This window comes from Cyprinus carpio, chromosome A12 (genome assembly GCF_018340385.1).
Source record: "Cyprinus carpio isolate SPL01 chromosome A12, ASM1834038v1, whole genome shotgun sequence".
NCBI classification, from domain to species: Eukaryota; Metazoa; Chordata; class Actinopteri; order Cypriniformes; family Cyprinidae; genus Cyprinus; species Cyprinus carpio.
The window spans coordinates 9840692-9901897 of NC_056583.1; the positions used below are offsets into that span (position 1 = coordinate 9840692).

Sequence of the window (61206 nt, forward strand, 5' to 3'; positions counted from 1 at the left end):
TTTGAAAATACAATTACGACCAACAGACAGCATGAATATGTAGCTATACAGCATGTGTTACATAAAAGATGGAAAAGCTGGTCTACATAAGAAATCTAAGGCATATTATACAATAGAAAGTGTATTGGCTTACTGTACATCTTATTGTAAAATAACTACAAGGCACTTTCCATCAATAGGGTACAAGAAGACATGAAACACATAATAATAAATAAACTTGTAAATAAATGCTGTAAAAGGGTTGCATGCAAAGTGTGGGATGCAATACAGTAATTTCTGTAATATGACTGCTAAATGTTCATGCATCAACACAGTAATATTTTCATATGATATTATCACTTAATGCAATGAAAGGTTTGAAAACTCGCCTTCCATATCTCTGATGTAGCCCCTGTACACAGAAATGTGTCAGCACAAGGTGAATATTTCATATTCCATATTAATTTTGCTCACTGTATGCTGTACCAGAGCTGCATGGTGACAAGTTCAGCACACACAATAAATCAGTCGCAGTACCCCCTGACTGAAACCTCAAAGCATGAAGTACATGTGATACATACCTTCAGATTAGAGGAACACTCACTGCAAAAAAAAGTTACATTTAAAGGTATATATTTTTTAAGATATTAAGAGGTGTTTAGATATTTGTACAGACAAAAATATTGATTAAAATTTTTTAAAACTATAGATAATTTTGATTGATCTCTTTACAGCAGCACTGTTTACAGCAGTGCATGTGACTGTCAGACCAGAGGCCATTAAAGAGCAGGCTGAGGTTGTTACAAGCTCAAGAAATGGTTGATAGATATTCAGGCAATGTGTTTAGTTACAGATCATCTTTTACAAGCATGTTCTGACACTCTGAGAATGAGGACACATAAAAACACAACATGGAAGCTTCACATATCAGATATCCTACTGACCTATGGTCTAAATAGATCAACAAAATAGATGAGAGATGCAATGCACTTTTTAAGTTTAAACTGTTTTAAATAATACTTACATAAATCATCATTGACCAAACTGGAGGGCTGTAGATGCTTGGATTCCGGATGCCATTTAATGATAAATCATTAGTTTTGCTTGTAAATTCAAAAACTCCTATTTGATTCAATTTACAATTATGTTTTTGGTAAATTTTTTCATTATTATTTTTTACAATTTATTTACAGCATACATTATCAACCCTCTAAATATATTGTACACAGTATTTTTTTGAGAAAACTTACTTTTTATTTTGATTGCAAAATCCAAAAATTCCAGTGCAGTTTTATAGCCTTTGACAGTCCTAAAAAGATCATTATAAAAATATTTGTTTCTTTTTTTTTTACAAATTTTCTGTAGAACACTACTGATGCCACCCAAATTGAAAGTAGTTGCTCCGACATTACAATTTATATATCCAGCTAGTTGATTTCTTGATAGTTATTTAATGAGGCAATGTTCTTTAAAGAGGTCATGTGACATTTTTCTAAAAAGATTTATTTTGTGTATTTGGTGTAATGCAATATGTTTATGCGGTTTAAGGTTCAAAAAACATACTGTATATTATTGTTGCTCCTCTGTGCCCCTTCTTTCTGAAACTCGTTGATTTTTACAAAGCTCATTGGTCTGAAAAGCGAGGTATACGCTGATTGGCCAGCTATCTAGTGCATTGTGATTGGCCGAGAGCCTCAAGTGTGTGACGGAAATGTTACACCCCTTACCATACTGTGATGCCGTGTCCCGGTGCGATGACACAAAACTAATAAAACCCATTATAAACAAGGCATTTGTTGCATCCAGTGGGGACATAATTACTGATTATAATGACTTATACTGTCTTTTTACGCGTTGCATTGTATATCACGCTGCGTAAACATAAAACCATGTTCTGATTGGAGAAATGACAAACAACAAGCACTACTATACACTTCTTAAAACTCGCATTTTAATCATCATCGGCAAATTCTTTAAATATGAAAACGTATTTACAGGCTGTGAGTCAGAAGCGCCATAATGTCCTTGCAAAATTGGAACTGCCTCACTTTATAGAAACAGCCTTTGTGCACAGCCTTCCCAGGATCAAGAAACAGTCTTCCGTAAAATGCGCTGGACACATCTGAATATTTGGCTTGAACTGTTCTGGAGCAGTGTTGTTAATACAACTTAACAACTGATTTCTAGTTGTGTCCTCTTTTGGAAGGCCAAACAAAGTTGTTTCGCTTTCACACCGAAACACACTTCTCCACGACATGGCGGCGGGAGCAACAATACTAAAGTAAGAATCAAAGTTATGCCTTCTTTCTTTGTGTGAACATTTGAGAGTTGATGCAAATCTTCCCACACAGTGACGTAGACGTGGGGGCATGTTTAAATGAGTTAAATGAGTTTTAGGAAGGCGTGGTCGAGTCTTAAAGGGGTCATATGATGCTTTTTTAAAGATCATTATTTTGTGTATTTGGTGTAACAGAATATGTTGATATGCTTTAATGTTCAAAAAACATTATTTTTCAAATACTGTACATTATTGTAGGTCCTCTATGCCACGCCTTTCTCAAACGGGTCGTTTTCTACTAAGTCCCACCTTCTGACAAGCCCAGTCTGCTCTGATTGGCCAACTGACCCAGTGCATTGTGATTGACCAATCACCACAAGCACTCGTCGGAAATGTAATGTCCCTTTCCATAATCGCGAACTTAATCTTTCAAAATAAATGTAAAGACAGTTAATAATGTCCTTAGTTTTACCATCAGTTCAAGCCCGAAAGGGGAACAGAGCCCTGTGACAGACACAGTGATGAAGCTCATATGTGTTTGCAGTTCACAAGCCACAGACGGTTAAGACAGCTGACTCCACTGTGTGACCGTCTCTCTCTTTCACACACACACGCGTGCAACGCACAGATACTAAAACTCCGCATTTGAACAGTCAATAGCAAATACTTAAACTAATAACAAACCATCCTTATAGTAGCTGATTCAGAAGTGCCAGATTGTCATAGCAAACTCAGAATTACCTCCTTTCCTAGGTTCACAAAATGATAGTCCATAAAATGCATTGCTGTTCTGTAAGTAGTCTTAAAGATTCCTAAATCCATCTACTTTCGGAAGGCCAAATAAACTGCTTTGGCTGCTTCAACACTAACTGTGTTTACTGAAACCAGGCCTTCTTTCTTTGAGTGAACATTTGGGTGGCATTACGCAAATATTTCCACATAGTGACATAGATAAGTGGGGCCGTGTTATAACTAGCCATTTTAGGGGGGCGTGGCAGAGTCTTAACTTTTATAAAGAATATCTCTTTGGGTTTGAGACTTTAGTTTTTGCAACTTTACAGATTTTCTTTATGCACCAAGAGCTTGTAACACCCCAAAGAGAAAAGAAAAATTTAAATCGCATTATATGACCACTCTAAATTTACAAAGAATATCTCTTTGGGTTTGAGACTTTAGTCATTGCAACTTTAGGGATCTTATCTATGCAGGAACAGCTTGTAACACTCCAAAGAGAAAGGAAAACTTGAAAACGCATCATATCTTCATCATAACTTCTATTTTTGTGGGCCACTATGCAACTGTTGACTTCTTGCTGTGTCTTGATTTCTTGATACTAGTGCACTCTGAAGTTTAAATTAATAAATAAATAAATAAGACACCCGAGTACTTACTGTATGTTGCATTTCAGACTCAACTGGCAATATTTTGTCATCTTTGGTGCTGATGCTACAAACAAATATTAGATATTATGGAGGGATATATCTATAACACCAGTGTAACATTCTGCTTGTTAAAATATGCTGTATGCAGCCTCCCACATCGCTTAAGAAAGCTTTGAAAATGACAGTCAATTAGACATGATATAATTCCACCCATATTAATTTTAATAGATGAATTCTTCACATCTTGACCACATTATTTCATAGGTTAAAGCCTTGGACTTGTGGAAAACTAGTAAAATGGCAGCTGACATGCAAGACAACCACCTATGTGACTCATTACTCTAAGTGATTCATGGGCACCTCAATTAAAAATAGTCACAGGGTGTGACAATTTTAACTGTTCTCGTAACAGAAGTAATGCAAGTGATGATATCTAAGTAGAAAATAGCCTCATGAATGAAGACAGCTCCCTAAATACATGAGACAGTCAAAGCTGATTATGATGTTATATGTCTACATATAACTATATAAACTTTCCCTTTGTGTGCTATGTGGAAGAGTGTTCTGTGTCTTTGACTTCGTGGTAAGCTGTAAGTCATCCCTAGATAGACAAGGGGCTCTATGGCAGCACATCAAATTGCACCCACAGGTTTAATGTCCATTCCTTCAAATGTTTCCAAAAGCATTTGACTTCTGAAAATGGTTGTTTTTTTCACCCTCAGCCCAGTTCAAAATGCATCTGACATCACAGTGACGTGGAAAACCTCAGAGGTGGGAGTAGTCAGCTGGACAACAGGAGCATGATCCCCTTTAACTGTCGCCACCACATATATAAGTGATGCTTGGCTGATGCTTTAGTTTTGAGACAAGGACTTTTCAAGCAAAGTCATGGGAATCCTACAGGACGATGAGCTGGTAGAGGCTTCTATGTCTGTTTCTAAATGTCTTTTTAAAAAGCTATTCATTTTTTGTTATTTCCATTATGCATTTTAAATAGTTTCATTTATGCTTTTGGTTCAAGATTTTGGTTTATTTTGTGCATCTTGGATTTTTAGGTCCTGGGCTCCTGTTACCTTTTAAAACATAAAAACGGGCCTACTTATGATATAATTTGAAATATTTAAAGACAAAATCCTCTTCAAACTACTTCAACTGCTTGGTAAATATAAATAGAGAAAGATCATATTTCTTTAAATATGATACTTCTTTTGCCTATATATCTAGACTGAACTTTTGCTTTTTTAAAATGGCCACTAGTGTTTTAAAAGGGATAGTTCACCCAACAATCTGTCATTTCTGTGGAACACAAAAATTATTTTGTGAAGTATCTTTTTTTTGGGGGGGTCCATACAATGGAAGTTGCTGATCACCATAATGTGTGTTCCACAGAAGAAAGTCTTTGATCTACAATGTATATGTGTTCTATTTTTATGTTATTTTAGGTTACAGACATGCCAGGTGGAAACAAAGAGCAGGACAGCACTGTGGCACAGCATCCTTCTGAAGAATGCAAAAGCTCTGTTGACCATTATATGAAAACTTATAACCTTCAATGCGACAGTGAAGACATTTTAAATGGTTTTAATGTAAGATATAGGTTTGTTAAGTATTCATTTGTATACATTAGCAAGCATATGTGATTAGAAGTGTGTTTTCTTTAGCATATTTGAATGATTTTGCAGACTGACAATAGCACTAATGACCTCCAGGAGATTTCAGAAGAGTCAGAAGATAAAAAACAAGTACACCTGTCTACAAAACTCTGCCTTAACAAGAGATTGTTTTGTCTCACAGAATGATTTTGTCGACGAGGATGACTTCCTGAAGGCAGCACTGGAGGATAAATTGCCAGTGATCAAGAGTTACCTCGCCAGAGGTGCAGACCCAAATGCCCGTGATAGTGTAAGTGTTTACCCAACATATTGAATAAGGCACTTGACAGCACTTAAACACAAAATCCATACATTTTTTTGTCTAGTTCAACCGTACAGCTTTACACAGAGCTTGCTCACAAGGAAACGTGGAAATTGTGAAAATGCTGCTGGACGCCGGTGCTTCAATTGAAAATAAAGACAAGGTAATGAAGAATGTTTATAATACTTAAACATATTTGTGCAGTTACGTAGTAACATTTTCCTTAACCCTTAAATACACATGAATGCATACATCTTTTATTTACATTGTTATTTTTCAAAGTTTTAAAATATATTTCATGGTAGAAGTATTTCAACAAATGTTATGAATTAATTCATAAATATAAATTTTGAGCTTTATTGATCTTGACATGTCATGGAAGTATCCAGGGGTCCTCACTAAGATTTAATTTTCTTTGTTTTTTGTATGTTGGTTGCACCACATGATTTTGTTTTAATATTTTAACAAAAGGATAAATAAAGAAAGATTATAGATAACTGCTTTGTTTTTTTATGAAGCGGTATCATTGTGTGTTCATTTTACTGTGAATGCATTTCAATAAATTATAAATATGAGTAGCATGCATCTATTCTGTTCATTTTAATCTGCATAATATCAACAGATCATCTTACTCTTATGGTTCTGTTTAATTAGCTCCAAGCAACTGAAGTTCACTGGGCTTGTCGCGGAGGCAGCTGGCCTGTGCTGGAAGCACTACTTAATCATGGGGCAAAACTGGATTGCAGAGACAAGGTAAAAGCAGTTATTTGGCAGCAAATCTGCTTTAATAAAATAGCTGGTGTGGTCTGACATGCTGTCTCTTTCGGTCACACTTGATGTCCTCAGCTTCGCAGCACACCCCTTCATGTAGCGGTCAGGACAGGACACTATGAATGTGCTGAACATCTCATAAAAAGTGGTGCAGACATCAATGCAAAAGACATAGTAAGGCATTTGGCAAAATAGTCATTAAATAAAGTTAATTAACACCTTAATGGTCACTATAAATGCCATTCTTTATCAGGAGGGTGACACACCACTGCATGATGCGGTCAGACTGAATCGCTTCAAACTCATCCAGCTTCTTCTGTTGCACGGAGGCGACTTAAAACTCAAGAATTGTGTAAGTATCCTCAAATGTAATGTTTAGCCTATATACTTTAATCCTGTTGCTCAAATATTAGGGTGTAGATACTAATAAATGGACATTTAAATGAACATGTAGGAAATCAATTTTCATGCCTCATGTGACTAAATTTCACTGGGATACTTTTTAAAGCTGTGCACAGTGCCATCTTCTGGTACTTATGTAAATGTATTACTTTTGCTAGTGTGGAAACAGCTCTCCAAAAGAATTTTTAGTAGCCATGCAAATACATTTTTGTAAAGGCTCAGGATCAATTCCGCTTGGTTACCATTACTACTGATTTGTCTTCTCCAGGAGGGAAAGTCACCAATGGACAGTGCTTGCGAGTGGCAGAATGGAGCTAAAACCATCTTTGACAGCTTTAAGGATTGTAAAAAGTAGAAGCGATACATAAGCACCATTGGACCGCTTTGGGCATAATGTACTCAAAACCCTGCATTTTTAGATTACCTGCATATTAGAACTAAGTGACGTATACTACTGAGCCCTGCAAGACATTACACTTTTTTTTTTTTTAAGTAAAAGTTATGTGAAAGTTTTGGAAATTGAAGCACAGTACTTTAACTTTTTATTAAAGCATAAATAAGGCAGAAAGTAATGAAAAACTTAAATAGCTCTACTGCTGAGATGAGAATCAGGTTTTTTTTTTTTTTTTTTGATATTCTAAATGGTAATTTATTACAGAATGCACTTGTGAGATGAGCAATTTTATACTAGTCTAATAATTTATCTGTACGTGTATCTGTAAAATTTGCTTGCAATTCCTTTAAAGCTTAACTAAATAAATGTCATTTTTATTATCTTTCCATTTAAAGTGGATTGCAAGACTGAGGAAAAGGCATTTTGGGAATATTAACAAAAAAACAACAACAACTAATTAACACACATGGAATACTGACTATGCTAATTCAGTTTTGGCCTTTTTAGATATTGGAGATTCTTCTTCTTGCTTCTGGGGAGTTTTTGGTTTCTTCATGGTGTAAACAACACCAGATGCAGTGGCTCTCGTCTCTGTTTTAAAAATCATGAAAATTACCAATGAACATTCATAGAACATTTGACATCTAATGTCAAAGAGACAGACTGATCAATACGACCTTTCTCATGCCCATTGGTATAAATGCATACTCAGCAAATCAACTAGAAATCTAACAACAAACAAGAGCACGTTGCATAGATTTATGCCTATACTGGAGAAATGGGAAATAGTTGAGCTCTTTTCAGTCATTTACCTCCATGAAGCAAGACAGATCGACAGTTAGTAGAAACAGCAGCTTTGGCATCTCCCTCAGACAGGCTGAACAAAAGCCCTCTGAAATCTCAATGAAGGATTATCAACACACATACAATGCTTTTCAGAAGTACCATGACATATTGTTACAACTTATTTATACACAAATTAAAAAAAGGATACAAATTGGCAATGTCATATGGGCCCCTCAACTCAAGAGGCTAAGGAAAAGAAGATGACGACAATGTCATACTGACCATACAATACAATAACACTGAAATGATATATCAATTTACAAAAACTTACTCTTTCTGCTCCACTGGACACTATGATATTCTGTGAGAAAAATAAATATAATTTCAGAATCAGCTTAACACATTTTAGGGGGGTTTAAGTGTAATAAGGGACAACATACTTTTCCTTTACAGACTTCCATGAGGCTGATGGCATTGGCAATGGTGTATCTCCTCATAGTGGTGTCTCTGATGGCTGCCGCATAACATGTCTCGAAGAAAACTCCCCTGTCAATAGCAATTGACCAGCAATATAATAGTGATGATATATAATTTAAAGGGATAGTTCAGTCCTAAATTACCATTATTTATTAACCCTTGTGTTGTTTCAACCCTGCATTAAAAGGTGAGATTTTAAATATATAATAAAAAAAGAGAACTGGTGCTGTCAAATAAAAAATAAAAATAAAAAAAATGCAAATGCACCATGATAGTATCATATAAGTGATCCACACAACTCTACATTATGCAAGCACATTAATTTTAATTTTGGTGTGGAATATTCCTTTAGGACCTCATAATTCACAACATTGTAATTTTAGTTATTTTATTACCAAGTTCTATAAATGCCCCAGTGCTGCTTAAAATCAAATGGTATGCTGGTAGGTATGGATACAAAATGTTATGACTCACCCCATTAACTGGAGCCCTTTTAAAATGGAAGGGTTGTTTTTCAGCCACTGCAATGCAGATAATGTCCACATCAAAAGTCATGCAGGCTGCCTGACGGAGATGAGGAAAAATATACAGACTCTTTAATATCACAACTATTGGTTGTCATCAGATATGTAAAGAAAATAATACTACTAATTGGAAATCATTCAAGCCAATTCACAATTGCAATTTCCCTTACATGAAAGAGTTTTTCTGTCTTGGGATACACTGCCACAAGGTCAAAGCTTTTGTATTCATTGGTTGGTCTCTGAAGAGAATAACGCAAATTATAAATAAATAAAACAGTAGCAGAAATGTCTTACAGTTTCTTCATTATAAACTTGCAACTTACAAAATGAGAAGCATCAGAGGCTATGATGGTCAATCGATTCAGTACTTTGATGGGAGAACATTTGCCCTATGAAAAGAAAGCAGATAAAAATCATTAAAAGTATCCATCATGGGTAAGTATGCTCTGGAAACATGCTAAAGTAATTTACCTGTACTACTGGGAATTTATCAAATATGTCTGACACACTCTGTGGCTTAGGAATTTCCTGTAATACAAGAAAATAAGAGCATCATCACATGAACTCTCTTAAAGTGTACAGGTTTGTATAACTACTTTATATCATACCTGTTTCTTCTGTTGTGGTTCAACCACATAGTTTATTGCAACTGTTGAGTAACCAACTGAAATATAAAGAGTGAAAGTTTATAACTGAATTAATTACTTCTCTAAAGTACAATTTATGCATTTGTTTACCCTGCTTCTAGTTGAACTAATTTGAGCCAAGCTGGTCATGAGCTAATAGACCTGGCTTAACTGGCTGGTAGTTGGTTAGTTGCTAGCTAGTGCAAGACAGCCAAAACAGAACTACTTATTGGATTTCCAAAAATGTTGCCTTGTTTGGTAAGGTATGGGTTAAGCCTTCACAATCAAAATGAATTATTACTGAACATCTTGCTAATAATTAAGTAGATAGTTAACCTAATGTTAACTATCATGTCAGTGAATATAACTACTATTACTGGTACTTACGGTGAGCAGCTGTCTCTATTATGCTTCTGAGTCTGTTCTTATCATTATTGCTGATAATGTTTAGATCCATAAACACAGACATTTTTCTTCCACTGTTTTTACAAACGCAAATTTATATAAAGTTCACTTCGTATCGCATAAATTTAAAACAAATGTAATGCCACATGCACAAACACACTTGAAGTTGAAGCGTAAACCAGAAGTATGGACCACGTGAGTTAATTGCGCTTTATGGGTCATGTAGTTCGCATATGCCATTTTTGCAATAGTTTAGTTTATCCTGTCTGTCAACTAGAACTACAATACATTTTACTTCCGCGCTTTGGGGCCCGAGCTACGTCTGTAGCGAACTCTCCGATTGGTCCGATTTGAACAGAGAGAACCGCGGCAAGAGAGAAACATGATAGCATCAACGGGATAAACAAAATAAAACAATAACAATAAAGCGAAAAGTAAGTAAGAGTATGGGAAAAGTCATGTGCCCCAACACAAGTGGGATGACATAAAAATGGCACTGCACAAGTGCCTGGACAACGCATCTCTGTTTTTATAAACAAAAAACATTGAACAGAAAATAATTGTTCTCAACTTCTTTTATTGTCCAAACAGACTGTGTGCGCCAGGTTCAGGGCTGCTAATTTGCTGGCCAACTTGGCCCTGCCTCGTGGATTGGATCTACCTGTTTTTGACATGCATGGTTTCTTCTTGAATGTATTCCTGCTGTGCCTTACTTTCATTTTTCAAATAAACAAACCTCTAACTTAATCATCAATATTACACAAATAGTATATTTAATAGCCATATTTTCATCTTATTGAAGACAAAATCCTTCAAATGTGAAGCTGTTCTTGGATATTGCAAATGAAAATAAAAAAATAAGACAACCACGCAAAAACATTTGTTTATTAATTACAAACAGGTGTTTACTATTCTACCTCTTATTAATCTTAATTAATCTTAAAATTCCAAGTGTCTGAACGCTAACATGATTATAACCCCACATTTTAGCGTTTACCACGTTACTGCAGACTATTTGGGAAAGTGATTGTGCCTTTAGTCTTTGAAACAACAGGAAGAAACGTGACAACGATTTCTGTTTTAAGCGGTGCTGGTGCATCGCGGCTGAATAACACAACTAAGCACAAACTCTAAGGAGCTTTCGAAACACACCCACACACACACACACACACACACACACACACACACGTATATGCAGGTGCCACCCAGTGTTGCCAAGTCCGCGGTCTTGCCGCGGAACTGGGCTACTTTAACACTATTGCCACGGGTTGTTTTTCATGTCTTCTGGTTGAAAAACGAGATCAATAACGTGATATTTATCCCCTGGAATGCGAATTTTACCAGGGGAACCCCGCCAAAACTTGGTATTTTATCCCCGGAACGCGATATTTAACGGGGACCCCCTCGAAACGCGATTTGGCTAGTTTTGAGTAGCGATTGGGCGGGTTTTGATGTGAAAACCTGGCAACCCGGGTGTCACCCCTCTAGACAAGCCCCTGACTAATACCCGACAGCAAACTGCTGGCACTTTTAATTTATCATTTACTGATACAAAATTCAAATGATTTACAACGGTCGCGATATTTGTCATTTCCGGTGTATGGTGTCCACACGTTTTCAAGTTATAACTTAGCTGATTTTGATACGTCCATTAGTCGATGCGTAATTATTGTTTTAATTGTGTTGCCACTTAAATTTTAGTATCATATAATAACATTTTAGCTAAACGTCAAACATATTGATAGGTTTCAGCAAAATGATGGAATCGTGTTTAAATCATAAGCCTGAGAAAGTTGCCTCTTTTACTTTTGAGGACATCAGGAAAGATATTTCCTCCGACTTCTCCAAATTATCAGAGGTATTTATTATTATCAAATATATTTCATGTTTTAAAGTCCTCGAATCTGATTTAGGCTGTAAACTAGTTATTTCATGTTTCATATTTCTGTTTTCAGCAGGACTCAGTATTGCTGGAAAAAGAGCATTTACAGGTCTATCTCCGTGTACGTCCATTCACGACTTCAGAGAGAGCAGAAGGAGCATCACAGGTGCCAGCATATTTTATACATTTTTATAACTTTTTTTGTTGTTGAGAAATTCTGGGTGTGGTACAACATGGGGATGAAAAGTGATTTTCATTGTGGGGTGAACTATACTTTAAATGTGCCTAATGTAATTTGTTAATACTGTAATCTCTACAACAGGAGTGTATCTCAATTGAGCCTCCAGATACTGTGATTCTAAAGGCACATAGAGCATCTCTGACAGCCAGACACAGTGAGAGATTCGGCCCACAACAGGCACAACGATTTCAGTTCTCACAGGTATGAGGACGGCCACAGTCACCTCTGGCAATGTAATTTATTGCGAACAGGCTTCAGAGATGTTATCAAGTGTGTTTCTTTTGTAATATGATTGATGAATGCATGTTTTAGGTGTTTGGTCCAGATACAACTCAAAGAGAGATATTTGATGGAACAACCAAAAGCCTTGTGAAAGAAGTCTTGGATGGAGGAAATTCTTTGATCTTTACGTATGGAGTTACTAATGCTGGGAAGACATTCACTTTTCTTGGTAAGAATTTTGTACGAGATGTTTACTTTAATTCTGTATTGTATATATAGCTGTCTAATAGTGCATTTTTATGTCTACTTTTCTGTTGAGGCCCTGATTCAGATTGTGGAATTCTGCCCAGGTCATTAAATGTGATCTTTAAGAGCATAGAAGGCAGAATTTATTCTCAAAATAGCATTAAGCCTCACAGATGTGTCGACTTTATAAAACTCACTAAAGAGCAGCAGGATGACGAAGCTACAAATAAGAGAAACCTTCTTCGACGATTTAAAGATGTAAATTATTTATGTAAATAATTATAAATAGTTATAAAGATGTAAATTACAGAGAAGTACATTACTAATACTCACTTCATAGCTGTTTCTTTGTTTATTAGATTGACCCCCAGAAAACTCTGTCTAGCATGTCCAGTTCCAGTTGTTCATTATTTGAAAGTAGGCAATGTCTTTCACTCCACCTTTAAAATAGTTTATGAACATTCTGTTTGTTAATATGAGCATAAATACTTGACAAACATTGATTTATTTATTTATTTATTTATTTATTTTGTTTCCAGGTTCCACCTTTAATGACACAAACAGGGACAGTGTCTGTTTGGATGACACCTCTAATGTTAAATTCTCTGTGTGGGTCTCCTTTTGTGAAATTTACAATGAAAACATCCATGATCTCCTTGATGTTGTTCCAAATGGCTCTCACAGAAGGAATGTTTTGCGGCTAGCCCAAGATGAAGGCAATGCTTTTGTCAAAGGTAACCAAATAATTCACTTGTTTTCTAAGTTGAAAATACAATAATGAATCATTAAAATAATAATAATTAAATAAAGGTTTACATTTAAACATTTTATAGAAATAGTTTATTAGGGGTATGTGATAATGACAAAAATATTCTTGATATTTGAAATTTTGTCGATAACAATAATTAGACTATATTTTGCTGAGCGCGTTATTGTGTTGGTACTTTGGCAGGTTTAGGACTTCCTAAAGCTTTTGATACTCTTTGTATTCTGTGCGGTTGTTACAGAGCCTGAATTTCGTTTTGGAAAATGTGGAGAATTCCCCCTTTAGGTGGCTGTTATGGGTGGGGGAGTCTCAAAATCTAATTATGAGATAACAAGCATCAGAGTTTGATTTCAACCATTAATTTAAATCTTTGACATGGCCTTACTCATTCAATATTAAAGATATAAAGGTTATATTTTCACAGAATGTTCTACATCTTTATGAAGGATGATTTTATGTAGAAAACAGTAAATCACAAAAAATGACTTTAGCTGGGTTTTCACAGGCAGAGTCACATTTTGAAACTAAAATCATACATCCTAAATGTTTCTTCATCCAGTGTATTTTCTGTTTTACAATTTATAATGTTGTTGATTCATATTTATATTGTGAGGAAGATACTTAAAAATAATTTTGATTTCAAACTCTGAATTGAATTTATAACTAAAAAAGACAAATAAACAGTCAGTTATAAAATATAAATAGATAAATGACAAGCAATGGCAAAAACAAATACAACAAGATACAATTAAAATTAACTGCTTTAAGTTTGTCAGATAGGTATAACAGTAATATTCAGGTACAGAAATACCACAAAAACTGAGTAATCTTTTTAACTTTAAAATAACACTAGTTAGTCTTCAGTGTATAAATAAACAAACAGCAGCAGGTTTTTTTTAGGTTGCGGTCTCTTTTAAGACCTCATGCACGGATCTAACTGTTACATAATTTTGTTTCTCAACTGTTTACATTCATTTAATAGCCTATATACCACAATGTTTAATACAAATTGTCTGTTTACGTAAATACTCATCAAGACGGGGATCATTTTTTACATAATTTTGTGAGTATTTGGCCATTTACATGCAATAAGTCGCCACACAACTTAATTCTGTAGTTGTGCGCTCTCAGATGCGGCTCTATGTACACGCGCTTTGGGTGTGAGCTCACAGAAAAGGGATCTCACAGAGAGCGCACAAGTCCTAAGTTTAAAACTGTAAGACTCAAAAGCTAGTGCAAATGATACATTCCATCATCTTTCCCGAGCATTTTTTCATGCTGAAATATTTGCAGGAATTTCCCACGTTACAAGCGCAGTTTCTGCGGGAATCAGTAGAATTATGCGCAATCCCAACAGTCCTGCTCCAAAATTCAAGCCCTGCTGGTTAGTTTGCTGAAGTAACAGAAATGAACTTTTCCAATAAGTTTAAATTGGTTTTTACATTTTATGGGCATTTTTACCATTAAAAGGCCATTTTTTCTAACCTAAATTAAATGCATCATTTTGTTTGTGATAGTTTTAATAAAGTTCATATAGTTTTCAGTGCAAAATGAACAGTTTCAAGTCGGTATGTGAGGTTTACTGCTGCATACTTAAGATCTTTAATCACTCAGCAGTTCTTAAAAAACATTAGCATGTCCTCTTTTTTTAAGAGACAGGCAAGCATTGGTGAAATGTAGCCACACTTTTGATCTTTTCCACATCTTTTAGACCACGTTTACACTACTGTGTGTTTGTATCAAAATATGTAGCTCAGACAGAATTATAATTTCTGAGCATTAGCTGCAGCACTGTCTCTGTATGTTTTCTCTTCCGAGATCGCTGTTATGACTCAGAGGAAGCTCATTCGCTACTCATATGTCAATCATATTATGCATTTATAACCTGCCCAGTCTCCGGGGATGACTGTCCATTACATATTCGCGCTCAGTTCTATTCATAAGAAACCCAGAAAAACATTTTTACGGATGAATCATGAAGCTAATAAACACATGATTACAACAGTATATGATATTTGAATGTGATTTTCATAAGATTCTGCCTATTTTCATAACAATACAGTGTCTTTACACGAGAAATGCTAAGCAGTTGTAGCAATTAGCTTGATATAAAAGGCTACAAATAACATATTTCAGCAACATTATATATGACCAATTATAAATAAAACATAAATAACATAAAAAAAAAAAATCATAAATAAAAAAAATCTAATTTTGAATAAAAATGTAGTATAAATCTATATTTTAAATTGTCTTATGTAGCATGATGCTACAGTGTGCATGAATGGTCACAAAATGTGTTTTCAGTTGTGAAAATCTTTTCTGAATCTTTTCTGAAATGCAGTGGTAACACCAGTATGGACGAGGATTGTTTTCATTTTAAAATGCCGTTTTAAAATGAAAACACACTAGTGTAAACGTAGCCTTACATCTATGGGGGTTGGAATGCTTAAGGTGTGTTCACGCCATATCGTAATTACGAGATACCAACTTGTATAAAGTGTTCACGTACCCATAGAACTTGTAATTACAGCTTGTGAACTGGATGTTTTCTGAGAGCTGCAACTTGTACCACGTCAGATTCATTAGGTGCTATGTTTAGGCATTGATAGTGTGATAGTTCTGAAGAGTGTGAATAGCTCCAAGTAGAACGTCACTTGTTGTATTCTCCAAATTACAGTAATTACGACATAGCGTAAATGCAGCATTACACACTACAGCCTCACATGTAAGCCACGTCTCTGGGCATAACCGGCATAAACTAGCGTTTTTCCTTGATGCCTCGCCAGAGCCAATCACCAGCATTTGATTTAGGCACATCAAGCATGCTGCATGTTTACTGGCTGTCTCACGTTGAGACCTAACTCCTTAGGTATAGAAATTGGGTACCAAATGAAAAGACATTTTTCGAGGCAATTCGGTTGGTGCATGAATGCATTTAACATGTAGTTACAAATGCAAAATAATGTTTTGATGTTAAAAAAAAAACGCATTGAATACTGATATTTGAAATGATTTTGGGGGAAAAAAGGGGAAAATACCCTATACTTTAAGTATAAACTTGTAATAGCCAGTAGGTGGTGGCAAATCACAGACATTCATTCAACTGATTCATTTGAAGTTAGTTAGTAATAACTTCTTGTTTATTGAACTGTTTTATAAAATCAATATAAAATTTGAAGTCATGATGATATTTTTGGAGAAAAACTCTTTGTGTGATATTAACTATATCAAATGATATAAATATAAAAGATATAAAGTCATACAGGGCATTTTTGCCCCCTTAAATTGAATTTAGGGGGAATTCTGAATGTATTTTAATCTAAACGGGAACTCTAAAAGAGCACGAGCAGTAGTCTAACTTACATCACTGTATGCATGCACTCTCTGGGTATGTTTTTTTTTTTTTTTTTTTTTGTGACATACTCGGTCAAATTGCATATCGTTAAACAACAATTATAATATTATAACAGACTATATATATTGGACACCCCTATAGTTTATGCATTATCAGTATATAATTTTTATGATTATACATTTTTGGTTATTTATTCATTTTGTCTGAATATTTCTTTCCTCCAGATCTAAAATGGGTTCAAGTTAACAGTGCAGAGGAAGCATTAAAAGTTGTGAAAATCGGAAGGAAAAATCAAAGTTCTTCATCCACCAAGCTCAACAATGTCTCTAGCAGAAGGTGCTTCATTTTAAACCAGTTTAGCGTTAATATTTAACTTGATAATTTTATTAAGTTTTGAAATTAAATAACATACATTTTCTTCATAGCCACAGTATATTTTCCATTCGGATCTTGCGGATTGAAGATGTGGGTGTTCCTCGAGTTCAGACAATTAGCGAGTAGGTGACCTCAATTCCAATGTGTTTTAACATGGAATCATTGATTTATTCATTAATTAATTTATTTTTCAAAGGTTGTCATTATGCGATTTGGCTGGATCTGAGCGATGTGCAAAGACTCAGAACCATGGAGACCGCTTAAAAGAAGCTGGAAACATCAACACATCCTTGTTAACGCTAGGGAAATGCATCAATGCTCTGAGGCTCAGCCAAACGCAGCCCAAGTGAGAAAATGTTAATTTGTAGGCTGTATTAGTTCCATTTATCTTCTATTTTATTGGTTCTTTAAATTTCCTATTGAAATTGGAACTTAGAACTCAACTAATATGTCTTTTTGCACAGGATTCATCAGCATATCCCCTTCAGAGAGAGCAAGCTCACACATTATTTCCAGGGTTTTTTCTGTGGCCGTGGAAAAGCCTGCATGATCATTAACATAAACCAGTGTGCCTCAGTGTACGATGAAACCCTGAATGTCCTCAAATTCTCAGCATTGGCTCAGAAGGTTTGGAGGAACCTTTATTTGATATTGAATTATCAGGCATTTTACTCTGTTTGCTATTAATTAATTTAGTTGTTTTACATTTTGCCTTTATAGGTGGTGGTACTCAACCCTAAACCAGCTCCTAGCATTGCAGTCAAGAGATCTGATAGAGATGTGTCAATGATAATCAATAATGCTAACAAGAAGGATTGGACAAGGAGAAGCTCGCTCATGGGCTGGGAGATGAACCTAGAGGAGGACAACGTGCAGAAGGACAAAGATGATGAAGAAATGGGTGAGGATGACGATGAGGAGAGTGACGATGAGAGCATGGAGGACAAGTAAGTCAAACACTGTGTTTTACAGTTCATAGTGGTGAACAGATGCTGTACAGCCTAGCAGTTGGGGAATATCACTGTGCAAATTGCGTTCAGCTGGTGTTGCATAATATACCGGTACTAAAAAGGTATCATGATACCCCGGTTTTAAAAACGGTATGATTCCAGATTTTACTAGTACTGGTACTTTAAGAATGACAGCATTTTAATAAGAGCCGTATTTCCTGAGTTGTGTCAACATGCGACATCAGGACAGTGTGTGTTCAGTGCTCTGCTTCAGCTCCCTGCATGAAAACTGGCCGTGCCAAACTAAATAAATGTATGTTTCATTTAATACAGTGAAGACTATGCAGTGCATTACTTTTACATTTTGATTACTTTATTTCTGTATCATCTCTTTCTTGAATGCTACTGTTAATAGACCTGCTGTACCTAAAAACACTGTTTATTTCATTTGGGTCTGTTTTATTGTATTTGACCTTTTGTTTCTTACTTGCATCTATGTTCTTATTATTAATAACAAAAATGATTATATCATGATATAAATTGTTATTGTGAAATAAAATGACTTGCGTTGAATAATATTTTGGTCATATTTCGTAGCTCATGCCCTAAGCTAACTTACTAATGTTGCAAAGATCTATACATACCTGTAGGCTCAGCTGTATCTTCGTCATAGACAGGTAGTTGCTTAGCATAGGCCTATGAGGTGGCACTGGCATGTTTTTTGTTTTTGTTTTTTCGGGGGAGGAAATGCTCAAAAATCAGGGCAGGAACACACTGGTCAAGTGAGAGATTTCTTTCTTTTTTTAAAATACATTTTTATCATGTTATCAGTTCAGAAATAGTGAGATTTTTTTAGTCAGGTATCATATCAAAGTAAACATTTTGGTATTGTGACAACACTAAGGTCAGCATTTATTTATTTAATTTTTGGCCATGTTTGTGCCACTCTTTTATTTGCGTAATTCTTTTAGTGAATCAGACACTATGACAGTGCAGACATTGTGGTACTGTCAGCGGTGCATTTAATTTTTAGTGTTTATTTAAGATGCACTAATATATGTTGTTTTTTTCAATGTTTCAGTGAACATCTCCAAAGAGAGAAAGAAGTTGTTGAGGAAAGAAGGCTAGAGATACTGAAGAATCTAGTCAACAGAACTATTAGTGAAATGGCCCCTGTTAGCACTGACGAGAATGCTGCAAAGGTAATTGCAGAGGGTTTAATCTAATCAGAAAAATAAATAGGGACAAAATCAAGTGCCATTTGTGTCTGCTGTTAAGAGCCTGTGTGAATGCTGTTATTTCTTTTGTCTTCTTTTGGTTCAGAGACTGGTCCTTTTTAGCTTCATTATAATTATCAAACCTGATGGACCTAATTGGGTTTTAATAGTTAATGGCAGGATTTGATGACTGTAGATAGATTGATGTGTATAGATCTAGATGCATTTTATAAGTACAAGGGAAAAGTAGGGAATTCTACCATATCTGTATCAAGGCACACATTTAACACAATGACATTGAAATGACAGAAAAATAGAATCTTTTTTTTTTCTTCTCCACATCCTTCTAGATAGCTAAGATTGAGCATTTGGACAACATGATCAAGGCAATGCGAGATGATCTAGCTAAGATAAAGGGAGATGCAGAAGGAGTACAGATTTGCCTGACAAATGTCCCTGAATCACCCAGAACAATCAGTGATTTGAGGACACAGCTGGAGGAGATGAGAGAGGAGCTTCTCAAAAGCCAACAACTTCTCAGTCTTAAAACTATAGGTGTGTTCAGTTACCATGAAGGGGGGGGAGGATGACAGTGTTTTATGACATATGTCTAATTATATAATCTCTTTTCAGAGTTGGAAGCGATGCGTGTTCAAATGCAGGAATCAGATTACCAACTTCTCCAAGCAAATAGAGTAATCTGATCTAAAGTTTTCTTTTAAACGTCTAAGGTTATTGTCAGTAGATTGTTTACATGGACTTCCTGGCTTCTGTTGTGTCAGTATTTGTTTGTTTGTCTTTTTTAGAATTATGAAAACAAGAAACTGAGATGTCAGGAACTTATGTCAGTCTGTCAGGAGAAAAATGGCATGATCTCTACATTACAGACTGCTTTGGACCAAAATGTGGAGGCAGCTACTAAAGATGTAAGTTTATAATACACTACTGTGCAAAAGTAGTTTCACAAGTAGTTTTCAGCTTATGCTGACCAAGGCTTTATTTACGTGATCAAAAATACAATACAACAGTAATATTATGAAATATTATTACAATTGTAGATAACTATTTTCTTTTTAATGTATTATAAAATGTAATGTACTCTTGTGATCACTAAGCTGAATTTTTGGCAGCCATTATTCCAGATTTCAATGTCACCTGATACTTCAGTAATAATTCTAATATGATGATTTGGTTCTCAAAAACATTGATATTCAGGGCTCCCCATATTTCAAAAACTCTGGTATCTTAAGCATTTTGTAACCCAAAATGAATTTAGCTAGCCCAAATAAAAATTATAGTGACTTCATTGTCAACAAATTAGCATGTTCGAAAACTTCAGTGGTTTTATTTTTTTCTTCAAATAACAAGTCAAGATTGTAGGGCTGCAATGAATCACAAATCTCATGGTTCGGATAATATTTTGTGTATTGAGTCACAGAGCGGAATTTTTTTTATTATTATTATTTAAAGAAAGTGCTTCTTCGATACAACAGCAAAAACTAGTAATGTAACTAATAATGGGCAAACATTATTAAAGTCAAGTGAACGGTCAGTAATAAAATATGAAAAAAAAAACACAGATTACAAGCATAGATAAAATAAAACAAAGTTACAAATAAAGCTCTAACATTAGTTTTTAGGCACAGAGATGTAATAAAGTGAGAAATAACTGCTTAGTGTTCACTGTATAAATTAAATATAGATTAATCATTGTTAAAGCTGTGTTTTGTTGTTTAAATAAAAAGACACAGAGAGGTTTTATAGGCTGCTGTCCCTTTAAGACCAAATGCATGGAACCAATACACATCCAGTTTCTTCAGGGCTTGAATTTCGGCATGGGATTGCTCATAATTCTACTGATTCCTGCAGTTTCAGCACTTGTAACATGGGAAATCATTTGCATGTGCTTTTGAGTCTTACAATTTGAAACATTCAAGTGCTCAATTCAGTATTTGTGCGCTCTCTGTGAGAACCCTCACACCCAAAGCACGTGCACATAGAGCCGCATCTGACAGCGCACAACTACAGAATGAAGTCGTGTTGCACCTTATTGTGCGTAAATGGCCAAATAGACCAATTTGATGTTTGTAAACAGTGATGCTGTTTTTTTGTGGGCGGAGCCTATTTGGTGGCAGAAAATGACAGTTTAAAAGTTGCAGTCTGTTGAAACCATAGAATAAAAGAATAAAAAAATTAATTTTGAGTTTATATTTCAAAATTCAGACTTTTTTCTCGCAATTCCGAGATTATATTTCACAATTCTGAAGCTTGCAGTTGTTGAGTAAAATTGGGTTATAAAGTCCAAACTAAGAGATACTAAACTTGCATTTGCGAGAAAAAAAGTCTGAATTGTGAGATAAAATAGGTAAATGTTATAGGTTTAAATAGTAGGCTATTTCATGCTGTAACTGCAGCGCTAATACAATATGTCCCCTATTAACTGCATATGTGGATATTATGTACATCTATTTTTTAAATAAAATTTATGCTTTAAAAGTAATCATAGTCTGTCCATTTACACATCTGCTTTTAGCTTCAAATGGTGTATTTGACGACAGTATTCTATAAAAAATTATTTGCATTCTGATTCTGACATCCAAAGGCACAACAATACATAACTGTGACATCTACTCCCAGTTGGTCTATACGTACAAAATTATGTCAAAATGCCCGTCTTGATGAGTATTCACGAAATCAGTCGATTTGAACTAAACATTGTAAGTATATAGGCCATTAAGTGCATGTAAACAGCTGAGTAACAAAATTTACATATAACAGTAAGATCCTTGCATGAGGTTTTAAAGAGACAACAACCTAAATAAACCTGCTGCTGTCTGTCATTAATGTTTATTTATACATTAAGACTAAATAAAGTTAAATAGATTATTCAGTTTCTGTGGTATTTCTGTACCTGAATATTACTGTTATACCTACCTGACAAACATAAAGCACAGTTAATTTTAGTTGTATCTTGTTATTGTATTTGTTTGCTTTTCATTGATCTATTCTTATTTTATTATTGAATTTTTACTTGTCTTTTATAGTTTAAATACATTCAATTCAGAGTTTGAAATCAAAGTTCTTTTTAAGTATCTTCCTCACAATCTAAATATGAATCAACAACATTATAAATTGTTAAACGCAAATAAACTGGGTTACGAAACATTTAGGTTGGATGACTTTAGTTTAAAAATTTGTCTCAAATTAAAAAATCCCCCCCATAAGAGCCACCTAAAGGGGAATACCCCCCATTTCCCAAAACAAAATTAAGGCCCTGTTCTTTATGTTTACGTTCACTTCATTGAAGACATAACTGACTGTTTAAAGCCCGGAACACACCAAGCCAACGCCGACGAACTAGTGGCCACGTAAACTGACTGTGGGGTCGGCTCACATCTGCAGTATCTGGGTCCAAAGTTGCCCTGACACACCAAGCCGTATGGCAAGCCGTTGTAACATTTAATCTATAAACTGCACCAGTATCTAATTAAATGTTACTAGTACTTATTTTTTAGATACCAGTATCTTTTCCATTAAGTACTAGTACTTATTCATTAACTACTAGTGCTTATTTTTTAGGTACTAGTGCTTATTCTTTAGCTACTAGTCACTTTTGTAAAGTTACTAGTACTTATTCATTAGATACTAGTACTTAATTTTTAGATACTAGTGCTTATTTATTGGGTACTAGTACTTATTCATTAGATACTAATTTTTGCTATTGACTTCTATGGGGATCCATCATTGAGATATCAACTATTCAGTTTTAACTAGTGTGTATTCCACTAGTGACTAGTACTTAATTTTCTATGTACTAGTAGTTATTCATTGGGTACTAGTATGTATTTTTTAGATACTAGTACTCATTCATTAGATACTAGTACCTATTAAATAGACACTAGTACTTATTCATTAGATACTAGTACTTATTATTAGATATTAGTACTTGTCCATTAGATAATAGTACTTATTCATTAGGTACTAGTGCTTATTTATTAAAAACTAGTACTAGTACACATTTATTAGATACTACTACTTATTCAAAATGTTACTAGTATGACTTTTTATTTTACTAGTAATTTTTTTAATTGAACTCTACTGTAGCCATTTGGACTAGTCATAACATAAGACGAGTAAAAAAGCAGATCTGACAAGTAAGATAAGAATAGTTACAAGTAGTAATTACAAAAGATACTAGTGTCTAATAAATAATAACTAGTACCTAATGAATAACTACTAGTATCTATTAAATAAGTACTAGTATCTAATGAATAAGTACCAGAATCTAAAAAATAAGTACTAGTATCTAATGAATGCTTACTAGTAATATTTAAATAGATACTAGTTACTATTGCAATAATTACTAGTCAGAAATTAAAAGATGATATCAAAAACAAAATAACTACGAGTCCCTGTTCATTTGGAGATATCTTCAACCTCATAAAGAACTAGTGAGAATGTATTTGGAGATATCTTCAATTAAACAGATCATTAGAGTCCACATGGTAATACAATACACAGAATGAATTTGATTGTTAAGTAAGGCTTACTGGCTTTGTATGTTAGCCTAGATATTGCTAATTGGTTACCATGAAAACACAAGTAAAGATTACAAACCTGTTGTCCATATATATATGACAGTATAAGTCCAAATTCACTTCACAACATCAGTCGAGTCTTTGAAAGAACGTATTATTGTAATCTGACATGGTTTCAATAAACAGAATGAGGCAGAAATCATGCCACTTTATATTATTAAATACAGTGATAAAGGCTATGTCAATTAGGATTGCATTTTTAACTTTATTCTTATAAAAATATGCGAGATGGCTTGAAGAGCAGAGATAAAACCATATATTGTCACAGTCATTGTTTATTTTCATCATGTTTCATCAGTAAAACAGTATCTGCATGTTATTCAGCTACTAGGCTACATCTAATTTCCTAGAACTTCATCAGTGAGTCTCACTTGTTGAGTTTCTGCACGAGGGCGCCCTCCAGCAATGAGTATGAATGAAACGTAAATTAATTGAGTACTCATTATTGATCACAAAACCCTAATTTGAGTAAAAACAGCTAAAATAATTACAAACTTTGAGGTAAACATTTGCAATTCCTTACGTTCTTCTTTTATTGATATATAAAAAACAACAATTTTGGCCAAATTGTGCAGCCCTACAAGTACAGCAAACCTGGTGTTTTATTTTTTTTATTTTTTTTATTTTATTATTATTATTTTTTTATTAATACCTTTTGGCCTTTAAAATAAAGAAAATGTTTGTCTGAAAACCACAAGGTTTGGATTTTGGGTGCCCTGTACAGAAAATTAATGTAAAACAATTCAGTGTCTGCAGCACCAGTGTGCCCTGTACAGAAAATTAATGTAAAAACATTCAGTGTCTGTAGCACCAGTGTGCCCTGTACAGAACATTAATGTAAAAACATTCAGTGTCTGTAGCACTAGTGTGCCCTGTACAGAAAATTAATGTAAAAACATTCAGTGTCTCTGTAGCACCAGTGTGCCCTGTACAGAACATTAATGTAAAAACATTCAGTGTCTGTAGCACTAGTGTGCCCTGTACAGAACATTAATGTAAACACATTCAGTGTCTGTAGCACCAGTGTGCCCTGTACAGAACATTAATGTGTTTGCAGCACCAGTGTGCCCTGTACAGAATATTAATGTAAAAACATCCAAAGTCTGTAGCACCAGTGCTATATGCAAAAAACAAGTTAACATACACCCCTGGTGTGATTTGGTTTTACTGGAGGAAAAACAGGAAAATAACAGATAATAAAATTGGTGTCTTATCTCCATCCTGCCACCAGAGGTCACTCGATGACTAAATAATTTGGTTTTCTCAAAAAAGTACATCCATCTCCTTGTTTCAGTTTCCTATCTAATATCTCTCCTATATGTTGCTTGCTCATTAATATTCAACATATGATTACCATATTGGGCAGAAATGCACATTTAAAAAGTACTAGTATATATTAAATTCAGGATATCTCTGGTTTAAAAAGTTACTAGTAACTAAAAAATAAGTACTAGTTCTATTTCTTCTTAACAAGAAGAATATAATTAAATACTAGTCACTATTGGAATAAGGACTAGTATCTAATGAATAAGTACTAGTATTTAATGAATAAGTACTAGTAACTTTATAAAAGACACTAGTACCTAAAGAATAAGCACTAGTACCTAATGAATAAGTACTAGTACTTAATTGAAATGAGACTAGTATCTTAAAAATAAGTACTAGTACCATGAAAAAAGATATTAGTATGGCTTATAGATTAAATGTTACAATGGCTTTCCATACAAGCCGACGCTCGACACCTGACCAAGTAGCATGTCCGTTCTGCGTTTTTTTTTATCATGCACTGGTTCACCAGTTGAACAGCCAATCAGAATGATCAGATGGCCCAAATGACCAATGAGCTCCGATGCCAATTCAACATGTCAAATCGGCTGGAAAAAAGCTGACGAGGACCAACTTTACTCTATTGTGCAGAACACACTGAGAAAACTTAGTCGACCAACAGACAAAAAGTGCCCGACAGCCGACCGTCGGCTTGGTGTGTTCTGGGCTTAAGAGAATACTTTCCGGGATATATAATATATATATAATTATATAAATATATAATTTTGTGTGTATTTGTCCATTCAAGCACGCTGAAATGCAGCTCTCTGTGTGCACAAATAACAGCACGCAATGCAGTTAGCATCTAACCAGAAGTGCAAACAGCAATATGCATTTAAATGAATATAATAAATAAAATAAACATGTATGTTTGTGTGTGTGTGTGTGTGTGTGTGTGTGTGAGTGTGTGTGTGTGTTTGTATATACAATAGGATTTTTATGGAGTGCAAAGTTTGAGGTACAGAGACCAGCTTGATGCAAATGGTTGTAAATACAAGGTGCAAAAGAGGAGCTATAAACACAGTCGATGCATTATCCCCGGGCGCTGGATATATAGCTGCCCACTGCTCTGGGTGTGTGTTCATGGCGTGTTCACTTCTCACTGCTGTGTGTGTGCACTTGGATGGGTTAAATGCAGAGCACCAATTCCGAGTATGGGTTACCATACTTGGCAAATGTCACAACTTTCTTTTTTCACTTTTTATACAGAATAAGGCCACTTTCACACAGCAAATGGCATTATGAGGTATAAATGCAAAGGAATGTGCAAAACAGGAGGCATAATAATAAACATTGTAAATGTGCAGTGGGGACAGGTTTTTGTACAGTCTTTTTTTCTTTTCTTTTTTAAGTACACATACATGGTCAGAGTGGGATGTAGTGTTCGGTTTAGAGATCAGTAGGCAAACAGCTGAGTAGGGATGCCTAATATTATCGGTACATTATTGGAATCAGCTGATAAAGGCTTAAAATATAAACATTCGGCATTGACCGATTTGTAAAAATGTATGCCGAGCCGATAAGATGAATAGCTCACATGTGCTCAGGGTGTGTTAGCGATTACATCAGCACTGCGGTCATTCTTGAAGCGAACATTTGCCTGAATGATGATTACATTCACAGTTTTGCATTGCCGCATTTAATTTTAGAATGCACATACAGTATGACAAGTCCGGTGTGCAATAGAGTTAACAGTCACTAGTGCCTGCAGCAGCAGCAGTTAGCCTACTTGTAATAAAATGAAAAATAAAATACACAAATAACATTAAGATACTTGTGTTTCAGTATAAATAAATCAGTAATTGATGTCATAAAATCAAGAGTCTGTTTTGATTTAAAGGTCAGAAACAATAGCTTACATGAACAAAAATCACGAACATGACACTTGTAAATTAAATAATTTAATATATACAGATTTATTAATTAATATGCAATATATTTTTTTCAAATGGACTACGAAAACTTAAATTCAAGGAGCTCTATAAGATTTTAAGAATTTTTTTGAGTTTGCATTAGACCATCTATTAATGTTAAATACACAAATAAAATGTTAAAGTAAAGAAATAACAAAAAACAGCAGAGATGAATTTTATTACAGTTATTTTCAAAGCTTTCAATATATTTATTAAAAAGAGAACTTTAGAAAAGTTTAGTATAGTTCTAAGAAATAAGTTTTTGCTCAAAACTAACCAAAATTCTAAATAATTTGTTTATAATTTCTACACAGGAGAGAGTTGGTGTTGTTTCAAAACAAAAAGAAATATATCGGCTAACAAGCCAAAATGAGTTGTTGGATATTGGCAAAAATCTAATATTGTGCATCCCTACTGCTGAGGGAAAGAAACTGTTCCTGAGTCTGCTGGTGTGACAGCGAAGACTCCTGTAACATCTCCCAGATGGGAGTGAGACAGTGCAGTTGACATACCACACTGTGATGCAGTTTGTTAAGATGCTTTCAATAGTGCAGTGGTAAAATTTCAACAGGATGTGGGGGGACAGGTGAGATTTCCTTAGCGTCCTAAGGAAAGAAAGGTGCTGTTGTGCCTTTTTGATAAGAGTGGAGGTACTGAGGGTCCAGGAAAGATCCTCAGAGATATGAACACTAAAGCCCTATTTGCAAGGGATTAGTATTATCTGGGGCCTTGTGTGATTTTGAAATTATCCCCCCACATCTGAATTTCGTGTGGTGCATTCGCACTGGATAAGAGAAGCCTGTGATTTTACTCAAATTTACAGACTTATCTCCCGTATACCTGGATGTCAAGGCTTTGAGAGTCTGTTCTATGGTCCAGATGGATAAAAAAAAGAAAAAAAAGAAATTAATATAGTTTCTTGTGCTGTGTCATTTACATTTCCCCGGTTAAAATAATATCTCAAGCTTTATGCTTGATTTATTTGTAACACATTAACCTCAAAACCTTTTCAGCTTTCTCTTTCTTTAAATTGTATGGCGTAGCGATATAACACCAAACTACTATTAAACACTCCAACGCAGCTACATTATTCGTGAAAGATGGATAAAAAGGCGCACAGGAAACAAAAACCTTGAAAAATGATAAACGACCTGCCAAATCACAGAGATGTCAATTCGCACGGGACTAATATTATCACAGGACCTTGATGTTCAGCGAAATATGGTACGTCTTTTGCGGGGGAATTTTTACTTTACAAATTACAGACATGACCGATTCGCATGGGATTAAGATCACAGACAACCTCCGCAATTATTACAAATGACTGGAGGTCACCAGGTAATACTAATCCCGTGCGAAAAGGGCTTAAGTTACATGATGGTGATTAAGAGTGGTGATCTACAAGAGAGACTGATTGAAAATTAATTCTCTCATTAACTTATTTAATTTAAAACCTGTATACTGTTAGTTTTGTGTGTGAGGAGAATTTAAGTATCTTGCCACAAATCTTTTTAGCAAACAAGGGTTTATCGTAATGAATAAAGCCAAAATCCAAAAAGGACTTTTAAAAACACCATGAAAGTAGCTCCTAGTAGGCATAATTTACCTGCATACATTTAGTTATACATTTGCACTGTAATGGTGGGTTTTTTTCTTTCTTTCTTTCCCAATGTACAGCAGGCCTTAAATAATAATATCAAAGAAGTAATCCTAAATTTCAGAAACAACTGTAAGTGTATGCTGAATGAAGATGGTGAACCTAGAGGGGAGGAAATGACAAGTCAAGAAACTCAACAGCTTCTGCAAGAACTGAAAATGAAAGATGAGCTGCTGAATGAACTTAAACTTGAGCACTGTTCACTTGAGAAAAAAGTATGTGATCTCTCCGATAGACTGGCAGAGCAGACTCATGCACATGAAGCTGCTGTGGCGATGGAGAGAGCAGAGGTCAACAAAGTCACAAATGAGAACAAGGCTCTTGCCAATGAGCTACATGTACTGCAGCAGGCAGCCATTGAGATGAGCTCAAAGCTCAAAACTCTCCAGATGGAATTGAGGACTCAGAAAAAGATTGCCAATGAGCTTTCAGAAGAACTCGATGCAGCCAAAACTTTGATTAAGGGACATCAAGCAGAGTATTGCAGTCAGTCCAAATCTATTGAATCCTTAATGAAAGAGGCAGATCATTTGCGTCAGGAACTTAGTGCCCGCCAGCTCTCACATGACAAAACAAAGGCTGAATGTGAGAGGATGGTGGAGTTGTCTCATGAGAAGAGCCGACAGATCAATGACCTGGAGCAAGAGGTCAGCCAGACCAGAGCAAACATGTGTCAGCTGGAGGAGCTCTGCACTCGGCTTAAATATGAGCATGATGCACAGGACAAACTCATTCAAACACTGAGCAAACTGAACCAGCACAATGAGGTTCAGAACATTGTGAGAACAATTGTAGAGAGTGAGATCTCTGAGGTAAGAGACAAGGCCAAGAGGAGAATAACTGCGATGGAGAAAGATCTGGCTCATAAAGATGCAGAACTAGAGACTAAAGCCCAAGAGCTTTCGAAGTAAGTTCTCATTTCTCAACCAAGCTTTCTTATAACTCCTTATTTCTGTTGAGTCAGTGTCTTGTTTTATATTCACTAGATCTTACTACTCATTCTTTTCAACTGTTTATTTGTAGTTGGTTTCAGTGAGTTCTTGGTCTTTTTATAGGGTGAGAGAACTTGTGAACGATGGACGTAATAAAATCAAGACCTTGAGTTGTGATTTGCAGCAGGTGGAGAGGGAGCGAGCTGATGTCAGAGATCAATTGTGTGAGGCTAACAAGCAGAAAGAACAGTTAGAGAAACAGGTTGGAAAAAATCACTGCTTTTTCCTTTGTTAGTGTTCTAAAAGTGATTTAAACAGGTTTATTTTTAAACAATCTTTTTTTTCCCATCAGATTTTGATCTTAAGTGAAGAAAACAAAATGTTTCAGCAGAGGCTATGTGAAGCAAATGAGCTGAAGGGTCAGGCTGGACACAGTTTGAGCTGTACAGAGCAATCTATTGACCCACAGCAGACTGTGAGTGCTGCTCCTTCTCTCAGCTTTGTTCAGTTTGTTATGTTATCAGGTATTAGTTGCTCGATTGTTCTACATCTTTTCACTCACAGGTGAAGTCTAACCATGTCATAGAAGAAGAAAACATAGAGCCTTTCCAAACAACCTGTCAAGGTAACCTATTTATCTTTTCATTTAACCCTCTGGGGTCGACAAACATGGATACACTTTTTGTGGCATCTTCTCCTGATAACATCGAAAAGAACTTAAATTAAACTTTCAGATTTGATCATACAAATAAGAGCAATACATCAATTGAATCTGTAAAGTCTTATCGAAAACTATATAAAACTATATAATATTCTGTGATAAAGTAATCCATATGAAAACAACGCGATGTCCCGTCTTTCACGTCTCTCTTCATTATATCTAATGCGACCACGCCCACGCTATAGATATTATAATCATCCACGTGAAGCATGCAGAGTGTAAATGCCCACATGACAGCAAACAAAGCTGCGAGACTATTCTTCAAGTTAAAATTTTTTTAAATTTCTTTTTAATTAAAAAGGCCCCCAAAACCCCCTTTTTCCCGCAGTACCAACTAAATCGGCTTACGTTTTGTCCCTAAGTAAGATTGGTTTTGTTTGCAGATCTTTTGGCAGAGCAGAAGCTGATTGAGGAGACTTGTGGTAACGTAAATAAGTGCACACAGACAGATGAGGAGGAATTGCTGGAGGCCAGACTGAATGAGACTAAATCCATAACTGAAGGTGGCTGAGTCTGTTCTAATTGTAATTCGTATAAATCTTTGCTAGACAACATACTGTAAGAAATCAGCAAGATTCAGTTTGGGGAATTCAAAACATATAGTTACTTCAATGCCAAGTAGATACAAGAATAAAACAATCCCAGACTTTCACTATTAACAGTATTCATTTATTAGTCATATTAATCTAATTATGTTAACATTAATTAAATGTTAAATGGCAATATTGATTTTTTAATTCTCTATTTTTAATTTAAATGTATCACTTATGACTGTTAAATGATTGTTAAACGTAATAATTATTTTTATATTATCTATTTCTAGTTTAAATGTATTCATTTATATGAACACATTTTATTTATATTCTATAATTATATTTCCTTCATTTAATACTAATCAAACAGCAATATTTACAAGGAAAAGGGAAAAACACTGCTTTAAATGTATTCCTTTGTTCTTCACTGACTGTTTACATAAAGTAAATTGTTTTTGTTAATATATACACTACTTGTAATTTTGTTAATATATACACTACTATTTTTGTGTGTTTCTTTTGGGGGGGGGGTAATGCTTTTATTCAGCAAGAATGCATTAAATTGATCAAAAGTTACAGTAAATACATTTATAATGTTACAAAAGATTTCCCTTTCAAATAAATGCTGTTCTTTTTTTCTTATTCATCAAAGAATCTTGAAAAAAAAAATCATGATTTCCTCAAAAATATTAAGCAGTGCAACAAATTTGTCAACACTGATAATAAGAAAATTGACCACCAATTAGCATATTAGAATGATTTCTGAAGAATTATGTTATACTGAAGACTGAAATTTTACTGGTATTAGTATAACCTACTGAAATTCTGGTGTCATGGTAACACTGCTTCCGTTACACTGTTCAGTTCACCTGTAACTGAAGCTAAGCTCAGACATATTTGTTCTTCTCAGATCTTGCACAACTGCAGGAGATGTATCAGAAACCAAGTGTTGGTGTCTCGGTTGAAGCTCAGCAGGAAGAACAAAGAGCTTGCAGACCTGCAGAAAACAGAAAAGTAAGAACCTGGAAGTCTTTGATCCCACCAACTTTTCCTCAACTGGGTTTTGCCAGCAGTAAAATATATATATATATATTTCAGCCTAATGAGGAGCGGGCAGATGATAAGCAGGAAAAGGGGCTGGATGGAGCAGCCATGGGGAAAGTGGCTCAGGCAGCAAGGCAACTAGAGGGTGACCAAAGGGAAAGGCTGCAGCTAGAGCTGGTAATAGGATCAGCTTACCATCTCTCTCTCCCTGCCTCATTATTTTCTTTTTCACAGGCTTGAGGGCAGGATTTAGCTCTGAGTAGTAATTTATTTACCCGCAGGTTTCTGAGTTAATATAATTTTTGTAGTCCGAGTGACCTGTCAGTGACCAGTAATATCACTGCAGAAAAGTGGAATGTGCAAAACTCTATTTTCTTGAACCACTAGTCAACTAGCACAGGTAGGATCATATAAGATGTTTTGCATGCAAACGCAGTGGAGAAGGATTTAGAGGTCTCAGGCACAATTTTAAAAAGTCGGGCTATTTCTATTTGACCTGCCACCTTAGTGCAAGATATGATACAAGAAAATTGATGTCCATCTGAATAGTGCTTTAAACAGCATTAATTTCATGATGCATCTTCTCCATCTGCATTTTACTGAGCACTACTGCCAAAATATATACAAGAAGTAATCTAGATTTTTTTTAATGGTTGATACCACTATCTAGTGAGCAGGTTGGCTGGTACACTAATTAATTAATTCAACTTCTTTTACACAGTATTTGCTCAAAAATTGTAAAATTGCACTACTCTGATTTTGAATTTTGAAACTGACACTAAGTGTTATGACCATTTTTATTTAGCAAGTTGAGGAATGTTATTGGCCAAAGCCCAATTATTTCTGAATGACTAAATGTTGCCTCATTGATCATTCTGACCAGTGTAACAGCCTATCACTAGTTAAAATGTTGAATTATCATTGCGAATTAAAGGAAACTGAAGGATTTTAAAATCAGTAACAATGTTTTATGATAGTGCTAGTATTATATTAGAACATTTGAATATAATATTTATTATTTAACATAATATTTTTTTCTTCTTCACTTCCCTGCATACTGATTACAGGAAATTTTAAAGCAGCAGCTGGCTGAGAAGCAGGATACCACTGTGAAATTACAAAGGGAAAAAGATGATTTGGCTGTTTCTTGTAAAGCTGTTACCCAGAAAGTTGACCGTCCCAAACAGACATCAAAGGTGAAGACAGAGAATGAAGGCAACTCTTTTAGTCAAACACAAGAGGTCAGTAGAGTGATATTAATGCAAAATGCATAGAACTTATAAGAAGCAGTAGCAGTAAAGGGGAATAGCTCTGGTCTGTATGATAATTGATTACTGTAGATATACAAAATGCAATGTTATTGCTCGAAGCAGGTAGCAGTACTCGACAACTCCATCCTGTCCACAAAGAGTCTCAGAGAAGAGCGCTTCCTCAAACCTGGGCTAGAAATCAGCTTTACACCACTTAAACCTGACCGAATGAATGTCAGGAAACCAGGAGAAGAAAAGTCTGTCACGAAAAAACTCAGAAGTACAGCCAGAAAGAGAAAGAGCCCAGAGTTGGAGGTAATCAGACACTGTCTCTAACATTTTGTTGTGCTTTCTAAGCAATCAAAAATATCAAAGGTTCCCATGGTCAGGAAATTTCAAAAGTGCGAGTTTTCTCATCTGAAAATGTCATGAAAATTTCTATATTTCTTTCCCCTTTTTTTAATTATGTTAATTTCTCAAGTATTTCTCAGGTTAGAATTTACTCTTTGTGAGTGCAATATCTATAAAATGATTTTCAGCACAAATTACTGAAAAAGTAATAAGAAATTTTTTGGGAAAATTCCCTGGTCAGAGCCCTTAACAAATCCTGCATTAATTTAAAAACTATACATGCATTTACATTTTATAATACATATAATAAAACCTCTTAATTTATTTAAATATGTCAGTGTGTAAATATGAGTGTTAACAATTTTTCCAGTTAACACACTCAGTTCCCTGTTAAGGAAAGATAATTTAAACATTCTAATGTCATGATAATGATTACATTTCAAAAGAAAAATAATGCAAATTTGTTTACTTTTGGGATTAATTTATAAATAAGTAAAAAAAAAATGTCTGTATTGCAGCTATAATTAGTTGCAGTAAACTATGAAGTTTCCAGTCTATTTTTAGAAAGCCTTGTCAAATTGCAAGACATTTAAAAAATTAACAATGACACATTAAACAATTGTACTAACGCATTAACTTGGTCATCGTACATACAATGCAACACAATCATATAACTAGTGTTATATGTGTTTGTTATTCTAGAGCTCTGTGGAGTCAGAAAATCGGAAAAACCGACGGCTGAAGGTGAACAACAGGGAAAACATGCAGTCTATTGAGGTGACTTTCTGTCCATCAATACACCTGTGACATCTCACATCTTTCTCTGTAATGTTTATTCGATAATATGCTGAGCTAGTTGTATTCTGTATTTTTGCACCTCACCAGACTCCCACAGTGCAAGGGAAAAAGGTGAGTCAATTAAACCAGAAAGACTCACTCAGCCTGAAAGGGAAAAAAGATGGAGCCCTGAAAAAGATTGGTGACTTTATCCAGAGCTCTCCAACCCTCTTTGGGAGCAAAGGTCAGCTCTGTCTCTTAAATTTACACTCAGGCAATTGCACTGATGGGCGCTCTCTTCATACTGTATCTCAGCATGACCCAACTTTTAACTCCATCCTCAGCCAAAAAGATCATGAGCATGGTGAATGTTAAATCCCCTGAACCGCTGAATCTTTCTGAAAACAACAAACCCAAGAGAATCAAACGAAAGCTCTTCAAGACTCAGTTTTCCTCCCCGCTGGACATACCCTCTCAACATGTAAGTGGTGTTTCCTTTGTGTTAGTCACATAAGAGTGAATCATAAGTATGTATGTATGAATGAATGAGAAGCATATGATGTGTTAGAGATAATGTTTTGACAACTATATGATATTTTTATCTTTAAACCTCAAAAAGACAAAGGGCAGGCCTTAAAAATTTGTTTAAAAAAAAATTAAAAAGCCATGCAGCAATGCTGGTAGGTAAATGTGTTAAATTTATTAAATAATTTTACAGATCATTGGGAGCAGTGATGATGATCAAGAGAGCAATCATTTCAAAATCAAGAGAAAACTCAGAACAAGAACTGCAAAGTGAAAATGTAAATATTAATTTGATGGGGAAGTGTAATTTTTTGTACAATTTTTTTACAAAAAAAAAAGGTTTTTGTTCTTCTAAATTGTCATAGATTTTGTTTACTTAAATGTTGTTGAACAATTCATATTTGATTCATTAACACTGGAAATGTTTGTAAATATTTTAGAAATGTACCTCACAAACTTTTAAAAAAGAAAAAGTCATTTTTAAATTTCCTGTGGTTATTGGACAAAAAGTGACAAACAAAATGCTGTTTATTAAAAAATGCTTAAAAGCAGATATCATTTGGGTTCCATTTCTTATGCTTAAGAGATAAATATTAGCTCAATATGCTCAAAGCATTACTGTCCCTTGATGTTGGATTTCATATCATTATATCCTTTAAAAAAGCCTCCGGTGAGGAAAACAGTTGCAAACAATCAAGGTGAAGGGGATGAAGAGAATGTTCCAGATGAATGTTTGGGGTCAACTTCTTGTATGATAGTCATTTATTTCTTCTGTCAGTAAATGGAGGGTGGCTGTCATAAGAGAAGAGTAAGTAATACATTTTATTTCCACCTCTTGATCTCTGCACTCTACACTAACACAGGTCACACCTGCACTAATACACTCCTCACTTTGCGAGGTGAAATAGATGTGACATTGAAAATTTATTTATTTAAATTTTTTTGTCTATGTGTTTGCATGTCATCACTGTAGCAGCTGCGCTTGTTTGCATTTGCAACTTCCTTTGTGGCACTTGGTTTTAAAAGTGTGCTGTCTTTAATGTGCTCAATAACACATTCAGTGAATGTCCTCTGAGGTATCACCATTTTCTGGGGACAGTCCTGGTTTTTGGTGTCCTGTCCCTGGAAATGTCTCCATTTTATCGCATGACAACACCACCCAGCAAATACCCTGCAAAAAGTCAGAGCAATATAATCTGGTTACCACAGAAGCCATGCAGTGATTTTCACCAATAAAGGGGCACACTGATCATTTGGTTGCACGCTGCTACTTTATAAACCTGAACAGAGCACCATTACAATCAGTACTATCATCAAAGTACACCCCAGTGTGAATAAATAATGAACTAAAATACTACACTTGCAACAATAACCTTTGCAGAAGGTACTTGTGCTCAAAATGAGCCTAGAATGCAAAATTAAGGCTTAGAGTAGTAGTAGTGAAAGTTAGCAAGTTATAATTACTGTATATAGTACATTTACTGTTTGTGAAAATGATTTTTTAGTTGTATGTTCTATTTATTTTGTTTTATTTTTGTGTTTTTATAATTATGAAGATATATAATTTTATGATATTATAATGTTTTGATCTGTTTGCTATTTGCAGTGGTTGCTATTTTTCAGTGTGATTATTTTTGTGTGTCAGTGAGTTTTATTAAAGCCAGTTAGGATTGGTTTGACCCACAAACATGATAATTATTAATTATAATAATAGTGCATGGAGCCCACAACAATTAAAAACCAAAAACATAAAACATTTTCAAATTCATAAAAGCAAGTGAGATTTCAGTGATATTGTGACTACTGAACTAGGAAATGTCGTTTTCTTTTTTTTTTCTTTTTTGTGAAACATGCATGAATGAATTGCTCACAGTAAGATCTATAATATGCATTTAGAAAATTGGGTGAATTTTCATTTCATGCCAACTTTAATTTAGTAACAGTGCAATGTGAGTTTTAGCATGTGTAAATGTCAATACAGTGCTCTATAGTGTCATATTAAATTTAACACCATCAAACAGAAGTGGATTTTAATCGGCCAGGCTTGGCTTTGGTCTCAGCCCCTGCCACAGTGTGATGAATTGATTGACATCTTCACTCTGTCATGGCAGTTCATCAGCTCACTCTCTAGGCAGCAAATGGTCCATTAAGGGAATGTGCTTATGTTTTTGACCACACTTTGTCTGTATTATCGTACAGAGAAAGGGCAATGCTGCATGGTGCCATGTGCTTATATGGTCATTTGGAGGTTGAGGGATAAATTTGGTGGCTGATGGCTCATTTCAATCTATTCTGACCCAAATTTATTTTATTTAGATGAAATAAAGTCAGTGTGAAATTCCTTGTAACTGCTGGGGATTTCAGCCAGAGGTGACAATTATTTCAGGCAACACTGGTATTGTGTTAATGTCTTTTGTTGTCTGTGGGTGACAAACGTTAGGGAAAAAAATTAATTCAGAGAAATGGCTTTGACTATTAGGATATGCTCATCTACATCCTTAGTTCTGACAGGAGTAAACAGTATAGTGGACTCACAGTGCTTTCATGGACAGGGTGCTTTGGTGCCCTAATGTAAACACCGTCATGATGCCTGATTTTAGAGACAGCAGCAGGCGAAATGACTTATGAAAAGTGGCATTAAATATTGAAATTGGTGCAAGCATGTCAGCTTTCATTTTCTACTTCATTTGTTTCAGAGTGAAAATCCCATACTCCTTTCACCAGCCTTATGAACGTTTTCAGGACTGCCATATTGAGCTTCATTACTCTAATATCAGAAGGGTCACTGCACCAGCCCAACAACTCCACTTATCAATTGCCACAAGATCCCTAAGCAAAACAAGCAACACATCATTCCTGTGGCAAACTGCTTTTTAAATGCAATGGCATATTGAACATCTAGTAGTATCTCTTCTTGCCCATGCAACTGCAATATCACACAAGCAAGTTCAGCCGAGCATATGATGTTCTTATACGTTCTGTAAACAAGTAATCAACATTGTACATCCTTATGACTTTTCAGACAAAAATAACCAGATAGATCGTATTTCCACAAAAAGCTAAAGCTTTGTGTGTCAACGAGCAACACAGACCAAAAGCCATTCTGAAATAGCCTATATGAGTGAAGAGAAGTGAAAGGGATTTAAAGAAGTCATATGATGTTGCTAAAAAGAACATTATTTTGTGTATTTGGTGTAATGAAATGTGTTTATGTAGATTAAGGTTCAAAAAACGCTTCGGTTACTTAATGTAACCTCGGTTCCCTGAGATAAGGGAATGAGCATTATGTATGGAAAAACAACTTTTTTCCTTTCTGCTGAAGCCTGATTTGTTCACATTTGTGTAGCTGCACAAACCAGTTGCGCTTCAGCCAGCCAAAGGGGGCGGGGCCAACCGCTATATAGGTCGGTACATAGCGCCATTCATCAATGAATCCAATCACACCGTACTACGAGCAACAATTATATGCTGCTCTGCAAGCCCAGTTTAAGATCACTAATAAGGGCCCTAAGGGACCTAGGCATTATCTCGCACCCAACTTAGCTGAGGGAATGAGAAACTACTACCCACATGGGAGGTTTAAACAGATAGAATCCGTGCCTACAGGGCGGGGATATCTAAGTTATAGAATCTGGCAAAAGTGGACAGCGACGACCAGCCAGTGGCCGCACAGATCTCACTGATAGATATGCCACTGGACCACGCCCATGAGGAGGCCATTCCCCTTGTGGAGTGGGCTCTCACACCAATAGGGCATTCCAGTCCTTCTGATGCGTAAGCCAAAGCTATTGCATCAACAGTCCAGTGAGGCAGTCTTTGCTTGGTAACCGGCAGACACTTCTGTCAGCATCCAAAGCAAACAAACAGTTGTTCAGAGACTGCCTTAACAGTTTAGAACATTCCAAATAGACGCTCAGAGCCCTAACAGGGCAGAGAGCGTTCGGTCCCTGCTCGCCGTCTGCAGCGGGGAGTCCCAATAGGGATATTACTTGCGCTCTAAGGGAGTAGAGAGCACTTAGGAACATAGCCGTGTCTCGGTTTCAAAATGACCTTGCAGTCATTGAGCCCAAACTCAAGACACGAGGCACTGACTGAAAGCGCTTGTAAGTCACCCACACACTTAACCGACGCCAAAGCAAGGGGAAGGGCCGTTTTAAGCGATAAGGGCTGCAAGTCAGCCAAACTGAGCGGCTCAAATGGGCCTTTTTAGGGCCCCTAGGACCATGGATAAGTCCCAGCACGGCACAGTCCGAGGGCGAGGAGGATTCAGTCTTCTTGCGCCCTTCAGAAATTTAATGACCAAGTCTCAAATGATTCGCTGCAATAGCCTGTCCGGCCTGTCCGGCTCCTGCATAAGCCCTGTAGGCAATAGCCGAGGTGGTCCTGCAGGGCTTAGATGGATGCGCTGCATGGCCCTTTAAGCCAAGGGGGGGGTTTGGTGTAACCCCTTTCGTCAGCACCGTCAACGGTGGTGAGAGCTGCTGCAGTAGAGGGGTTCACTTGTGCTGAGTAGGGGGCTCGCCACGTCTTGGTGAGCTCGTCATAGACGGCTGGCAAGAACGGGGCTGGGCGCTGGTGCGAGGATTGCTGGCGGGTCTCTGGCAGGAACCATTCATCCAATAAGCCATGGGCGGGCTCGTCCGGAGCCGACCACTCGAGGCCCAGATCCTCCACGGCCTTTGCGAGGACACTGATTAGCTCAGCATCTGGCTTTGGCCTCGGCCCTTCAGTGGGGCTGCTTTGGGCACCTTGCCGGAATCACCCCATTCCTCCGTTTCTAATGCTCCCAAGGACACAGAGTCGTCGGCGGTGATGTCATCAATGACGATGTCCTCGGACGCGCTGAATGAGACCAGCCCACTTGCAGCTGAAGAGGGGCACTGGTCCTCATGTGCGAAGCACATCGGCGTGAGAGGACACAGGGAGGGCGGGGCACGCAGGCACTGAGCCGACGTGACACTGTCGGAGCCCGCTAGAAAAGATCCACTGCCCCGCTGTTTTTTCCTCTGAGGGGAGGTAAAAGACTGGAAGGCCTGGCAGAGGGGATCACCTTGATGGAACAAAAGGTTCATGCTTTTGCAAAAAGAGCACGAGGCAGAGGCAGATGGCGCTCTCGCTGTGCTCGTCTTCATCGTGCAAGAGTCCCTTGCACGAACCACACTTGTGGCGCGACATTTGAATCAACGTGCGCTGAAAATTTGCTCTTTAGGAAATTTGCTCTTACCCGGATGCCAGATGCCTGCAGTGATCCTTCCGTCGCTGCTTTCGGCTTCTTCAGTGAGCAGAGCTTCTTGCAGTAGAGTCAGCGAAGAGATGATCCTCATCGCTGAAGGAGAATAATCTGATAAATGGCGCTACGGACTGACCTATATAGCAGTTGGCCCCGCCCCCTTTGGTGGGCTGACGTGCCATTGGTTTGTGCAGCTACACAAACGTGAACAAATCAGGCTTCAGCAGAAAGGAATAAATGATTTGTTCAGATTCGTTCACTGATTCGTTCAGTGACCATTTCTTCATATTTCACAAATACACCAGCAGGTGGCGAAAAAGAGTGTCTTTTGTGTTATGTCTTAAATCAATGAATGTATTCACTTGTTACAAAAACTGATTTGTATGGAGCCCCGCACATAACATGCAAGAAAAAATAAATAAATTGTGCGCACGATTTACTAATTCGTTCCCTCAATGTACTAAAACATGCACGCGATTACTATTGCGTTCCCTCGATTTACTATTGCATTCCCTCGATTTGCTAAATCGTGTGCACAATTTATAAATCGAGTTAACGCAATAGTAAATCGAGGGAACGCAATAGTAATCATGTGTACATTTTAGTACATTGAGGGAACGAATTAGTAAATCGTGCTCACGATTTAGCCTACTATTTCTTCCTGCATGCCATGTGCGGGGCTCTCCGTAGATTTGGCTTTATAAAAATGTGTGCATAATCGCATTAAATAAAGTCTAAATAAATTGTTCAGATGAACAAAGCACAAGGTTTTCTTGCATAATTAACATTTTAATTGTTTGGTCAGACAGTTCATATATAATATATTCACATTCATAAATCGGGGATTAAACGTGGAGTTATGTTCTGTATGCTAAATATGAAAACAAGTGTATGTGCACAGTACCTATAACTGCGCTTTGCATCTGCTGATTGCTGATCGAGATTGACATGCTAAATGGCCAACTATACCCCGGTATACTCTCATTCATTTTGTTGACGACTGAGATAGGCTATGTACCAGTTCATTTCATTCACGAACGAAATGTATCAGTTCATTCAACTCAATCACGAACGACATATGTAACAGTTCAGTCATTTCATTCACAAACGAGATGTACCAGTTAATTAAACTCGTTCCCAAACATTCACGAACGACATGTACCAGTTCAGTCATTTCAGGTCTCTTGATCTCGTTCAGACTCAAACGAAACTTGTTCAGTGAAGGGCATATTCGTTCACTATATTCAACAAATCACATGCTCCGTCACATCTCATACTCAAAGGCTATTGGCTCGAGGTTGAGTAATTCTTTGACATGATGTTAATCCCTAAAATACAAGATATTGGTGCAAAAAAATGCCTCTGTATGAGTTTCTGTCTCATATTTATATCAAGCGATAGACTATCACACAATCAGTGAGAGCAATATCACACAAGTGATATCACAGAACAAGTGCAAATGTGATTTTATACAACAGTTCAGTAAATAAGAAGTTAATATTGCGCTATATTTTAAACACAATTTTGTGAGTTTTTGTTAAATTTTGCCAATGAAAATATTACCTAAAAGCCACAGCAGAATTGTTGTATCTGAGCAACACAGCTGTGTTTAGTTTCTGAACGAATCGTGTCTGGATTTCTGAAAGAAATATGTTTAATCAGGTTTATATGTTTTTGGTTCAACCAATGGCCATTTGAAATGGGTGAATATTAACCTTTTTTCTCTCTTACCCTTTACCCTTCCATATTAATTATTTACCAAATCTGCAATTGAGCCTCTCATTAAGCAGACCTTGTTACAAATGTTAACAGATGTTATAAATGTATCTCTTGCACTGCCTAATTTATTTCTTGGAGTGCCACAGTGCTGCATTACCATGGCATCTGCCTTTGCTGAAGTTGAGAGACTGACTTACATAAGCATCTATGAATAATTTTTTGAGCATCGCAGTACATGCCTGTGCTTTTTACAGTGAAGTCCATCCCATTTAGATGTAAAATACAGCCAGAGTGGATGGGGTGACCTAACTTCGGTCAGGATAGGTTTAAAATGGAAATGAACTCTTGCTTGAAACAAGAAGAAATATTTTGCACATTGTGAACAAGAAGATCCTCTGATTTTGAATGTGCAATGTCATCAGGGAGCTTAATGAGAAAGAACGAGGTGTAACTTTGAAAAGACAAAGTCAACTGTGTCTTTTGATTGCAGTTTGCACCCTGTGTTCCAGGCTGGCACCCCACCAGTCATCCTTCTCACATATATAAACACAGACAACCTGCAAGGATAAATTATGAGTCACAGGGTTCTTTATTTACCAAAACATCCTCAACAAACAAAGCCAAGTTGAATTTTAATGATAATTGTTGAGTCCCCTGTTGATTGATTTTAGAGTCTAACTGAAGTAATGCATGTTTGAACATAAACAAAAGCGTGTGAGATGACCTTTTTATTTTAAGGATTTATGGCAATCTCAGACTTCATTGAAAAACATGATGTGAATAAATCCTCGGAGGATTTCCAATTTAGACAATAAACCTGACACCTGACATTCTGTACAAATCCTTGGCACCTTGCTACATGATGAAGAGTCCTTGAAGAGTGTTGCCCTGGTGAATAACAGTATGTCAGCTGAAGGGTGTGCTCTGCAAGTTTATTACTGGCGAGAGTGAAATGCATTTTCTCCAGTTACATGTCAGAGTATGAAGACTAAATCCAGACTCTGTCAGCCAGGCCTCAATATTAAACTAAAACCATTACATTTACAATTATTTGACTTTGAAATGTATTTTATGAATTATTTAAAATGTTACTTTTATTGTAAAGAATTGACTTATTAATCATTACTAAAAAGTATTTCTTGAACAGCATACAAAATCCTGAAAAAAACAATTACAGTTGCTTAAAAAAAAAAAAAAAAAAATCTTTTAGAGAGAGATCCCCCTTGTATGATTAACCATATATTTTGCTCCATGTAAATATCAGTCAATAGTGTGCCATGTCAGTCTTGTTAAATGAGAGATGCTTACCTACGATCTCAATACAATAATGCGCGACAGAGTAGCTGTGTCTTCAGGTTCACTGGAGAGTGAGATTAGTGCAATGGCAGCAAGCCTCTCCACATTAGCACAGGCCAAAAGCTAGTCCTGCTGTGAAGCTGGCAAAAGCTGAGGAGCTTAAAATAACCACAAACCTAACAAATCAACCTCTTTACCAACTTAACCAGTCAAGAGGCAAAGTTCTAATAATACACAGAACTTATGTTCTAAACGTCTGATATCACAATAGAGAAAATGCTTATATTTAGCATTTTTCTAATTTCAATTTTCTAATTTTTCTATTTAGCAAACTAACAGAGTAAAAATTTAATAAAATCCCTGATTTTCACCTCTCTTTTTGGACCTCTGAATATTTTAAATCAATGAATTTATTAGCACACTGTAGTTTATGCAGTGTTCATCAATTACATTATTTTATTTTATTTAAATCAAAGTCATATCTACATTGCTATAAAAAAAAAATCATTTTTTATACTATTATCAGCAGAAAGCATGGAGAGAATATTGATGGCCTCTATCAGTTCAAAGTCATTGCCAGATGCAATTAAGCATCACGTCTTTATTTCCTGCAGCTCTTATCTGGTTCTTGTGACAATTGTATTCATTCCCATTGGGAACATTTAAACATTTCACAGCGGCCAGTGAATAACGGCATAAAACAGTTGAATAAATCAGTCAGCATTTACAGAGGTTGTTCCCCCTCTCCTTAATACCTGTTCTTAATTGCTGTCATTTATTAATTCCTGACTTCATGTTAGTAATGGTACCTGCTGTGGAGAAACCTCTGAGGTGTTATTCCTGACTGCTTGTGAAGTTCTGTTAATGATGTAGTCTGACTGCATCAAACTCCAGGACATCTGGTCAATTACAGCTTCTCATCAAGGAAGGAGAAGTTCAGGCTCCTGGAAATAGAGATTCAATGTCAGGCACCATAATATTCAGATTTTTTTTTTCTAAAAAAAAACCCTTGTTAGCCTGTACGTCCAGTTTGTGTGCCAGAGCCCCAATGATGTTGGGCTAATAATATCACCTCCTCTTGCTTTCAGTGCGTTTGGACTGTCCTTCAGGGCTGTATGATTTATTAGTCTTGAGACTTCTTTGTTTCAGAGGTAGCGGAGGGAATCATGTTCACATGGAGTGATGTATTGCGTGGAATCTGTTCGGGGCGTGCAGTGTACTAAAGAACAGCAGACAGGGGTTCCAAACACTGACAGGCTCATTCTTACTTTCCTTTGTAAGTTAAGATTGCAACTATAATGATGCCAGGTGGAATTTTTGTGCTTATGTGATATGTCTTTGATAAAACACACCTAAAAGAAGCAAATAGTATGGGCGGATAAAGTGTTTTTATGTGGAAGATCTCTTTTTGAGCAGTAGGATGTAAAGCATGAAGAATGTTGCTTCCAGAGCTTGATACCCATATAGAAGATCAGTATCTTAAGTGTATTTCCAGGCTGGAAAACATCACTCTTTCTTTGTACATGGTGTAGGTTGAAGGACGTGTCTCTCTGATTGAACTGATATGTGTGTTGGTACTTCTGAAACTGGTGGCAATAGATTCACCTTGAAATCTTCCCTGCACTGATGTATTGGAATCAATTGCTGAAATATTTATTTATTTGCAGATAGCCTAATTCAAAAGGAGGTTTTATAGATGATTTGAGTTAAAACGTACAACATTTATAAGGTGTGCAATTAGTAATAAATACAGTTATTTTTATTAGGCTGTTGCCATGACATTCGCGACACTGTGAAAGAAAGAAGACCAACTGTAATTTAGTATGTAAGTACTACAAAGATGCCAACACTGTCAGTAAATTTTTAATTAACTGAATCAGTCAACATCAATAGGATATTTTCTTAAATATCTTACATACTTTTCTTAAATATCTTACATTAAAAGGAATATTAATATTAAAGGAATATCATGACAGTGCTGCCTTGCAAACACTGATATTGTTTAGATATTCAGATTATATTTGCCAGACTGCAAGGAGAACAAGAAAAAGAGTGTCATCAGTAGCAATAAACTGTTTCAAAGTTCATTTAATAGTGATCACTGGTAGTGTTAAAGTTACCATTTTAAAATGACGCTATACATACATAGAATTAAACTACAGGACTACAGTCTTTAACCTCATAATTTACAATATTAAACTGACAGATGTCCTCTGTGAATAAAGTACACTGCTATTGCATATCACATTGAAGCCTGAAATGTGAATATATTTGCAGGTACATTGATTCTGACCAAACAGCCCCCTGGGAAATGGACAGGAACCAGCCCTCATGCTGTGCCGCCATAGATGGAAAAACAAGACTGAAAGACTCAGTGGGGCAGCGTGTTACAGCATTCAGAAAGAGGTACAATTTACGGAACAGTCGTTGGTCGTTCATGTTCAGTTCAGGTATAACATGAGAACAAAACTTCTTGACCGGTATAGGTTCTCTGAAACACTTGGAAAAACACTTTCTTGCTTTTTTTTTCATTTTTAATGTGGCCTAACTAATAACTCCTAAATAATATTATTTGCTTTTTAGGCTTAGATGCTTGACACGTTCCGTTGATGACATACCCTTTTATTTCCCGTTCTGTTTATAGAACAAAGTACAGTATGTGACCTCAGATGCTTGCAAAGCATAACTTTCACATCCTTGTACTATGAAAATCAGGCCAAAAATAAAAGCATAATGTGGACTTTGTTTCATGTCGAATAGCATGTCCATATACTAAAGCAATCACAAGTTTAATCCTAAATAATTAATTGACCACAGCAGTTTGTTTGGTGCCCACACCTTTTCTCTTTCAGGCCTGTTACTCTGTTTTAGGTAGGAATGCATAGGGACAATATTGATTATTGGTCAGTATTCACATATTCATTTGTATTCATTGGTCAGTATTAACTTTATTTGTCCAGGTTATTTTCTTTATTTTACATTTAAATTAACTTTGCTGTCAACAGTTCACTTCAAGTTAATCTACTTTTTTACCTATTATATTTTTATATTATATTTTATATTTTATTATATATTTACTGCATATTGGCCATGAAATACAACTTTAACATTGGTGCTATTTTTGGTTTTATACTACACAACCTTTGTATATTTATGTTTTTGTTATATGTTTATATTTTGTAAAATTTCTTTAAAAATAATTTTGAAAGGAATTTCAACATTTAATTTTTAGATTTAATTTAATAGTTATTATTATTATTATTATTATTATTACTATTATTATTGGCTGAATCTAATATTTTTGTTACCACATGACTTTTACCAACCTATTTTAATCTCTACTCATCATTCATGTTTAGTATTTTTCTTACAATAATAATTGTAACTTTATATGCGTAGACGTTTCATATACAAGAACGTGGTCACAGAGACACTTACTGCATGTTGATATATTGTTTATCATCTGTTGGCTAAGCATGCTGACAGAAATTAAAGGCACCTGCCCACCTGTCATTTTCACAGCTAGAAGAAAATAAATGCCTTGCTTCTAATAATATGATTGTTGGTGTGACACGCTCAGCTTGCTGTCACATTATTAGTGGCAATCACTGATGATGATTGGGAGGGCAGAAGGGATGGGACTGCAATGAAGTGGAGTGGTGAAATCATCTTTATGGTTGCTCGTACACTGCATACTTTATTCTTGTGTTCTATTATGCTTTATAAATTTGTCATTAGGTACTTAAAGAGATTCACCCCAAAATTAAAATTCTATGATCATTTACTCAACCTCATGTTGTTTCAAATCTGTCAAATCTGTTTTTTTTTTTTAATGTCTATATGATGGAAGTCGGCGGGGTCCAATGTGACTTTTCAAAAATGCTGAGGAAAGTCATACAGGTTTGGAATGATATGAGGGTGAGTAAATAGTGACAGAATTTAAGTTTATTGGTAAACTATCCTTTTTAAAGTAATCAATAACAAAAAAAAAGTTACTTCCATGCCGTGCTTATATTATATAGCCTATAATATAAGCACAGAAATAAACATCTAAGAATACTGTATGAAATACGAACATGATACCGGTGTATTAATCACTCTATGATTTTGATTACTATTTTTCTCATTCATTAAGCACATTCTACAGCAATACGTTCTAATTTATAAAGCCTTTTATAAAACATTCCATGAAGCTTTACAACCATTCCAATTTCACTTAATTGAAGTCATTGCAATTTGACTTAATTGAAGTGACTGAAAAGCTCTTCTGTGAGAGCAATAAAGAATTCATCAAAAATCTCTCAGTCTGCATGTGATTGCATCAGTCCCTAGAGAGACGTGAAGGGTACGGACAGCCTACACCAGGTCAGGTCTTTCAGCTAGTTTCAAAGCCTCGTGCATGCTGGCTGCTGATAGCTTGCGGTTGATGTTCCGATAGCGGCAGCGGATGAGGTTGTGGTAGGTGGTCCTGAGGTCTCTGTTGAAGAATGCATAAATAAAGGGGTTGATGAGCGAGTTGGCATAACCCAGCCAAAGCAGCGTCCTCTCCACCCACAAAGGCACGCAGCTACACTGCACTCCACAGATGAATGGCCGCGCGGTAGAAAGCAGGAAGAAGGGCAGCCAGCATACAGCAAAAGCCCCCACAACAATCCCGAGGGTGGCTGCTGCCTTCTGCTCTCTTTTGAAGATGGAGATGTTTTTACGGTCATTTTTGAGAAGGCGAGAAAAGCTCACACACACCTCCACCTCCCTCTGCAGCTTTAGGACCGCAGTCACGCAGTTTACGCTTTCCTCATCTTCGGCTTTGGGAAAGCCAGAGATTGTGTGTTTGGCAACACTCACCTTTGCCACTCTGTATATCCGGTAGTACATAATGAGCATCACGGACATGGGGATGTAGAAGGCCACGGCGGTGGAGTATATAGTGTAGCCCAGGTCCTGGCTGATCAGACACACATTGTCATCGTTGACATTCTGAGCCCATCCAAACAGTGGGGGCAGGGTGATGGAGGCAGAGAGAAGCCATACAGACAGCACTATTTTGGCCATGCACTTTCCACTCTGTCTCACAGGATACGTCAATGGCTTAGTGATGCCCAGGTACCTGAGAAAATGGAATGGAGAATGGGAAAATATGAAAGAAGGAAAAAAAGAACTGTTAAAGTGCATCACTGTCAAAGAATGCCTAAATGTGGGCACTTTCGCAGTGCCTTTCTTTGTCCTTCTTTGGAATATTACAATCTAAGCTTGAAATAAGTCCTTGAAAAGAGACCGGGGCTAGTTGTCATAATGAATAATTGTTTGTTTGTTTTTTAAATATTTGTTTGGTAAACAAGTGATTATAATAAAATCACAATGACATACATTCGGACAATAGTCGAATATATATAAAAAGGGGGATTTCTATAGCAAAGTTCTCATGACAAGTGTGTTTTTCAAAAATGTTACATACACTGTAAAAAGTGATAACCTTTAATTGAGATATACCTTAATGAGATATATCTACCTGATTTAACCCATAATTAAGTTAAGTTCAGAAACTTGAAAATAACTAATGTGAGTGATATTAAATAACATTGATTTTGACTTGAATAAAGCCAGTTAAGATGTTTTTAGATGTTTTTTTTTCAGTGCATAATTCTCTCTCTCTCTCTCTCTCTCTCTCTCTCTCTCTATATATATATATATATATATATATATATACATATATAAATGGTATGACTACTTGTTTTATTAATGGTTTACTGATGGCGTGACATTTTTTGCACGTTACTTTTTACATTTTGGCTGGCTTTATAAATAATTTTGTGTTTCAGAATTATTTAAGTGTTTACATTTTCCTGAAAATGTGTTTAAATAAGGCTGTTTAACAACATGTTCTATTGTTCTTTTGAAACATACAGGTATAGGACACTAAAAGTAAATGCAGTGGCGGAGCTAGAGTTTTATACATGGGCTGGGCAGGGGGTGGCCAAGATTAATTCAGGGGGTCCATAGACCATGACAAAAAATCAGTGTATAACTCCAAACTGGCATAAAAAAAAGCATGAATAAATCCTATGATTGCTGATTACTTCACATTACCCCACATTAGCTTTCTTACAGAAAATGAATGTGTGGAGTGAGCGTAAGCAGAGGCAGGAAGGTACGCCGGACGCGATGCGCACACCAAGTTAAGTCTATACAGAAACTGTTTTTCAAAAATTAACCACCCTGAAAAATTTTCAATGGGGTAAAAATGTAACAACTTAGCCCTGTCTCCTATACACACAATATACTGACTGAATGAAATATTTAAACTGTATACAGTAATCTATCACTGATTAATTTAACCAAATTATGTTTTCATGAATTTTAAATTACAGCACCTATATCTGGGAGACTCACCTGTCTATGCTTATGACACATAGTGTCATTATTGAAGCGGTGCAGCACATCACGTCCATGGCGATAAAAACATTACAGAAAACACGACCAAAGATCCACTGTCCTCCTATGAGATCAGTGATGCTGACAAACGGCATTACGACCACCGCAACCGACAGGTCTGCAACGGCCAGAGAAACGATTAAGTAATTAGAAGGTTGCTTCAGTTTCTTTACAAAACACACTGATATTACCACCAGCAAATTCCCGCAGATTGTTAAAAAGGTAAGCAAGGTCAGAACCCCTCCAATGAGCACTTTTTCAACATGTCCGTAACTCAAAATCGTCTCTCCGCATCTGGTCTCGTTATCCATAAAACTTGGCGTCGGCAAAGGTGTAATGGTATCATGCATCTTGTTAATAAAGCGCACGTCCATCACTTCAGATGTCAAACTAGTCATGAGTGCCTGCACGCGATCCTTCGTCAGTGTCGAGATCATATTTACTGTTGAGAGCTGTCCTTGGTTCTGAAAAGATGCTGCTCTCATTGTCCATCAGATATCCAAGTACATGATGTGTAATTACACACATGTACTGCACTGGGCCAACAGAAGGACTTCCTATCTACACGCGAAGAGCCATTCAAGTTGTCAAGTTAACGCTCACAGAACGAACCGCGCGCTCTTTACGGCATTCATTTTATTGGCGTCTTGACTGTGCGTAATGACGCGAGATGTTTATGGGCGTGACTCTTTTTAAAAAATTACAGAATGCACCCTATTGTGACAGTATGATAGTCATCTTATGAGACAAGTCAAACAGGACAATATCACCTTGTAAGAGAGAAAGAGGGTATAAGCGTCACAATAAATTAAACTTCCATTCATTTAAGAATTGTGGGCTAGTGTAAACAAGAACAGCAAAAAAAAAAAAAAAAAAAAGCCAATAATATTTCCTGACACTTTGATTAAAAAATATTTTCTCTATTACCATCTCATGGCCTAACATAGAAATACGATAAGCCTATTAATTATTTGATCATAGTGTTATTCCTACAATATAAAAAATTAAGCCACTAAAATTGAGTTTAATATTACCTTAAGTGAAGTTGCAATTCATTGCATTTATTTGATCAGTTTAAATTTTATTCCTCTTAAAACTCAATAATAATAATAAGCTGAACATATTGTGATAAGATGTTCCTACAATATTGAATATATATATGTATATAATATATATATATATATATATATATATATATATAATGAAAAATTAAGAAATTAAATCTCTGAACTGTGTGTAGCATTGTATAAGATGAATTAATGCAGGATAATTTCAAATCATTTAGATTTGCAGAGAAGGCTAAGGTATTTGTGAATAATGAGTATTTGTGATTAAGACTAAAACTGGAAGAACATTGAGGTACAGGAACAGTAGCCTGTTTGGCTTCCAGTCATCATTAACTCATCGAGGTGGGATATGATGGAGTCTTCTACCTCTACAGAATGACTTCAGTTCACACGACGAGGGAGAACGGCGGTCCCAAAAACCCTGCAGGAGAGAAATAAAAAGGTAAGGCCATGTATTATTCAAGAGGAGTTAAAACAAAAAAAAAACACTGGACAGAGAGGAAAAGAAAAGGGTAAGAAAAAGAGAGGGATGAGTGGCTAGAGAACAAGGAGGGGGGAGGAAACATGAAAGCCAGTAGAGAAAGTGGGAGGATAAAGACAGTGACAGGAGATACGTCAAGGACAGTTCAAATAGGGTTATTTGTATGTAAGTGCACTTGCATTGTAGATTTATAATTTATAATGTAACTGACAGTTGGATTTTATTAACAACAGATTATGTAGTATTGTAATTATCTATGCGTACAATGAGAACAAATATATATATATATATATATATATATATATATACATATATATATATATAATACACATAATTTTCATTTTCTTATTAGTCAATGTGTGTTCTTAAAGGGATACTCCATCCCAAAATGAAAATTTTGTCATTGTCATTAATCACTTACCCCCATGTCGTTCCAAACCCATAAAACCTCCGTTCATCTTCGGAACACAATTTAAGATATTTTGGATGAAAACCAGGAGGCTTGAGACTGTCCCATAGACTGCCAGGTAAATAGCAGTGTCAAGGTCCATAAAAGGTATGAAAGTCATCATCAGAATACTCCATCTGCCATCAGATGTGCAATCTGCTCTGTTTCTACGTGTATTTAGCTTTGATTTGAAATAAAACAGTGCATCTTTGTAGTGCAGATGACAGAGAAGAGCATACACAGCATACGGTGATATGGAAACACAGAGGAGACCACTGAAAAAGGAATTATTGAATAAAGTCATTATTTTTGTTTTCTTCGCTTACAAAAAGTGTTCCCGTCGCTTCATATAACCCAGATTGCACGTCTGATGGCAGATGGAGTATTCTGATGGCAACTTTCATACCTTTTATGGACCTTGACACTGTTATTTACCTGGCAGTCTATGGGACAGTCTCAAGCCTTCAGGTTTTCATCCAAAATATCTTAAATTGTGTTCCAAAGATGAACAAAGCTTTTACAGGTTTGGAACGACATGGGGGTGAGTGATTAATGACAAAATGTTCATTTTGGGGTGGAGTATCCCTTTTAGCACACCTGTTTTTGAACAGATTCATTTTGTACATTTCCTGTTTTAGGTGGCTTCTATTACCAAATATGGACAACTCCAAAATGCACTGGATGAGTCTCTCAAAATAAAAATGTTTCTTTATAATTACAGATATTACAAATATACATTGGCCCACAAAATCACACCTGGACAAATGTGGAAGAACCAGCATCTTGGCATGAGCCACTCAATTATGGAGTGAAAACAGTATCAAAACCTTCTACAGATGCACGCGAGAGATCCACAGGCGCGCACACAAATCCAAAAATGCACACGAGAGATCCACATTCGCGCACACAATCCACAAACGCACACGAGAGGTAAATTCGCCCAAACAAATCCACAAATGTCGAGAGCGCACTGTTGTAGCGCAAAAGTACATTAATATGACATGCAAGTGCGAATCTCCACGCTCACACGCGGATTTCATTTGCTCTTGCATTAAACCGGATGCACGCTTTCGGGCGCACAAAAGGTTGTGCAGGCACTTAAAACACTCAAAAGTGTGCACGCTCAAACTGCGCCCTTTGCACTCACAAACCTATTCGTGCTGGTGTGCTAGAAATTAATTATTTTCACACCTGGACTAAACGTTGTCAAAAGTTATCAACCAATTAGACTTCCACTACTGACAGATTAAAATACTACGTGAAATTGAATTGGCTGAGAGAGAACTGCACCTGGAATTCTTTTGACAATCAAAGATGGATCTTTAATTTCGTTACAGTTCAATAATATTTAGCAATATAAATCAAATGTATATTAGATTGCTGGGACTGGAGTGCTTGGATGATTTGTACTAATAAATAACCTAGTCTGACTGTCTAACTGGTTGGTTAAACCCCTATGAGCGATTTATCAAAAAATAACATATTATAGTCTATATGACTCTTAAAACACTGCATATAAAAAAAAATCAATGTTGTCATATTATGTCAGATACCTCAAAAAAAATTTAAATCAGTGCAATGAATTCTCAATCTGTACAATAATGCCAATAATAAGTAACAATTATAAAGTTTGCTATCAAATCAACATCAAATGCTAAATGTAAATGATGCACATGATATAACACAATAACTGCTGTGATAGAATCACTGTTTGGACATTTATTGTTTTTGAGGGGTTTTTTTTTCATCCAGAGTTTGTTTTCAGTTCTGATTTTAGTTCTGACCCACTTCGTATCAGCTACACATTCAATGCCACTCTCCCATAGCATATAATGATGTTATGATAAATATAAGAAATTTGTTATGGTTGTATCTTTGTTCTCCACATTTTAATTATTTAGGGAATAGTGCATCTGACCCTGATCTAAATAATTCTGTCTTTAATCAGAATATGTTAGAGTATTTTTTATTAATTGTTTTAGTGCAAGAGGGATGGCTCTACACACAGTATTATATTCTCTAAAGGAACATTTTATTGCATATTTCTCCATGAATGCATTATACTGAATTAACTGGCCATCTTAATCTATTAAATCGATAATATATAGAACTTTTTTCTCAAACCATTCTTGTTTAAATAGTGTCCACCTATTTATTGTAATAATTTTAATATTCCACAAGGAGGCTTCATGTGGTGTAAAGTTGTGGGTAAATATAATTTATCCAGTATTGCAATCTGTTTGTGGAAATTTGAAAGTTTAACAGGCAATTTAGGAATCTCAAAGTCAGATTTCAACAAAAATTCTAACCCACCAACTCTTTTAAATATAGCCTTTGGTATACCAAATCAAATTGAATTAGGCTGTGTTAAATAAGATTGGATCTAGTTCAATGATCAGGCAAGTTTAATATATGATGGTGGTCCGATGGTGAGCATGAAGTGGTGGTCTGATATCTGGAAATCTAGTATCTGGGCTTTTGCTTACAGTTTGGTTACTGTATTGGTTACACTGACTCATCAGTCATGCAATAAATCTGACATATGCAACCAGTTAACAGATCAAATATTCACATATCCCTGTGATCTCCCAGATGATGGTTACTTTTAAAGTAATCAACAGTTCAATGTTTAACAGACTGCAAATGACTCCTATTTTGTATCCTTTTTTAGTTACTTGGTGTTTGGTAATGAAGGGCCTACTTTGCATCAGCAACACTGACTCAATGTCATTCATAAGAAGACAACGGATGGCACCTGTATTCATAGCAACTAGTTTCTAACTAATTAATCATTTGATTGTTAATCATAAATATTCAATATTCATTGAATATTCATGCAATGTTATGCAAAATCATGATCCCACTAAATGTCAGGAAAATGGAGAGAGATGAGACGTGGACTCAATTGCAGGATAAATGGCTCTTTGTTAATGGTAAAAAGTAAAACAAAACTAACAAAAACTACCCTGAGGGAGAAAAACAGACAGGCAGGCCAGGACAGGGCACAGCACAGTAACATACACAACGAATCCTAACTGACATAAAACAACGAACCAGCACAACGACTGCAGACACAAGGAGAATAAATAGGGAGACATCGGTGGAGTTACTTAAACAATAATGAGATAATAAGGGCGGGGTCAGACAATAGAGAGAGAGCACATGGCATCAACAACAAACAGCAAGTCATGTGCCCAACAAAACACACAGTGACATCTGGTGGCCAACTAGGGCACACCCGCAGAACCGTGACAGAATCACCCCCACCGCTTTAAGGAGCGGATTCCAGACGCTCCACATATAAAATAAAAAACAAAAAGTCCAGGAGGGAGGTGGACCAGAGACGGATCAGGGGAAGGGATGGTGGGCCAGGCCTGTGTGGCGGAACCTGTGGAGCTGAAGCCCTCCAGGGCGGAGCTGAAGTCCACAACAGCCACTCAGATAAGGCTGAAGACCTCCACGGTGTGGCAGAAGACCACCACAGCAGAGCAGGCATGATTTAACATCCCTATGGTGGAGCAGATGACCACTACAGCAAAGCAGATGGGAGAGAGGGCCACCATGGTGGATCAGGTGCAACTGGAGATCCACACATTGGTGCAGGTGGGGCTGAAGACCACCACAGCAGCACAGGCAGAACTCCTGACCACCATGGCTGAGCAGATCCACGTGCCAGAGGCCTCCATGGCCAGACAAGGAGAGCGGGCTGCTCAGTGACGGCATTCGTGGCAGCAGCAGTAAGAGGGGGCTGCTCTGTGAAGGCCTTCGTGTCAGTGGCATGGAGCTTGGGCGGCGCCAGAAGGGCAAGGAGCTTGGGCAGCACTGGGATGGCAAGGTGCTGCAGTATCATCGGCCACCTCTGGGGGCGCTGCAGCTTCTTCGGCTGCAGGGTTCCCCTAACGAGCTAGACAGTCGACAAACCCCACAAACATCAGGTGATCCAGCCCTCTCATCCTCCACCAATTGAGGGGCTCATCAAGGGCATAATTCAGAAGGTCCTTGAGAGCAGCATCATTGAATCCCAGTCCCTCAGTAGCTGCACTAAACTCCAGCGCAAACTCCCACACGTTGGTCCCCTGTTGATGCAGTATGCACTGGTAGTGGGGGCTAGTGGATGACTAATGAACTAAATCAGCACCCTGATAAAGAGGTTGACTGTCTGGCACAGAGTATTTTATGTATTTTGAAAATACAAAAATACTCATCCTAAATGTGTTTAAATACAAATTACCAAAGGCTTTAAAATACAAGACTCTGCTTTGGAGTGAGTACAAAAACGGTCACTTCTGATTCAAGCTGTGTCAGATTGCTCATCCAGATAAACTCAATCTGGTTTGGTGAACAATCAGGTCCCATAGTTTTGTTGCCAGGTCGTTGTTTAGGCTGTAGTGACTTTTTTCTAAAGCATCATATCGGGGTCCTGAACACCCTCTCTTGATTTGTTGTGTGGTAATGAGTGACGGACTGTACATTATTCCTTAATCTACATATTCTTTGAATATAAAGACTCCATTCCTGCACTGAACCCCATCTCAGGGGTTTGCTAGTTATTGAATAGGATTGTCTGGGGAAAGTATAAATGTAAATAAGATCTGGAGCCATCTGTCAGATGAATTGAGTAAAATGGATTAATCTCTCCTAAGGGCATCCATTTGTATAATATATGTCTGTGCTGGGAGACGCATAAAAGAGAAAGGCAGCTTCAGAAATCTACTCCTGCTGATGAAAACTGGGGACTTCTACCTCCCTGTGAAAAGTGAAAAGACCCAAGGGATTGGGATTATTTCAAAACCTAAATTATAGTACTGGCAATGGTTTCTGAATTTATACAGCTGAATAAATGTGACTGTCAGAGTCAAGGTCAGTTCTTGTTACGGAAGCTATTTTCCACCACACCACACCCCACAACATTCATCCTTAGAATGTTCTGTGTTAAGATCTACACAAGGACAGGTCACTGCTAAGGAGAAAAAAAAATATTGCCACGCTTTCTATAATACCACATTGGTAAAATGTGTGTGCCAAGAACATAGATAAAGTCAAATACAAATAAACAGACAGAGAAATGTAAACAACCAAAAGAAATGAAGAATTATGGCACATTATAAGAATCTAACAGTGTTATTAAACCTTTAGATTTCCTTATTATTATTGTTTTACAGTGCCATCAGTTTCCACTGCTACCTGATCTTCAGATGCATAGATAGACAGTTACCACAGTAATTCTATCTGCCAGTCACTATAAGTCCAGCAGACATAAATTATTCCTTTAAGTTAAAAATCCTCATTGTGTACATTTGTTAAGAGTCCAGAAGGTGTGACAGCCCTATTGTTTTATTCTTATTCATCTTGTTTCCAACACAGAGTAAAAAAAAAAAAAAAAAAGATAATTGTCAAACAATGTTAAAAATACGACATAATTTGGCATATAAAGTTACAGTTATTAAAAATGAATTCAAAATTTTGATATTCCAGACTTTGATATTCACACCTGTAATGCATCAAAGAATTGCCGTGGACATATTAGAAGTTTCAAAAAAAGCAACACCAAGTGGTTGAAGAAACATTAAATATTTAGACTTTAACTTCCTTTTGTCATATGAAGTACAATGATGCCAGTCTTCCCAAGCTCAATCATTTTTCCTGTCTGCCATTTTAAATTAATAGTTAACGTTTTTTTTTTATTTGTATTTTTTTTAATACAACATGCTAGCTAAGCTGATGGCAACAATGTCAAGCTTGAAGAGATCTTAATTTTGTGGCTTATAAAGACGAAAGTTAGATTGTGATGATTGTGGTGTATAGCTTGACAGAAACCTAAAACTGGTATAATATAGCTCTGCAGTTGTTTTATTCTTTGGGTCATGCTTGATGTGATGTCTATGATGTTACTAACATGCTTGACCACATAATTGTTGCTTATAGCTATATTCTTAATTTAAATGTTTAGCCCTATTTGAACATTCAGAAAGCACGCCTGACCATTTATAGTTGGCATTAAATAAAAACTCACCCTGTCTATTTTCTAAATGCATTTTATATATGTTATGGATTTATACATGCATCAGGTATTTAGTGCAGAAAGATTTCGGCAGAAAGAAAACACCTGTGTATCCTCATAGCACTTCTGGAAGCTTCCTCGCGTCTTGATTTGCCTAGGTGATCATTTCTGAGCGTTTCTTCATTGTGGACTGTTTATCTTTGTTGGATTCTCTGCTGCCTGTCCTGATCTGTATCTGTTTATTGGACTGTGGTTCTCTGCTGCCTGCCCCAATCTCTTGCCTGTTATATGGAGTCAGTTTGTTTGTTGCCTGCCCCTACTATTGACCGTTCCTTTTTATGCTCTTATATCACCCTTATGCCTCTGGTTCTGTCTAACGTGAATCTGTTGTTAATAAAGCTGCAGATGGATTCTCACTCCACAGACTCATCAATACAGTTTGTGTTGTTGTGATTTGAAATTAGAATACTGCTTACCATTCAATGCCATTGATTAAATATACTTATTTTCCTAATATATTTCTGCACTAAGAATAAATTGACTTCCCGATAAAATGCATTAAACACATAAGGCAGCTGGCTGAATAAAAAACCTTCAAAATAGTTATAGCTATAAAATTAATTATTTATAATCTCTCTTTTTTTAATAATACACTCTTTTGTGTTTGTTTTAGCTCAGGGACAAGATTATTAACTAATCTAAGCCATGGCATTGCGCACGTTCTACGGCTCAATCACGTTATGAGAATGATGTCACCGAGTTGAGCCCTGCTATTTGAGGCTGCTTAAATCTCTAATGAATATAGTCTTACAGAAATAAAAGCTTTGCTCACAAGATGTTTTTAATACTATTTTGTCAACAACTGGACCTCATGGACCTTTATTGTACTGACAAAAAAAAAAAAAAAAAAAAAACCTTTTTAAAAAATACTTTTTGTGTTACATAAGAAAAAAATTATACAGGTTTGGAACGTCATAAAAGTGAGTAAATGACAACGATTTAAATTTTTGTTTTTGTCAACTATCCCTTTAACAAATTAGTGTTTATGCCATCTAAGTGTGCATCAGTTTAAACATTGAAAGTATTATTAATTCCTTTATCAAACTTTTTAATGCTAAATAATTTAAAAGAGTAAGTGCATATTTTAAAAGAGGAAAAAAAGCCTATATTAGGAGAAAATTATTGTGTTTAAAAGGCTAATTAGCCATAAGTAGTATATATACAGTATATATATATATACACACACATACACTAAACTAGGTTTGACTAACATCAGTCTTTTTGTTTCATTATTTTATGTTGCTTAGGGGAGTTATGTTACTTCCAGTGGTTGCAGGACATCAAGACACCGTGGCTGCACTACAAGTGCTTCTAATGTGTCTTGTGTTGTATTATAGATGTAATAGCTGATTGTAATGTTTTATCTGGGCTGACACTAGATGATATTAACATTTCTGAAGAATGGCTTTAGAAAGCACCTTAGAATAATACAAATCAATAAGTCTCCTACATTGAACAGAATGTTGAATTTTACGATTTATTAAAAAATGTGTGAAAGCAGCATTGACAAATGTTTTTTATGTTTTTCTTGTTTTTATATACAATAAAAACAATAAAAAAAAATGTATTGTTTTTATATAACAAATGTGTTTTTATTGCTGCTTTGAAAAGAGATCTAACTTAACCTTCACTATATTCCAGAAAGAATATAAAGGGCGGAAAGAACACAAACATTCTCCTTTGTCATCTTACTATATTTAATTTTTAAATGAATCTGTTAAATTAATGATTCAAAGATGGTAACTTGTTTTGTTTCTGAATGAATAAGCATTTTTTAACAAATCAGCTGAGCGAATAAGTCATCGACTCATTTAGTTGATTCATTATTCACTTATAGACACCAACTTGCGTAACAATGTAACCTGCAGAAAGAGTCACTTAAAAATGCTGTAATAATAGAAGCAATGTTTAGTCGATGAACATCCATTACTGGTTGCTCTTGCCATAGTTGACTTTTAGGTGAATGTGACTTGTGTTTATTTAGTTATCAAACTTGTAATGTAACTTTTGTGGTACTGTAATATTTTTTTTAAGCCTGTTAACAACTCAAAGTAAAAAAAAAATAAAACGGGTATTTGTGAGGTAAAAGTTTAAAATGATACATAATAGAAACAGCAAAAGAAAATCTATAAGATGTTCTGAAATTAAATAAATGTAATAATGATGATACCATACACTTCTCTGTTACTCAGTTTTGAGACTTTGCAGATACACACCCCAGTCAACACATAAACCCAAATGAAAATGTTATTGATTTTGAATGGAACCAAACTGAACAACTAGTTGTTATGATGATGTCATGAGAAGCACGCCGATGTGTGTTTATTGTCAGGCGTCAAGTGTTTACCTCAGATCTGACAGGATGGCAGAGAGAGGTGTATTGTGGACCGAGCAGTTGCAGTTAATAGCTGTTCAATAACAACAGTTTAAAGAACAAAACTAGATTACAACGTCTCTCCTGAGGCCAATTAAATAATGTTTTGCGGATTTTCTCATGTCTTTGCACTCTAATATTTGATTTGTCAACAGCAGCTAACACAAAACTAGCTAATCTGCGGGCCTCCATTCTTTCTGAGATGACACAACGTTGCTATGGTTATCACGCTGCCATTCATGGAGTCGTGTTCCGTACACACATAATTTACAGGACTCACTCCCATATTTAAATGCAGTTATCACTCCTGAAACTTGCAGTGTGTATGTGGCCCCTTTCATGTCAATGGTGGTACCTGATGGTACTGGCCTCTTTCAGCAGGATAATGCACACTGCCACACTGCAAAAAAATGTTCAGGAATGTTTTGAGGAACATGACAGTGAAGAGTTCACTGTCCCCAGATCTCAATCCAATTGAGCATCTATGTGCTAGACAAATCCAATCCATAGAGACCCCACCTCACAACTTGTAGAACTCAAAGGAGATTGTGATAACGTCTTGGTACGTTCAGAGGTCTCATGGAGTCCATGCCTTGACACATCAGAGCTGTTTTGGCAGCACAAGAGGGACCTACATGATATTAGACAGGTTTTTTTTTTTTACGTTGTGGTTGACAGGGCCTCTGAAGATTAACTTTTATCATGCTCATAGCGCCCTCTTGAGGCAATGCCACTCAAAATGCTAAAGGTTTATTTTCCTGTTGGTGCACGTGCAAAATTGTAAAAATTTATATTTTGATTTTTTTATTTAATATGTCTAAAATAAAAAAAAAATCATTATGCTAACTGTCAGATTTTCAGTAATAAAACAATGTAAATTAATTTTGTATGTAAATGTTCACCTGTTTGTTTTAGTATAAACCTAGGGACCACTTGTGAAGTCAGACTATAACAGTGCTGAAACAATAATCAGGCTTTACTTGATAAACCTCTAAGCCTGACATATGAAATAAAATAGTGTTTTTCTTTTTTTTTTATGGAACCATTTATTGAACCTTTAGGCAATATATCAAAGCAAATCTTTGTTGTTGTTGTTATAATATTTGATAAACCAGTCTCATATAGTATGATATAGGAGAATATGGAGCTCATACTCGAGGATGAAAAAACATTTTCATAATTTTATTTAGAGGTCCGAACTGAGCAAAAATATGAAGTTTGGTGTAGATGCTCATATATGGCCAAAATATAAGATGCAGTTCTGATAGCTTGTAAA

At 36.1% G+C, this 61206-nt stretch overlaps 4 protein-coding genes across 11 annotated transcripts; 2 read left to right on the top strand and 2 right to left on the bottom strand.

Annotated features, from left to right (window-relative positions):
- Nucleotides 1-4436: 4436 nt before the first annotated feature.
- ankrd1b (ankyrin repeat domain 1b (cardiac muscle)) lies at nt 4437-7495 on the top strand. The gene is made up of 8 exons (XM_019113020.2): nt 4437-4554; nt 5082-5225; nt 5434-5541; nt 5618-5716; nt 6208-6306; nt 6400-6498; nt 6578-6676; nt 6995-7495. The coding sequence occupies exons 1-8, from the start codon at nt 4528-4530 to the stop codon at nt 7079-7081; spliced, it is 762 nt and encodes a 253-aa protein (XP_018968565.1). The 5' UTR covers nt 4437-4527; the 3' UTR covers nt 7082-7495.
- rpp30 (ribonuclease P/MRP 30 subunit) lies at nt 7323-10146 on the bottom strand. Its single transcript, XM_019113019.2, has 11 exons — nt 9921-10146; nt 9516-9571; nt 9379-9435; nt 9231-9296; nt 9078-9146; nt 8858-8947; nt 8347-8463; nt 8238-8267; nt 8115-8152; nt 7933-8012; nt 7323-7711 (listed from the first exon to the last, which is right to left on the bottom strand). Exons 1-11 carry the CDS (start codon nt 10000-10002, stop codon nt 7599-7601), a joined length of 798 nt encoding a protein of 265 aa, XP_018968564.1. The 5' UTR covers nt 10003-10146; the 3' UTR covers nt 7323-7598.
- Nucleotides 10147-11186: 1040 nt separating this feature from the next.
- On the top strand, nt 11187-35749 carry LOC109099185 (kinesin-like protein KIF20B). Of its 8 annotated transcripts, none has more exons than XM_042767423.1 (29): nt 11187-11796; nt 11894-11986; nt 12143-12262; nt 12374-12512; nt 12603-12787; nt 12889-12946; nt 13069-13263; nt 16878-16989; nt 17079-17150; nt 17225-17374; nt 17493-17655; nt 17749-17975; nt 19060-19180; nt 19546-19750; nt 19829-19890; nt 20002-20121; nt 28713-29596; nt 29745-29883; nt 29974-30096; nt 30186-30246; nt 30726-30845; nt 31786-31889; nt 31974-32096; nt 32987-33160; nt 33290-33484; nt 34223-34297; nt 34406-34541; nt 34642-34778; nt 35016-35351. In XM_042767423.1, the coding sequence occupies exons 1-29, from the start codon at nt 11695-11697 to the stop codon at nt 35094-35096; spliced, it is 4476 nt and encodes a 1491-aa protein (XP_042623357.1). In that variant the 5' UTR covers nt 11187-11694; the 3' UTR covers nt 35097-35351. The 8 variants fall into 8 exon arrangements, with proteins under 8 accessions (XP_042623357.1, XP_042623359.1, XP_042623355.1 ...); XM_042767425.1 differs by lacking the exon at nt 35016-35351 and adding an exon at nt 35601-35749 and having other exon boundaries at nt 11188-11796; nt 28710-29596; XM_042767421.1 differs by having other exon boundaries at nt 11188-11796; nt 11897-11986; nt 28710-29596.
- A 10876-nt stretch (nt 35750-46625) lies between these two features.
- LOC109065782 (5-hydroxytryptamine receptor 7-like) lies at nt 46626-50290 on the bottom strand. Its single transcript, XM_019082784.2, has 2 exons — nt 49458-50290; nt 46626-48174 (listed from the first exon to the last, which is right to left on the bottom strand). The coding sequence occupies exons 1-2, from the start codon at nt 49982-49984 to the stop codon at nt 47424-47426; spliced, it is 1278 nt and encodes a 425-aa protein (XP_018938329.1). The 5' UTR covers nt 49985-50290; the 3' UTR covers nt 46626-47423.
- Between the last annotated feature and the right edge of the window lie 10916 nt (nt 50291-61206).

Excerpts from the sequence above, each read along its gene's own strand:
- rpp30 (XM_019113019.2), bottom strand. The coding sequence starts at position 10,002 with ATGTCTGTGTTTATGGATCTAAACATTATCAGCAATAATGATAAGAAC. Across the intron at positions 9,572-9,920 it reads AATAGAGACAGCTGCTCACC|TTGGTTACTCAACAGTTGCA; the intron begins GTAAGTACCAGT and ends TTTATATTTCAG. Across the intron at positions 9,147-9,230 it reads CCTCTGATGCTTCTCATTTT|AGACCAACCAATGAATACAA; the intron begins GTAAGTTGCAAG and ends TATTCTCTTCAG.
- LOC109099185 (XM_042767420.1), top strand. The coding sequence starts at position 11,695 with ATGATGGAATCGTGTTTAAATCATAAGCCTGAGAAAGTTGCCTCTTTT. Across the intron at positions 19,181-19,545 it reads CTGACGAGAATGCTGCAAAG|ATAGCTAAGATTGAGCATTT; the intron begins GTAATTGCAGAG and ends ACATCCTTCTAG. Across the intron at positions 31,890-31,973 it reads GACCTGCAGAAAACAGAAAA|CCTAATGAGGAGCGGGCAGA; the intron begins GTAAGAACCTGG and ends TATATATTTCAG.
- LOC109065782 (XM_019082784.2), bottom strand. The coding sequence starts at position 49,984 with ATGAGAGCAGCATCTTTTCAGAACCAAGGACAGCTCTCAACAGTAAAT. Across the intron at positions 48,175-49,457 it reads TGTGTCATAAGCATAGACAG|GTACCTGGGCATCACTAAGC; the intron begins GTGAGTCTCCCA and ends CCATTTTCTCAG.
- ankrd1b (XM_019113020.2), top strand. The coding sequence starts at position 4,528 with ATGGGAATCCTACAGGACGATGAGCTG. Across the intron at positions 5,542-5,617 it reads ACCCAAATGCCCGTGATAGT|TTCAACCGTACAGCTTTACA; the intron begins GTAAGTGTTTAC and ends TTTTTTGTCTAG. Across the intron at positions 6,307-6,399 it reads AACTGGATTGCAGAGACAAG|CTTCGCAGCACACCCCTTCA; the intron begins GTAAAAGCAGTT and ends TGATGTCCTCAG.